At 32.6% G+C, this 56,306-nt stretch overlaps 4 protein-coding genes across 5 annotated transcripts in view; 1 reads left to right on the forward strand and 3 right to left on the reverse strand.

Annotated features, from left to right (window-relative positions):
* Positions 1-1,889, reverse strand: part of LOC132730315 (carbohydrate sulfotransferase 11-like) — a 4,705-nt gene extending 2,816 nt beyond the window's left edge. The window contains exon 1 of one of the 2 annotated variants that reach the window (XM_060716213.1): positions 1,760-1,889. In XM_060716213.1, the coding sequence (XP_060572196.1) occupies positions 1,760-1,775 (16 nt within the window). In that variant the 5' untranslated portion in view covers positions 1,776-1,889. Of the gene's footprint in view, positions 1-1,441; positions 1,633-1,759 lie in introns of those variants that run through there. The other variant, XM_060716205.1, reaches the window with a different exon arrangement.
* Positions 1,890-6,444: 4,555 nt separating this feature from the next.
* Positions 6,445-21,239, forward strand: LOC132730328 (DNA polymerase iota-like). The gene is made up of 9 exons (XM_060716224.1): positions 6,445-6,601; positions 7,587-7,685; positions 9,264-9,428; positions 11,017-11,175; positions 14,602-14,835; positions 15,213-15,391; positions 17,997-18,088; positions 18,663-18,796; positions 19,811-21,239. Exons 1-9 carry the CDS (start codon positions 6,493-6,495, stop codon positions 21,100-21,102), a joined length of 2,463 nt encoding a protein of 820 aa, XP_060572207.1. The 5' UTR covers positions 6,445-6,492; the 3' UTR covers positions 21,103-21,239.
* A 3,300-nt stretch (positions 21,240-24,539) lies between these two features.
* LOC132730336 (probable ribosome biogenesis protein RLP24) lies at positions 24,540-34,788 on the reverse strand. The gene is made up of 5 exons (XM_060716236.1): positions 34,631-34,788; positions 28,380-28,566; positions 26,902-26,965; positions 25,600-25,682; positions 24,540-25,101 (listed from the first exon to the last, which is right to left on the reverse strand). Exons 1-5 carry the CDS (start codon positions 34,709-34,711, stop codon positions 25,025-25,027), a joined length of 492 nt encoding a protein of 163 aa, XP_060572219.1. The 5' UTR covers positions 34,712-34,788; the 3' UTR covers positions 24,540-25,024.
* Positions 34,789-42,853: 8,065 nt separating this feature from the next.
* LOC132730344 (uncharacterized) lies at positions 42,854-47,732 on the reverse strand. Its single transcript, XM_060716248.1, has one exon. It carries the CDS (start codon positions 47,247-47,249, stop codon positions 44,853-44,855), a length of 2,397 nt encoding a protein of 798 aa, XP_060572231.1. The 5' UTR covers positions 47,250-47,732; the 3' UTR covers positions 42,854-44,852.
* Between the last annotated feature and the right edge of the window lie 8,574 nt (positions 47,733-56,306).

The raw sequence follows: 56,306 nt of genomic DNA on the forward strand, positions 1-56,306 counted from the left end.
CATAAAGTCATCATAAGTTCATACATTTTAACACATTTTACTGTTTTCGGGAAAAAAAACATAAAATTACTATACATGGTCATCTACGATAGAATAAGGAGACAGTAAATTTTACTAGCAGTTTCTAATGTTTTTTATGCTAAACTATCAAGTATACACTACTTGGTTTAAACATAATTATCTATTTTAGCTAGATTGCGAAACAAGTTCTTGCAACTTATATTAATCACTATCGAGTCCGCCTCCTGGAACCAATGAGTACTGGTGTCATATGAAGAAACATGGTCGTGACCCGAGTAGGGCTCGAACAAATGATCTTTGTGTTGAGAGGCAGACATCTTAAGCACTAGGCCGCCGTTCACGGACACTACTCCTACATTATAGACACTACCTAGAAAAGAACAGGTGCTAGTACACATCTACAAGTTAACAGGTAAAAATAGCCATGCGTTATAGCAGCTTTAGATATTTACCGTCTTAAAATATTGTCCATATTTAAATGTTTTGTTTATCAATTGTTTTTCTCTGCTTAAAAATGTAATCATGTCAATCACTGATTATGTCTTTATTATAATTTTAACAAACTTTATCCAACCAAGTTCATATTTCCAAATTAATTAAATAATTTCACGCATCTTTCATGTATGCAATATTATGAATGGAAATGTATTTTTGTCTATTATAGTATCTTGTAAAAATATCTTGTAGTAATAAAAATAACATTGTAATATATCCATTTGGAAACATATTTATTTTTTATTTTCCCCCCGAAAGTGTGTACATAGAGGATCAGTTGCACCCGATTTTTGTACACTTAGTACTCCGACTTCTTATATTGTGTATATATTGAAGTAAAACTTACAATTGTATTGTGTGCACATGGTCAAATTACCATTTGTCTTTATATATGAACCGTGCTTACGTATAAAAACACCAATTATTCAATTCTTTAATCTTTTGCGCATTTCACTTGTTACAATTTTCATAGGAATTGTCAGTACAAATATGTGTTTTTATTATTATTTATTATTATTACTATAATTATCATCATCATCATCATTATTATTATTATTTATGTATTTATTTATGTATTTATTTATTTATCTATTTATTTCAAAATCTTAAAATACACTATTTTCTGTTTATTTAAAGTTACAAGATAACAATTAAATATTTGTAGGGGAAAATAATATAAACAATAGGAGTACTTAGCACTATTGTCAGCGTGTATGCCTGGGTTTATTTCTGAAATAAATCATTTTCAGATTTAATTCCTCATCCTATAGATTTTCCTATGCACATGTATAGTTAATCAATTATATTTAAAAAATGAGCATTATCTATGTCAATATTTTATTATAGTTCAAGAATATGTTCCAAACTCATTTATTCAAAATAGTCCAAATGATTTAAATTATAAGAAATACATGTATAATAATACCATTTAAAACTATGAAAGATGTCACTATAATTACAACACAGACAAAACTCTTTAAACTCTTTAAACGTGTGTCCATTGTGAATGGTTTAACTGCACATTGTTATTTACTATGCTTTATCTTGAACGAGTTAGATAAAGTATTCACTAATGCCAATAACTGTAGACATACAACATTTCTGAAAGCTTGTATCGGGTTTGTTTGTTTACATTGGATTTGTTTGCTTTATGGGAAATCACTTTATATTTGCTGAATAAAAGAATAAAACTTTATTAAAATCATTATTTCAAATACATGTAATTCCATTGCTGCAGATCTACCTTTATTGATTATCATTAAAAATCACATGTATCGCCTCATTATAGCCAATGCATGTTGCAGCTATTGTGTAGCAGGAGACACAAAAATATGAAGAAGGCAGTTCGCGATTTACGTCCAAGGGCCATAACTTAGCTAAAATCATTCTACTGGAAAACCAGTGTAACATGCGCGAGTACTTAAGCTACTGATCAATCCTATAAAGTTTCATTGATATTGTAAGAGGAGTATTTCGGAAAATATTCGGAAATAAAAATCATTAAAGGGCCTTAACTCTAACAAAAATCATTGAACCAAAAATGATGATGATATGCAGAACTAGAATTGGTATTGATCATTCCTGTAAATTTAGTTTTGATGAAATTTCTCCAGTAGTTTCTGGGGAGTAGTGCAGACAAGCTTCTGTGCAGCTGGCAACATAAAAAAAAACTTTTTTATTCAAGGGCCATAACTTGGCTCAAGATCATTCAAGCAGAAAACCTGTCTTGTGTCACTAGTACTTCAGCTACCAATCAATCCTTAAAGTTTCACTGAAATTGCATTAGTGGTATAAGTAATGCAGTCCGGACAAACTTATTAAAAACACCGTTTTTATTAAAGGGCCATAACTCGACCAAAAATATTCAATCGAAAAACACGTGTAACATGCGCAATTTTTGCAAGTACTTGAGCTACTGATCAACCCAGTAAAATTTAATTGAAAATTGCTTTAGTGATATAAGATGAGTAGTCCGGATAAATTTTAAAATTAAAATCATTAAAGGGCCATATCTGTGACAAAAATCGTTAAATCGATATGTGCCGACGATATGCACAACTGGACTTGATACTGATCATTCCTGTAAAGTTTGAGTGAAATTACACCAGTAGTTTCTGAGGAGTAGTCCGTACAAGTTGTGTGACGGACTGACGGACAGACAGACAGTGAGACGCACACGCACGCCGCACGCCCACCAACACACACACACACACACACACACAGAAAGACGACGGAGAAGTGATCACTATATGTCGCCACTACTCTGTAGAGGCGATACAAAAAATTACATCGATGAAATACGGAAAAAGAAGCTGGCTCTAGCTGTGCACTTGATAGAAAAAACTGATTTGCACTTCCTTGGTTTTCAGTCGCACAAACACTGTAAATGTCATATGACGACTTTCCAGCGTTGCTGGTGGAGGAAGGCCGCAGACTATGCATGAAAATGTATGTGTAGATGTAATGCTTTTCATATCACAAAAGGACAATGCTCACAATGGACAGCGTAAAAACTACATCTGAATAAAATTGCAAAATTATGTAAATATTTATATAATATGCGTTTATTATCGTTCACCGGTTACTTAAATATGTTAAAATAATATGCCGCCGTTATTCACTGAATCTTAATAAAATGGTGATTCCATTGTTTACCTTTGACAAATATAAAAACTAAATTAGCGGAACAGCACATATACAATTACATACAAATGTTTTCCTGTAAATCTTATACTGGTCTTGTCATTCTAAAATAGTTTTCCAACTAAATTTAATGTACAGTAAATACGTAACTGTAACAAATATATATTTTACAAGTATTTCACATGACGATAAATTGCCACGTATTTTGTATCAAGCACTATTTAAACTTAGGAAAAAAATGATAAAAAATGGAAGATATATTGACCTATTTTGTCAACATCTGGTGTCTATCAAGAGATCGTAAAACTAGAAAATATGATCATCATTGCGTGTGTGTTTAGAAACCGGAGAGTTTGCTTCGATTAGATTAGATTCAGAATAATTATAAAAAGAAAATTACTATATTAGTATAGCTAGATGAAATAAGTAATAATTCAAACTAGAATTACATGCCATAGACAGATGGTGTTACAACAAACGAGTAACAGATGATCTAGACATAATGTTTTTGTATTAACCGAATCGAACATACGATTCTAATATATAATTACTTCATACAATAAATGGAATCACATATTATAGTAAATTTATAATGGTATTATTTCCACGGATATATAACATTGTTTTATATTGAATGAAACATAATCTTATATATAGCTGCTTTATATTCTGTATAATTGATGATACTTCACAGAATGTTTTGTGAACAATACATGCGAGATTATTGCTTGTAATAGGCTAAATTCATGTCCATGTAGGTCATGTTGTAGTTCAAGTCGGAACATCGGTGAATATGGCGCGATGCTAAGCTGAGATTCTTTTGGTCGTTTTGAAAATTGTTTCCCCTTTTTTTGGTATTATTCGTCCACATTAATTCATGAAGGTTAATATTCTTTTGGGGATATCTGGATTTGCAGTGTTCATTGCTTTATTTACTCATGTTACAGGTTTACTGACATCATAATAGTTTATTTAACTAATTTATCACACACCCGTGTCGATTTTGCGACTCCGTAAATGGTATTGCACGGCCTTGCATATATTTTGACGTGACGTCATTAGCGTTATTCAAACATAGTGTAAAGACGTGCTAAATGTTAGCGTTATATACATGTACTATAGAAGCGTCAATGAAAAATGACTCTTATTTTACCTTAAACGGTCTTTATTTTGGGTATGTGATAAATAGAATATTAAATTCGTGTAACTTCATTACTGAATTTATTGCACTCGTTGAATAGGCCAGAGGCTCGCATAATATAATTTTATTCAACTCGTGCAATAAATTCAGTATTGAACTTACACTCATTCAATATCCTCTATATATACAATTGGAAAATATCTAACGTACTATGTTTAAAAAAACTAACGTCATGTCCATATGTTGATTTTCAAACTTAACTGGTTAACATCACTTAGCGTTAATTATTGATCCATTCATTTGATAAAAATTTAGAACGTTATGCTAATCACAGGCGGCCCACATATATATATGTATATAAATATAGTCTACATTTATATACATACTTAAATCTCATTTTAAGGTCACCATCAAGCAGTATATACCATCCAAACACCATGTGGGCCCCCTGTGTTTTTAACGAACGATAACACCAAACATACATTTCTGAAGTTTGGCGATATTTCATATACATGTACTTTTAAAAATTTGATTTTTCCGCTCTAAAACTTATGGCACAAAAATTGTCATAAGCTGTAACATATAGGTTTTGGGTATGCCTAAAATACGAAAGTGAGATTTTTGACGAAAGTGAGCGAAAGTGACTTTTAGAATTTGAATTGTACTGTTTTAATAGAATTTTACAATAAAATTGCTGTTTGTAGATGTATATTATTAGCAACTTATTATATATATTATAATAGATAACCATAGTCATGATTTAATCGCCATTTATTGGATTAATTTCTATATACAAGTTCAGCGATCTTCCTTTCTCTTGTATAGAAAAATACGAAAGTGACTTGTAAAGTATTAAATGTAGAGTTTAATTTGAAAATGTACTAAATTTGCAGTTCGTGTAAATATATAAGAAATTAATATTATTTATTTTCTTAATTAATCATTATGATGATTTATAGTTTTATACCCCTTTTTTTGCATAATTTCTATATACAATATCAGCGATCTTCCTTTCGCTTGTAAACATTGAAAAATACGAAAGTAACTTGTAAAATATCAAATATAGAGTTTGAATTGAAAATGTACTTAAATTGCAGAAAGTTTCAGAAATTAATAATTTGATATTTAACACTATATTTAAAAAAAAACTCTATATTTGATAATTTAGAGGTCACTTTCGTATTTTCTATGTGAGCGAAAGGAAGATTGCTGAACTTGTACATATTAAAATTATGTAGAAAAAATGGGGGTAAAAAGCATCATAATGATTATTTTTGACAATAAATAATATTAATTTTTGATATTATTCGCCTCAAAAATGCAATATATGTATTACTTTAAATTCAACGCTTTATTTTATATTTTACAAGTCACTTTCGTATTTTTCAAAGTGAGCGGAAGGAAGATCTCAGAACTTGTGTATAGAAATTGTGCAAATAAATGGCGATTAAATCAACATAGGGATTATTTTTGAAAAGAAATATTATATGTTGCTAGTAATATACGACTACAAACAGAAAATTCACCGTAAAATTCTATTAAAACGGTACAATTCAAATTTTAAAAGTCACTTTCGCTCACTTTCGTCAAAAATCTCACTTTCGTATTTTAGGCATACCGGTTTTTTGGCTACTTTTACCCAGGATGCATTTTAAATTTCGCAAAATCTCGCGACATATGATAACTTGCGGTAACACGTACAATTCCACCGATACTGAGTTTAACTGTGTGACGTCACAGTCTCTTCTCCATCTTATATTTAACTCCATGTTATTTTGCATAATTTTAAATATTAAAAGTATCTTTACATTGTAACTCAACATTTATTTTTAACAAACAGAACATTTTGAAAATGGTGATTGTTTCAGACGTATGTACAAATTTAACGGACTATTGTTGCTTTTTGCAGAAGTTTGTAAAATGTTGTTCTGTTTCATACTATAGGTACGTATAATATACGTACCTGGTTTTACGTGAGAATCTAGAGATTGAAAATATTTTGCACAAAAACTTTGTTGTTAAGGTGTTTGAATAAAATATGTCAATTCTGACCAATTTTAACACTGGTCACATAAAAATATGCCATTACCGTGAAATAAGAGATGACGCGGAATTATTGAGTACAATATCAGCGCTTGACAATTGAAAGTTACTTCCCTTTTCTATGCAACGCCATTTACAGACAAAAAATAATGGAGAGTGAGAACACGGATAGTGAAGATGACGGATGGAATAAACCTGTTGACGAAAGTGACAATCAAGTCAATATACCGTACAATAAGCAGAAATTAAATAAACCTGGTAGATTATTATTATGATTGTTATTATTAATTGTCAATTATTGCATAACAAACACGAAATTGGCCTACATCTGGGACAAGCTACAAGCTATATGTAGGTCTATTTCCATAAAATTTATTTATTTTCCTTGATATTTATAACTATAGCAAAACTATTGTCAAGCCTAAGAAGTCTGATTATACTTCTCAAATTATACTTCTCAAATGGTACCGTAAGTTGTATTGATGTCCATCCCATTGGATTTGTAATCCAGGGATAGCTTGTTTGATAATCAGACAAGGTGAATCTTCTCCTTAACAATTAATATGAGATATTAGGTCTATTGCTCAATTGTGGTTTACCACTGTTTCTGAAATCATGTAGCAGAGTAGTCACTAGTCAGTCATTTGTGTAGAATTTTGTAATTACTGGTAAGTTAACCAGGAAAATCAGTCTGCTGGATTTGTCTGCCCAGCTGATTAAACTACTAACAACTTTGTAATAATTATCACAGGAACCCGAAATTCTATCCAAAACATAAAAATAATGATTTCAAAAAAATCCCATATATATATATACTTTAAAAAAAAACACAAGGAAGGCAACAACATTTCCCCACCCACCACTACATTTACAAGGATTGAAGGAATATTTGTAAATACGCCTGGAATTACTTCCGAGCACACTTAATCAATAAAGCACATTAAAATTTATCAGAAACAAGTGACTACATACTCTTATCAACTATCCAACTTTTATGCCAATTGAATGAGTTTATCACTGCTCTTCTCCCATCGTCAGTTCCATTGCCAGCCCTAGCAATAAACTCCATCATACTGTTATTGACCGCTCTTTGTAGATCTCGAAATTCTATCCAAAACAAAAAAGAACGATTTTAATAAAAATCCAATATATATAATAGTATATTATATAATATGGGATTTTTATTTAAATCGTTCTTTTTTCGGGTTCCTGTGTAATTAATTATATTGTTATTGTATTTCAGAACCAACTCATCCATGTGTAATACTTCATATAGATATTGATTGTTTTTATGCTCAAGTTGAAATGCTGAGGAAACCTGACTTAAAAAATAAACCTTTAGGTAAGTTGAACTTTTCATTTCTGTTTTACTGCATTTTTAGCTCACCTGAGCTAGCTCAGGGTGAGCTTTTAGGATCGTTGAATGTCCTCATCCGTCGTTCGTCCACACTTGTTCATTAACACTCTAGCGGTCACATTTTTGTCTCAATCACAATCAAACTTTGTCAGGATGCTTATCTAGGTAATAGCTCGGATAAGTTTGAACATGGTTCATCTCGGATGAAAAACTAGGTCACAGGAGCTAAAAATAGAAAAACCTTGTTAATACTCTAGTGGTCACATTTTTGACTCAATTATCATCAAACTTGGTCAGGATGCTTGTCTAGGTAATTGCTTGGATAAGTTTGAACATGGGTTATCTCGGATGAAAAACTAGGTCACAGGAGCTAAAAATAGAAAAATCTTGTTAACACTCTAGTGGTGTTGATCCAAATATCTTGGAAATTGGTCTGAAAGTTTGTTTTGATGATTTCTAGGTCAAGTTCGAATATGGGTCACCTGGGGTCAAAAACTAGGTCACACAGCCCAAATAATTATGGAAAAACCTTGTTAACACTCTAGTGGTCACATTTTTGACTCAGTCATCATCAAACTTGGTCAGGATGCTTGTCTAGGTAATTGCTCGGATGAATTGGAACATATGTCATCTCGGATGAAAAACTAGGTCACAGGAGCTAAAAATAGAAAAATCTTGTTAACACTCTAGTGGCCACTGTGTTGATCCAAAAATCCTGTAAATAAGTCTGAAAGTTTGTTTTGATGATTTCTAGGTCAAGTTTGAACATGGGTCATCTCAGATGAAAAACTAGGTCACACCGCCAAAATATGGAAAAACTTTGTAACTGTTAACCTCTAGTGGTCACATTTTTGACTCAGTTATCATCACACTTGGTCAAGATGCTTGTCTAGGTAATTGCTCGGATAAGTTCAAACATTGGTCATCTCGGATGAAAAACTAGGTCACAGGAGCTAAAAACAGAAAAATCTTGTTAACACTCTAGCGGTTACTGTTTTGATCCAAGTATCCTGGAAATTGGTCTGAAAGTTTGTTTTGATGATTTCTAGGTCAAGTTCGAGTATGGGTCACCTGGGGTCAAAAACTAGGTCACACTGCTCAAATATGGATAATCCTTGTTAACACTCTAGTGGTCACATTTTTGACTCACCTGTCATGAAACTTGGTCAGGATGCTTGTCTAGGTAATTGTTCAGATGAGTTTGATGGGTCAGGTGAGCGTTCTAGGGCCATCTTGGCCCTCTTGTATCTACATTTGTTTAATTTCACTTTCTTGCCATCCATCAATGAATTTTCTGTATATTACTCTTAGCCTTCTGGCTGCAACTGATCGATCCATGTAACCAATGCAGACCAAGATCAGTTGATACTGTCCTTTTGAAAAAGACATAAAGAAACTGCAGTTCTGTAGTGTTTGATTATGCATGTTTAATGAAAAAAGGTATTTTTCAATTTGAAAAAATGTTTCTTCAGTTTAAAGTATTTTTCAAACATTGGTATTATCAGTTTTAGGGTCTCTTATAGTTTAAAACATTCAAGATGTATATTTTTATCACTCTTGTAGGGATTCAACAGAAATATATCATTGTAACATGTAACTATGTGGCCAGAGAGCAAGGACTAACCAAGCTGATGACAGTTAAAGATGCTCTAGAGAAATGCCCTGATCTTGTTCTTGTTAGTGGAGAGGACTTAACAAACTACAGACATATGTCCTACAAAATATCCAGTATGTATATCAATGTTTGGTTAAAGATACATTATTTCATGACCATGAAGAGAGCTTGAAGCTTTTTTGTAATTAACATTTTATTTCCCATATTGTACAAACCTGTAACAAGTATTTTTTTGTTCAGCATAATGTGCTAGCAATCAGCATAAACAGTAAAAACCGTGCCAAAGACCACCCCAACTAAAGACCACTCTTCATAACAAATGCCACCCTTAGACGACACTGCAATGATTAAACAGAATAGAGAATCCTCTTGATAAGGAACACTTGACTTTACAGGACAGGTTATGTTTCTCCTTTGTCCCGCCTTGATCACCGGTATGACTGTAATTATGTAACAAAGTATATTATAGTCAGTTTCATTTTTCAATTGAACCTATATTGATTATGAGAGCTTGAAGCTAATTTTAGCCTCTTTAAAGTGTGCATTCTTGGAACTAATGAGTTATGGTATCATAGCGAAACATTGTTTCTTTGAAGGCCTCAGACTTACAATTCTTAGGTTGAGAAGCAGACATCTTAATCACTAGATCAGATCACCAGATAGAAAAATTCTTTTATTGCTGGTGATATTGAATTCTTGTGTCCCCTGCTACAGAGAAGTGGTGACATATAGGGATTACTTTTTTGGCATCTCGTCTGTCCATTCTTCCGTCACAAAACTTGTCTGGACTACTCCTCAGGAACTACTGTTGCAATTTCATCTTAACCTTACAGGAATGTACAAGACTACATGTGCATTTTTGGTTCAATAATTTTTGAGTTATGGCTCTTTAATGATTTTTATTTCTTAAAGTTTTGTCCAGACTTCTTCTCTTATACTGAATGAAACACTGGATTGATCAATTCCTCAGGCTCAAGTATTTGCGAATATTTAATGGGGTTTCGGGTTGAATTATGTATTTGCTGAATTATGGCCCTTGAATAAAAAAACTATTTTGCCCTGTTACTGATTTTTGTGTATCCTGCTTCACAGTAGCTGCAACATGCAGTTGGCTATCATCAAGGGACACATGTGATCACTGATCACTCTTGTTAATTTTGACAGGCCTATAAAAATCAATTTATAAAATACACTGCTTTGGAAGTTTCTTTTTTCTCAGTCATGCATACCTACTCAGTTAAATGTTATGTGTGAAAACAATTTAAACATGATACATGTAAGTGTCAATGTATGGGTCATATTATTTGTCAATAGTTAGGGTCAAATGTGAGGTCAAACACATTTGTCAAGAGTTAAGGACTTATGTGAGGTCAAACACAATTTCAAAGGTTAAGGTCAAACACATGTTATAAAGGTAAAAGTCTCATGTGAGGTCAAACACATTTGTTGAAGGTTTTGTAACCTTTACTAATAGTTCTGACTTCTGACTTTATCATTAAATATATATTTGTTTTTTCAATTAATCAAGTAAAAAGGCAGGGTAGCGTCTGAATTTATTATTAGAAAATGCCAAAACTTATTGACTGTGGTAAAACCTGTTTCCAGTATTATGTTTTTGTTATCGCATGCTAAGGGTCAGTTGCAAAGCATTGATATCCTGATTTTTATGCACATCTAATTCTATTGTTTCCTCTGTTACAGATTATCTACAGAAATATTGTCCTCTTGTGGAAAGATTGGGTTTTGATGAGAATTTTCTAGATATAACAGAGCTTGTGAATGATAGAATACACAAACAAAGTGTTGCCATGACAACAGAGGTGAAAGGTCATATATACCTGCCAGAGGGAGATACAGATGGTATGTTTATATTTACTCCATTTTATGAATAGCTCTAATTGTCACTAATAATGATGATTTTACAATTTTGAGTTTGTTATATATCAGTCATAATTAAATTTAAAGAAAGCAGTTAGGTGGCTTTTTGCTATATTATTCATCATATTTTAGGGAAAATTTCACGATATGTACTGACTGAGAGCAAACAATACAGACTAAAATCTTTGTCTGCACTTGTCACATAGATACATGTACATTCAGTTGGGCCTAAAATAAAATTTAATTTGTTTCCCCTTCCCTACCTACCCAACAAATTTGCCCCTACCCAAAAGAATTTTTCAGGTTCTTAGGGGATGAAAGTATTTTTTTTCTTTCAGAGTACAATAAGTTTAATCTAATCTGATATTTTAGACAGCTAGCATAGTTAGTAAATTGTTACATATGTCAGATGTGAATATGGTAATGCATGTACATATACTATTGCACTTGATTAGTTAATTTTAATAGTTCATTATACATATATGCAGATTATTTATTATAATATGCACATATAAAACAAATATATTTTTATTTTAATGGGTTGGGAAGAGGAAACAAACATATTTTTATTTTCGGCCTTGTCACTAGCAGGCTACAGTAAAGTTAAAAAGGATGGTAATTTTATCACTATCTCACAACAGATTAAAGCTCAATGTAGAGCTTAAATTGAATAGAACAATTTTCTCATTTTAAAATATGTCTTTTATATATATCAAAGATAAATCCTTATGATGATTGTCAGCTGTAAGTTATATTTAAGTAAATTGCACACAGAATAATATAGTAAATTATGGTTCATAAACATATTTGTTTTGTAACTGCAATAACTAATTAATGTACTAAATTGAAATCCTCCAACTTGGTATTGTGGTAATTTTTACATTGTGTTTATTCTCTGCAATATGGTGGTTTTATTTTTGGCACAAAAAGCTTGTGATATTCTTAATTCACTATAAAGGGGCATGTAGCATGGATGTTACAATTTGACAGTCACTGAAAGGGAGTGGTATTTTCTTGTATAGGGAATGGGTTACAGCAGACTGGTACCATACAGTATATAGTTGACTTAAAAACCCTTGCTCTATTTGTGTTATAAACTCATCCTGCTATGAACTTGCAATATAACAGCATGATATAAAATTGATTTCATTAAAAAAAACCCTGTTATTAACCATCCAACTGCATAAGATATAGGAAAACTTCACAGATATAATATAGAGAATAGCATGCAAGTGACTCGGCAAAGCCTTATCCTTCTTTTTTTCTTAGCCTTGCCTGATAAATTTTGTAATATCAGACACTTGTTATGTATTCTATTTATCATGTTTTTCAATTTTAATAGTCATGTTTATTTTTTTATCCCCCGCCGAAAAATTTCGGCGGAGGATATAGAAATAGTCTCCGACCTTCCGTCCGACATTTTTGTCCGGAGCATATCTCTAAAAGTATTTGAGTTATCAACTTGAAACTTCATAGGTGGATAGACCTCATTGAGGAGGAGTGCAGTGCACAAGAATGATAACTCTACCTTGCATGATTTTTGAGTAATTGCCCTTTGTTATTTTTCAAAATTGATTTTTGTCCAAAGCATAACTCCAAAAGCCTATGAGATATTAACATGAAACTTCATAGGTGCATAGATCTCACTCAGGAGGTGTGCAGTGCACAAGAATGATAACTCTACCTTTCATAATTTTTGAGTTATTGCCCTTTGTTATTTTTCATACCTATTTTTTCACCTGAGTGGAGCATAACTCAAAAAGTGTTTGAGATATCAACATGAAATGTCATAGGTGGATAGATCTTATTGAGGAGAAATGTTGTGCGCAAGAATGATAACTCTTCCCTATACAATTTTTGAGTTATTGCCCTTTGTTTTTTTCATGCTATTTTGTCCAGAGCTTATCTGAAAAAGTATTTGAGGTATCAACTTGAAACTTCATAGGTGGATGGATCTCATTGGGGAGGAGTGCAGTGCACAAGAATGATAACTCTACCCTGCATAATTTTTGAGTTATTGCCCTTTGTTATTTTTCATTCTATTTTGTCCAGACTTTATCTCAAAAAGTATTTGAGGTATCAACTTGAAACTTCATAGGTGGATGGATCTCATTGAGGAGGAGTGCAGTGCACAAGAATGATAACTATACCTTTCATAATTTTTGAGTTATTACCCTTTGTTATTTTTCATACCTAATTTTTCACCTGAGTTGAGCATAACTCAAAAAGTGTTTGAGATATCAACATGAAATGTCATAGGTGGATAGATCTTATTGAGGAGGAATGTTGTGCACAAGAATGATAACTCTTCCCTATACAATTTTTGAGTTATTGCCCTTTGTTTTTTTTCATGCTATTTTGTCCAGAGCTTATCTGAAAAAGTATTTGAGGTATCAACTTGAAACTTCAAAGAGGGATGGATCTCATTGAGGAGGAGTGCAGTGCTTAAGAATGATAACTCTACCCTGCATTATTTTTGAGTTATTGCCCTTTGTTATTTTTCAAAATTAATTTTTGTCCAGAGCATAACTCAAAAAGCCTTTGAGATATCAAAATGAAACTTCATAGGTGCATAGATCTCACTCAGGAGGTGTGCACTGCACAAGAATGATACCCCTACCTTTTATTATTGTTGTGTTATTGCCCTTTGTTCTTTTTCATACTTAATTTTTCAATTCATTTTTTTTTTCAAAAAGTATTTGAGGTATCAACTTGAAACTTCATAGGTGGATAGATTTTACTGAGGAGGGATGCAGCACACAAGAATGATAACCTACCCTGCATTATTTTTCAGTAATTGCCCTTTGTTATTTTCAGCCATCAGTGTTCACATAGGTTTCAAATCTGTAATCACTATAGCCATCAGTTTTCATTACCAAAAAGACCTCTTAAAATGGAATTATTCTGCTCTACTACATATACATTCTTCCAATGAGCAATCACATTCGGCGGGGGATGGCCATGTTGACATGGTTCTTGTTAAAATTTAAAATAAAAAAAAAACAACTGTGAAGAACCTCTTGAGTTCATGCTGCACGCAGTTATATACCAAGGATCATGTCTTTAAGAGAGTCCCAAATGTTTTAGGCAAAAGTAAGAGAGATTTTAATATTAAAAAAAATCTATTTGATTTAATGTTTTCGAACTAGTAAGAGGTAAAATATTCCATTCTCTTCATTTTATTTAAATATGTATTGATGAGGTGTCTAACAAAGCTGAGAGGACTGATAAAGCTAGATTTATCATCAACAGAAATCATAGTAATGACATGACTCACACACTTATGTGGTTGTATTCTGATAACAAAGGTATGACATTATTTCCAGTCAGAGAATGATGTTGTCACTTATCTTCTGACATTTTAAGAGAAAGTTCTGTAGGTGTTTAATCTTGATGGTATATTTACAGTATCATGCTGTTGTGGATGTAAGGAACGCCTCACTATAGGCTCACATATTGCACAGGAAATTCGTGCTGGACTTTTCAAGGAACTAGGTATCACCTGCTGTGCAGGGATAGCCCATAACAAGCTCTTGTCAAAACTAGTGGCAAGTACACACAAACCCAACCAGCAGACAACCCTGTACCCTCACACTGTGAATCTGCTGATGTCAAGTCTAAAAAGTGTCAGAAATATTCAAGGTGAATAGCTTAAATACTGCTTTATTAATACTTAATTACGATGTTTTACTTGTGTACATTTTATCACATTAATTATTTTAGTTAGTTAAGTGTTTCATTGCACATAAATAAGGAAAATTATCAAATGATTGAATTACATGTAATAGAAGTAGATTGATGATCCAGTGGTTAAAGTGCTGCCTCTCAATCATGTCATAGTATGTGTGAGTCCTGTCCATGCTGGGGTCATACCAATGTTATCTTTATATAACACAAGTATTGGCAGTGTTAGAAACTGTACTTGACAATGTTTAAATGGTTTTATATCATGCTAAAATAAATATATCTATACTAAATTAGAAATGAAATCAATCATTATTATTCTATCCTGATATCAGGAATTGGTCACACAACTGCACGACGATTGAAGGAAGTAGGGGTGGTCAGTGTAGCAGACCTACAGAACGTTGACCAATCAGTACTCGAGGAGGAGTTTGGACATGCTTCAGTGGAAACTATGAAGAAATTGTGTTTAGGCATTGATGATAGTCCAGTTATAGCATTTGGTCTACCTCAGGTAAATCATGAACATTTGAGCTGTGTCACGACAAAACCAACATAGTGCGTTTGCGACCAGCATGGATCCAGACCAGCCTGCGTATCCGCGCAGTCTGATCAGGATCCATGCTGTTCGCTAACCAACCCTATTACAAGTAGAGAAACTGATAGCGAACAGCATGAATCCTGATCAGACTGCGCGGATGAGCAGGCTGTTCTGGATCCATGCTGGTCGCAAACGCACTATGTTGGTTTTGTCATGACACAGCTCATTTCTATTGTGTTGTATACAGGTAGGGATATCAATTGGACTGGTGATTGCCAGCCCTTTTCTTTTAATGCCTGTCTGATTACCTGTTGAAATGCTTTGACGATAGGTTCAAACTTTGCAGCATTTCATTTGCATGTCTAAGGTTTGAGAAAGAAACAGGAAAGATGATTTTGGCTAACATAGAGTGTTACAAACTAAGCTACACCAGGGGTCAAAACCATCTCACCTGCTGGAGTTGCATAGACTGCAATAATTCAAACTCATTTAGTCGCCTCTTACGATCATGCAGGGTTATAAGGTGACTGCAATTCTGCTGCTTTAGCCCATAAAATAAACCCCTCGACCACAAGGGAATTGCAGCGGTTCAGATCATGTTTGTTTATACTAGTTATATTGAGAACCAAGGTAGCACAAATTACCTTTCTTGTTTGGAAAGGCTACAGAGGAAATTATTTTGCTAAGGCTAAAGTAAGTCCTTCTAGGATTTATTAGTTTCCTTATAGAATCATAACTTGTTAGTTGTGTTAGTGGATGTGAGGAGTGAATGGGGGAAAGAGATGAAATATTTCATTGGATATTGATTAGAATAAATATTTCTTTGCAAGAAAATTTGAATTGTTTTTTGCAGATTTAAATATTCAAATAACACTGTAAAATTAAAGTAATGGTTATCAAATTTTTCAGCTGTTAAAATATATTAATTATGGAACTGTCATTGATTCAGTGCAAAGCATATCATTCTAACACTATCGGATTTTTTTCTATATAAACAAAGAAGGCCCGAAGCGTGCATTATTCTACAGCAATGCACTCGCCGTTCTTATTATCTCCCTGTGTATTTTCACATTGAGGGCGCCATTTTGTTTGAAAAATCTGATAAATAAAAACAATATTTTGTCGAATTTTGTTGTGAAAACTATCTAGAATGAAAGAAAATGGTCTAACTAAGAAAATAAATCCGAACACCAATATCTTTAGTTCAGTCGTTAACACTGTACAGACATTTAAAGTGTTGTTTACGTGACGTCACAATGTAGCGCCAAACAGCACGTGTTAAACAATCAAAATCAAGTACGCTATTTTAACGTCGCAGACGAGTTAAGTTTTACATTTATTTCACTTTTAATAATTTGTATTTCGCTTGGAAAATTATAGACTGAAATAAAATAAACAAACAAAGTTTTATCAACGTTTTCAAAATTCGTTATTCTCAAAATGTTTCTACACACGGTAGATTTAACGACATTTTTTCAACCCACTGGAACGGCCTTTAAAGAACGTTTCTGGCGAAAGAAATTTAACCGCCAAACATAAAGTCCAACTTTATAATAATAATTATATTTATTCTTGACGTGTTAGAATGGAAATAGATATTAATTCTTCGTGCATTATTGTATAATAATGCACGTTTTTCGTTCAAATGCTTTGTAATTAATCACTCAGGCCTATCGGCCTTCGTGATTATATTACTACGCATTTGAACTCAAGCCGTGCATTATTCTACAACAATGCACTCAGAATTGATATCTATTTCCTAAACAATATATCAATATTGGATGAAAAATATCAACAATACTGTTGAATACACCTATAATTACCATAATTACTTGTCTGTCATTCAATTTTGATTTCAGTTAAAAACATGTTCTGTTCAGTGTCTTGTTTATAAAAGCCCATTGCATGATTTTTTTCCAGCCATATTTTTTGTCATCATTGCTTTGAAATGTTTCCACTATTATATATAACAACAGCATGATGTTAAACAGCTTCTGTACATGTATATGTTTTGGGTGAATTTTCATAATTCCTTGACATTTAATTTGATTTAATTTCTGTGACATTATGCCAATGAGATAAATTAATTAAATATTTCAAAAGATTGACTGTTATAATATTGATTAATTAACAGCTGATATTAGAAAATGTTAAAGATAAACTATAAATCTGCCTATAATATAAAAAGACAGCCCCACTCTTTAAATATAAATTAAAAGATACAAGTAAATTCTGATTGATATTTATAGAAATTACCTTGGGCCACATGAGTTATTTATCATTCATGTGAAGTAAGATAGAGGATATGAAGGAATTATGGCAATGTAACTTTATTTGGAATTTCACCTGTTCACTAAATATATACTCTTGGATGGGCATTATTTCACTTTTATTAGTCAAAATGTATTGATTATTGATCAACAGAAAAATATCAACAATATATCAATATTGTCTCTATCAATGAGAGCTCTAATTAATTATTCTTATGATAGTTGAGAGCTTATTATAGACAGGTATGTATTGATATTACAGTTTTATTGAGAAAATGTGTGTGCATTTTATTTTTGCATGTTATCAGACATTAAGTGATGAGGATTCCTTCAAGAAGTGCAGTAATGTTGAAGATGTGAAGTCAAAAATCAAACAATTAATCAACAGTTTGTTACACAGGTAATTTTTTCATTGTGTTCAGGATTATTTTTCCTCAAGTAAATTTTTTAAAGTGTAAACAAAATGTTATCCAGGTAAATAGTTAGTAGTGACAAAATTATTATACATGTAAAATCTTCATATCAAAAAGAAACATTAAATTGGTAAATTTTCAAGTAAAAAGCATAATGTTTCTTCTTGAAGGTTCTAAATATTTTTACTTGCACTAGATAGAGATTTTGAATTTATTGCATAAAGGTATTTATTTAAATGTTTTGTAAATATCTTAATTTATGGGATTGGTCGCGTTGAGCAAAAGTCGCTTAATACATTAAAATATAGAGAGAAAATGATCGGGGGAATTTAAAGTGGTCGTTTAAGACAAAAGTCGCTTAAGACACGTGGTCGCATGGGCAAGTTAGACTGTACTTGTATTGCTTAGTATCTGTAAGTTTGTTTCATGTTTTTTATGAAAACTAAAATCTTGTAAAAGCATTTTTAACCACCAATAAGTTTATGATTGTAAAATTGATGATTTATGAAAGTTGTTAGAGTAATCTGTAAAGACTGCTCCTGACATTATTTTCTGTTGCAGACTTTTAGAAGATGGGAGGAGACCACAAACGCTGAGATTAAGTGTACGTAGAATGCTGAAGACAAACAGATACAATAATCGTGAGAGCCGACAATGTAGTATACCATCCTCGGTTTTCAACAAGTTCTCGTCTGGTAATAATACATGTATATAATATTTGTACATTTAGTGAAGATCTATGCCATATTGAATGAAATCCTATCTAAGGGAGAGGAACTATATAAGTTTTCTTTCTAACCCTTTCAATTTATGTAACAATTATACACATATATTATACCTCATTTGCATATGCTCTTCTATATTTAATATGACGTCATCGGGTCCATAAACCGCATACAGACCGGGGGCAGTCCATAATTCTTGTGAAGACCGTTTAAACGTAACTATCACGACATGCGAATTTCATGACATAACTGTCAAAATGGCCAGTCGATTCGCCTTTTTATCAGGGACATAAATTTATTAAATGTTGATCAAAATTCATGATTTGTCTTAAATTTATTTATAGATTTTATTTATACAGTTTGTGAAATTCTTAAAGTCCTGGTTTTTTTGCCTAGTACAATGTAACATTAAATATTTAATTTGATTAGCAAAAATGGAATATTAAAAGAAGAACATGATTTTTTGTTGCATCGCTTGAAAATAATAAAACAAAATCCGACTAGGGTTTGAGATATTTCACACACTGAACAAGTAAAATTATTATTTGAAAGCAAATAATAGTAAAATGACAGCACAAAACAAATGGATGAAAGGATTTAGATTCGGTATAATATAACAAATAAAACATGGGCTTGAGGGCAAAATGCAAGTTTACGGACTGGTTGGTCAGACCTCGGAAGGAATATGGCCCTCAGCTGCGCTTCGGGCCATATACCTTCCGAGGTCTGACCAACCAGTTCGTAAACTTGCATATTGCCCTCAAGCCCATGTTTTTTTTGTTAAATAAAATGTAATATATGTAAAATATTAAACTAAGTCCTATCTAGAACAAAAGAATCATGTCAAACAAGTATATTTTACATTCAGATTCAAGTAATATCCAGTCAGCCTCTGTTAACATTAGTTGCATAAAATTCTTCATCTTTTTAGTCATGTTAACTTAAAAAATCTTTACAATTATTTTCATTCTTTTTTTCTTTTAGATAATCTTACCCATTCAAGCAGTCAACTGGAGACTTTAGCGTATGGCTTATTTACAAAGATGGTGGCTGTTAAATCACCTTTCCATCTTACGCTTATCAATGTTGCTTTTACAAAACTGGAACAAAAATCATCCAATGATATTTCAAGCTTTTTTTCTCCAAAAAAACAATCCAGTCAAAGTGCTCCAACACAGCCAGGTGACCGTGGGAGTGCTGACACAGGGAGAACAACTGAAGCAGTACCATTTGAATGTACAGCAAGTTCAAAGCAAAAAGGATTAGGTTTAAATGACAAGGAATATTCTCCTGGATTAACCACAAAGAAAGGTGTATCAGGTATTCAAAAATGGGTTATAAAACAACCTACAAATAGTGAACAATCTTGTACAGGTAATTCAAGTAAGGGTAATTTAAGTTCCCAAGTTTCAACCAGTGCTTATTCAAACACAGAATCTTTTGAATCAAGAATGTCTTTGAAAAGACTTGCTAGTGACAATAATAATAGAACTTGTAATGAAAAAGATGAAAATGTCGCCAAAAGAAAATGTAACAGTACGGGTAGTTTTAAACTTCCGTCAAACATTGCAGAGATTCTGCCCCAGGATTTAGACCTAGATGTTTTCTTAGAGCTACCACCTGATATTCAGAAAGATATACTTGACAATACACCAGTGCATCACAGTTCTAGAAATAAGAAACACACTGATCATGGTCAAGATACATATACTCAAAAAAGTAGTTTGAAATCAAATTTAGGTATGCCAAGTACATCATTGCCAACTAGTGAAAATAATAGTTTGAATAATGAAAACAAAACAAAGAAGAATATTCACACCGCTAACAGACATTCAGGCACTGCTAGTGATGCTATTGTTCAGACAGGCAGTACTGTCTTGTTAAAAGATGCTCAAATTGAAACATGCTTTAAAAATTCTTACACATCTAACAAGGATGGAAACTGTACAGTAGGTAAAAACAGTGCAGAAAGTTTTCATTGTTCCAGTAAAACTAATGTTAATCTAAATATGCCAGCCTCTAACAAACTAAGTAATTGTGATAAAAATTCAAAGGAAACTACCTCAGAGGCTGTTGCTGTACCAAATAATGTTGACCCAGCAGTTTTTGAGAGCTTGCCTCCAGATATAAGGGAAGAATTAACACAACAATGGAAAAAAGAGAAAGCCAGCAATGCAACAAATTCTGTGAAACCAGCAGGCCAGAAGAAACTGTTCTTTAAATCCCCAAAACCATCTACCTCAAATAACATTACAGATTATTTTAGCAAGAAATGATAATTATATACCAGTAGTGCTATACTAAAGGTGTTTTCTTGAAAAGTTTTTAACCCAACAAAATAATGTTTCCTAATTTCTAACATATTTTGTTTGAATAAGTCAAGGAAATAGATATCAATTTTGCGTTGTTGTTGTTGAAAAATCCACGGTTCAAGTTCAAAAAGAAAAATCAATATATATTTCACTTCTTCATGTAACATTAATAAAAATATGTTGAACTACACTGAGCATAGAAGTAATTTTCCTGAGATAATTTGGTTTATTGATGTCATATCTGATGTCATATGATATATTCTTGTATTTATGTTGTGTATATATATCGTTATAATGCACTTACATGTTACTTACATCATTAATTGGTTTTGCGGTAAATATGTAAATCCAAAGACAAGAAATATATTAACAATTTTTTAAAAAAAAATTGGACAGTTTAAAATTTCAACATCATGTTATGGTATGCTAGAATTTTACAATAAAACCAATTCTAAAAGCAAGATAATGAATTATAATCAGAATGATAAAGATTTCACTAGTTTTACAATTTTCATACTGTTTTGAAAGCTGATTTATGCCAACTTTCATGAATATTATAAAAATGTATTTAAAAATAAAAAATATTGTGAAGTGAAGAAAGAAAGTAATTAAAATACACATTGCTATTTTTTAATCTTTGATTTATCTGGAACACATGTTTCTACAACAAATCCACAGTTATTAGGTTGAGAAGTAACAAATGTTACAATTAAGAGCATTATTTGTACTATTTAAAGAAAGATACAAGGTGAATATGAAAAACAGAAAACTGTGTTCCTATTGGATAGAGTGGCTGCCATTATTTTGACCTCAAGAAACATCTTTGTACAAGGTCTATTTGGAGACTTGTCTGAGCTTTAAGAGTATAGATTTATGTTTCATTTATTTTCTTACTTATTTTAGGAGTAAAAATCTTGTGGTTTTGACTTGTTTTAACAGCGTTTGTGTATTTCAACAATTTACATTAGTACATGTAATTACTCTCGAGGGATCTCCAGATTTTAAACAGCAGGTGTCTAGAGTTCTGTAAGAAATGCCTCTTACTTCATCAGTGTTGTCATTTATTTCTGGTACAAATATACTTTAGTTTTGTTTGGTTTTATGGCACATCAACACAATTGAGGTCATATGTCGCCAAAACAGGCAAACAGGAAGGATGATTTTGGTTAGCCTCAGGTGTTACTAACTAAAAGCAACACCAGGGGTTAAAACCATTTCACTTGCTGGATAGACTCCTACAATTCAAACCCATTTCGTTGCCTCTTATATGATCATGCAGGGATAAATGATAGCTGCAGTTCTGATGCCTCAACCTTTAGAGGCAACCCCTCAGCCACAAGGAGTATTTCTTATAATTAGGAATCACTGATTTAAATACTTTAGTGATGAGGTTTGTATTCAGCTTTAAGACAGTGCAAAATAATATGGCAAATGTCGGAAATCTCTGTTTTTCAGCATATACCAACAGTACATATATTATTCATTCCAGTTTCCAAAGTTATTTTAAGAGTATAGAGTTCATTTAATCTATGTTATTGATTTTTTAGGAACAAGAATGTTTCATCTGTTAATTTTACAATGCTTATAAAAACCAAATCAGTGTATGCGTGTTCCTCTATGTTTAATACATTCCCTGATCCTGTGCATTCTGGATCACAGACCCCCAATATTGTCCTGTTCTGTCACAATAGAAACAAGCAAATTCGTTGAATTTATATCCCCCGCCAAGTACTGGCTATTACTAACACAACAACTGGACATAAGGCTTTATTTATATATATATCATGGCATAAACAGTAAAATTCTTTGAACTTGATAAATATTCAGGGCAATAACAGAGCCATAACTGTGTGTTAAATAGTAATATCTGGAAATGCCAATGAGATGTATGCATACTGCATAACTAATCAAGGGCCATAAATCTGAGTTATAAGTGTCTGACCGAACAAGGCGACTATATGCACATCTCCTCTTCGTATCCCATAAAGTTTCATTGAATTCCAGCCAGTAGTTACAGAGAAGTAGCACTGAAACTATTATTGCTCTGGTTGTATACTGCATAAGTTATCAAGGGCCATAACTCTAAGTTAAAATGTCTAACCCGAACAAGGCAATGATATGTGCATCTTCTCTTGGTATTGAAGGTTCCAATAAAGTTTTGTTGAATTCCAGCCAGTAGTTGCAGAGAAGTACCGCGGAAACGATTTTTGCTCTATATGCATTCTGCATAACTAATCAAGAGCCATAACTCTGAGTTAAAGTGTCTGACCCAAACAATGTGATGTTATGCGCATCTCCTCTTGGTATTGAAGGTTCCAATAAAGTTTTGTTGAATTCCAGCCAGTAGTTGCAGAGAAGTAGCGCAGATATGATTTTTGCTCTATATGCATACTGCATAACTAATCAAGGGCCATAACTCTGAGTTAAAGGGTCTGACCAGAACAAGCCCACAAAACAACGCCAAAACTATATCCCCCTCCTGATTCCATCAGCGGGGGATAATTACCTGCCCGGATGAATGAAATCCATAGTTAAATTTTGAAGTTTAAATTAAAGCTTTTATTCACTTAATGTTTTTGAAGAGTAAATTTCACAGTTATTTCATAAGTATAGATCTTTAACAACATTATACCCAAATTTGAGTAAAAAGTTCATTCTAGTTTCATGATCTAGTTACTTCAAAGTTTTCATAACAATACTTGTCCAATAGAATTCAGTATTGTATTCAACAAAATACAGTGTATTCATAATAATTACCGTAATACACAAGGTACTTAAAACCATGCAGTTCTGATATGTTCTATTACAGTACCATATTTTGATAAATGCTGTATCAATTGCAAGAATGAATCAAGTCTATATACATGTATAAACTTCTCACTGTTTTATCCTTTACACCTGGAATTTTCTATGTTTCAAAAGTGGAACAGTTAAGAAACATTCCATGCACGAGATCTCATGTGGTCATATGACCAAACAGGCAGGAATTTTTTAAACAGATGTGGAAAAGCATGCTCTCTCAACCTTAAACAGGCTAGCTTTTTAGAGAAGTACACCTAAATTTAACCCCATACCCAGGTGCTTGGACTGAACAAGATATTATCAGACTGTACAATGTTGGAGGCTCAAATTTTGTATTAAGATATGGAAATCTCTTAAACTTTAAATCAAAACGTGGCAAATCCATCAATAATGCTCTAAGATTATCTAAACTACTTGAAAATTGTTAACATAAAATGCTTGTTCTCTAAGGCACAAGAAGATTTAGAGTTGTGCAGACTCAAAAGAGTATCAGACATTGGTATATGTAAAATCCAGAAAAACTTCACAATAATTCATCTTGAGACCTTTGTATATCCATAAAATTGATCTATATTTAGCACAGATAAAAACAACAAAAATTGAAATGGTTTATTTATTGCATTCCTCATATATTATAGAGCTTACCATAAACTCTCTCAGCAACACAATAAAATAATAGTATGTCATCTAACAAACAATGAGAAAGTCTATATTCTGTATTAAAACATTGTAGTCTTGTAGGATATTTTTGTTAAGTCTTTCCATTACAACAACTTTCCTTTTTCTTCTCAAAAATAACAGCAGAACATGAATGTTGTAACAGACTGCTCAATTACTTCTCATTTATAAATACTTATAGTTCTATTCTGTAAAAGAACTTTTACTAAAAATATTTCAAAAGAGCACAATAGTTCATTAAAAGGAACAATATGACAGTTTATTACTCACAATATTTAATTAATTGTAGTTTAATCTTTAAAATTCTTATTTAATTTTGTTGTGTTAAAGTTATTTCAATACCCAAATAAATAATCAATGTAGTTTAATGAGTAAGTTTATCAAAGACTTGTATGTTAGTTTATTATCACACTTCTTCCATCTTCTCGGCATCATCTTCCTCGATAACTTGTACCAACTTCTTCTCCATCTTTACTGACCGTGCTGTAACAAAAATAAATATGATAAAACTTTAGATGGTCTTAATGCCCTCATGAGTCTGTTTAAAATTATCAATCACAAACATATAAGTTCTACCAAAATGTTTTCTCGATCAGTATCACTATCCTATCCTATCCAAGAAATGGCTATGCATTTATGATTTAAAACAAGAGCCGGTGAACCGGGTGATGCTCAACAAATAGGTCTTGGACACAGGAAGGTATACCTCTTGTAGTGTCAGAGTTATGTCACAGACAAAGTTCAAAGTGTAAAAATAACCCAAATGTTGTGCATGACACGTTGTCTCAATATGGTGATCATTTCTGTGAAATAGTTTTAAAATCCGACTTCAAATAACAAGTTATGGGCTGGACACAAAGTCGGGACGTACGTACATACGTACGTAGGTACAGACGGACAACCTGACGACTATATGCTCCCCCAAAATTATTCGGGGAGCATGAAAAGTAACACACATAATTTTAAAAAGATATAACTGACCTGCAGGTGATTTGATAAGATGTATGTTTTTCTCAACTTCCTTTAAGTCTGCCTCTTTACGTAATTCTTTGCCTTTCTTTAATCTGTAAATAATGAATAATATTTGTCATGTGTTGCAATTTAGATAAGAATATCAATCCCAAGGGTATCTGCCCAATGTGTGGTAAAAAGGCTTATCCAATGCAGCACTACATTATGATTTGTAACTACACTGAATATATATAGTTATTTTTTTTGAAGATGCACCAAGACAGTAAAGGTCAGATGGGGATTTTCCAGCTTTACTGGTGGAGAAAGACCTTGGGTGTCCGTCTATGCATTATTCAAACACAAACAGGCACCTGAGTAGAACAACTGATGTTCCGCAAGCTAGCTGGACAGCTTTATTACATGAAAGAACCCAAGATCCCTCACAGGATTCAAACCCAAAGAGGTGGGAAGAAGTTGTTTGAAGTCAACAACCTACAAATACACAGAGTAATCACCATACAAGATGATCATGATAGTCCTAGATATCTCGTGTGAGATACATTGAAAGAAAAGGTCATAATTTTTAAAAGCAAATGTAAGTCATTGGGATAGTAGGGCCATTTTGTCAAGAAGACCATGGTTCATTTAGCAGAGGTCCACTAGGCATAACAATATGCCAAAACTTAAGCTTGAAATATTTTACCACATGAAGATTAAAATATGTTAAGCTATGGAAGTCTATGTAAACTTAACAGTTTCCAGGATGGGCCTAATTTCACCTCTCGGAGGTAAATTTTAATTTTTTGTAGACGGTGGCAGGGTAATGTTACATACCAAGTTATTTAACCCTAGGCAATTAAGTTTCTGAGATTATTGAAGTTTCTTTCCTACACAATTCAAATTTCAGGTTAACACCCCCCCCCCTCCCCCACACACACACACATGGAAGAAGTTACACAAAGCGTATACTGTTTTACATTTTACTTGGTAAAAGAAACCTTTAAATAGCTACATTTTGTATATCTAATAAAATTTATTCACATTTAAATTATATTGTTTCCATAATCTGATGGACCATTCTTGAAAAAGTTGTAACATAGAATTTCTCTCTTATTTTACACACATGAATATTGTAGGAAATCAGAATAAGATGTTCTGGAACACAATATGCGTTTTTACTGTTATTTATAAAACTTTTTTAAAGGTCAACTGAGTAATTTTTCTAGACTTTACAACTTTTCCTTTAGAGAAGATTTAAATTATTTTTCTTATATTAGCCTATGTTGACAAATTGAACACATTTTAACTAAAAATGTAAATAAAATAATTTACCTGTTTAGGATAAATTGGTTCTGTCTTCTGGTTTTAATTTCTGTTATTCTTTGCATGGCTTTCACTGTAATATATAAATAGTGAAAATATTAAAAAATACTTATCATACCACCAACCAAAAACAAATTTGGCACCATTCTACAAAAGTATATGTATTTCCCCTATCTTTTTTTGAAAAAAAATACATGTAACAAACATCATGAGTATAATACTGTATTGTTACTTTTGCATGTATATGCAGCAAAAAATGCCTGAAGTTATCACAAGGGAAAACAACATGAAAATCCCCCCACCCATATCCCCTTTCAGGTAATGTTCAGCTCTGGTAACAGATACTGCTAAGCAGCTTGTCCTTAAAATCCTTTAGGAGATCAGCAATCATTTTGTTAATTCCATCGTCGGATACCCACGATTGATAAACATGTCACACAACATGCAATCATTGATAAATGTTAATGGTTCGGCCGTGGATATCCGACGATGGTTAATTCATGCTAGTGTGTAAGCACTGATCTGACATTGACATTCCGAAAAATGTATTCAATACATTTTTTATTTTGGAAAATTTGCTGGTAAAAGTAAGATTTCTTTTCAAAGTAAGAAACAACTTATTAATATATATTATAAAGCCATATGAGCCCCGTCATGACAAAACAAACATAATGTGTTTGCGACCAGCACGGATCCAGACCAGCCTGCGCAGTCTGATCAGGATCCATGCTGTTCGCTTACAGATCTTATAACAAGTAAAGAAACTGATAGCAAACAGCATGGATCCTGATCAGACTGCACGGATACGCAGACTGGTCTGGATCCATGCTGGTTGCAAACCCATTATGTTGACGCGGCTCAATTATAACTTTTGAAAAGATTTGACTAGTATGAATATCATGGTATTAACTAATACACACTACAAGTTTAAATTGTGGTATTGGTTATAATTGTTGCACAAACAATGAAATGGTCATATGGTGACATTATAGTTTTTCTGGAGGAAGACCTCTGGCGCCCCTCTATTATTTCAGGCACAGACAGGCCCCTATGTAGTACCACTGATGTTCCGTAAGCTGGCTGGATAGCTTCCTTATATGACGGAACAGGCAAGACTCAAACCCACAGTGGCAAGGGGCAAGTGCTTTAAGTTAAAGATATTAACCACTCGGCCACAGATGATCCCACAAAATTTAGGTATTACTTCAATACTTAAATACTTGCAGAGTGGTTAACGCTTCGAACAAGTAATGTAATGATACTAACCGCATGGGTTCAAACCCCGTCAGGGGCAAATCGTTGTTTCTTTGAGCAAGAAAGTTTGCACTCATTGCTCTGCAGAATTGGATTCGAAAGTGTGTCTATAAGCTTAATGAAGCTTCCTACATAATTGAACTAAAATAAATTATGTAAAACCCAATACTTTAAATAGTGCTCTCATCCATATATTTGTTGTATCAATGTTTAGTATAGACTTTAACACTTACCTGTATTTGTCCAAAGTTCTCTGTTATATTTTACAGGAACATTCCTTCTCTTTTCAAATTCAAATGATGGATCGACTGCCAAATCTTTTCCTGCAGCTTTTCTGAAAGCCTTTGTCCACCTTGATTTTCTTGGGTTACGCTTCTTTTTAAAAGCTTTGTGACATTTTGAACGACAAAATTTGAAAATCTGAAAAGTTATAAAATATTACTGCAATAAAGTGTTTTCAAACAACACCTATGACGTACAGATTGTAGGTATTGGTTACAATCTGTTTCATCACGCACGAAAAATTAAAAGTTGCATTTGATCATTTCTAAAATACAAAATTATTGCATACAATGATACAGAATAACATTCAAGTTTAAACAACTTTCCACCCAGAGATAAAGTTTGGTCAAAATCAGAGATTGTCTTTAAAGTTGAGGCTAACTTCATATAATTTAAGTGGAAATCTGGGTAAATTCAGCCCAAAAACTAACTCCCCCCCCTGAGTCATTTTGGCCCTATACCAACACAGCATAGGTTAACTTCGCCCATAATTATATATAATTATTACTAGTTATGATATATATCATGTTTAAACAGCATTGGTGGTTATAAAGAACAACTTGTAAAAAAAGTTGTTTAATATAATTACATTTCTTGTCATAAATTCATTTATAATTACATTTCTTGTCATAAAATTAAATCTAAAAGCGTTATGGATATGGATCAATTATAAAACATCTTGTCTTGGTATCTCTTTTTAACAACAATCAGGCCTCAATCAATTTTGTATATGTATTTTGTTCTTCTATTCTAAAATTGCTTAATAATACATATTCTTTGAATTTAAAATACAAGAACAGCATTTGTAAATGTATTTGTTAGGGGTGTCACACATAGACAAAATGCTAACTGTTTAAACGGTGATGTACTATAACCGTGTTGAAAGCTTAAACGACCATACTAATAAAATCCTTAGATTAAAACAGGATTTTTTTCCAGGATTTTGGGAACATGACCCAAACCCATGGAATTGGGAATTCCAGAGATGTTTTATTAAAAAATGGGAAAATATTCATGACTTAAATTTTGCAGTGATTGAATGAATGCAAAGAATTACTGTCTAGGATGGCATCTTCAAACATTTAAGTACCATAAGAGTGAAGAAGACCTTATTTTCAAAGTGTTAAGAATATGTTATTCAATATTTTTATTTTGTATTTTTCAACTGGGAATTTTTTCCAGTGGATTGGGAAAATAATATACTATTTTCAATTGGGAATATGACCGAATTTCGACTATAAAGTAAGCCAAAAAGAAATCCCTGTAAAATCATTTCAAAATTAACTTTGTTTCTTCATGGCAAGATTTGACATTTTGTTTGTATTTTGTTGTACTCAAAAATGATCACAATAATTGAATTCATATCCAAATATGGAGTAACTATTTTCTGCTATGGTCTTACCATATTTGATCAGATCAGAAAAAAAACATTATTGAGTACAACTAAAATACTAAAAGCCGATGTACTCTGATTGAAAACGGAAGCGTAGACTGGTGTCCTGCGCACTTATATAGGAACCATAATAGAAAGAGGGAACCTAAATAAACGGAAGCAGTGTATAAAATACCAAATGACAATTTTAAAACGGAAAATGTAAAATAAAAATGAACGATTATTTTAAACTATTTTACGGTAAAAGAAAATCGAGCTCGCTTTGAGGCTTTGCCTTTTTCTGTTTTTCATATTATTAACATAGAATAAAATTGTAATAAAAAAACTGAGGTAATATTTAGAATAAATTACAACTTTTTTTGCCAGCCCCTTTGTATAATACTAACCTCGGTTACCCGTTATTGAATTTTCTAACCAGTTTTTAACTAAGAACCAAGCATACCAGTTTAAATGGATAAATTGACACCCTTAGGACCATAAATGTAGAAGAGATTTTGAAACTTGTTTCAGTGAAATAAAAAACTTTTTTCACATCTTACTATTTGGACTTATTTCATTTTGTTGTTAAACAGTATCCCCGTCTGCCACTTTCTGATCAGCTTACAGATTTTTCAACCAAACTGACAGTGAAATTATTAAAATTATTTTTTTCTCACCATTGATAAAGATTTGTAATTGTACTTTGAAACGAAACGTATCCTACCGTGACCCAAATTCGGCGTTCTCCTAAATTCGGCGATGTTTTGTTTTTCGTCATTTACGCGAGATTTCAGAGGTGAAGGTCAATCATGTTTATGTCCGACGGTTTATTTTTACAACACGAGTGATTTTCTGCGCTAAAGATTGAGATAAGGCTGGTAAACATTAAAATTGTATATGACATGGAGAAAATTGTGTGTTTTACCTGATGCAAATTTATGTTTATCGATACTTTCCTCTATTTGACACAGGCGCTAGTCACATAATCAAATATTTTACATAATCAGTCTATATATGTATATAAAGATATAAGGCCCCCAACGAAACAAAAACATCATGCGGAACAAACAAGAACAATGCTGAAAGAAACAACCAGATCACGGTTATCTCTTTCTGGTCGCCATCTGAAAGGATCAATCCAAGCGTTAAAGCTTTTTATTTCATTAAAATTCTTCAAATAGCAAAGAAATTAGTAAAAGTTTCAGAAAATGCCAATATATTCAATCCATGTCGTTTTCGACGTCCAACTTATTCATGTATACAAACACGATTTCTGGTCGATTTCTACGAAATAAATAGAAAACATCTAAAATTTCCTCATAAAATTCATAAACAAACTCTTTTTCTATCAATCTGCGAAGTCTAAATTGAACTAGAGCCCTCTTTGTACTCAAATATTTAAAAAATATTGGTTGTAGAAGCGGAGGTCAAGTAAAGTGCGCCATTTGTAATTTGAAGTGACAGATAAATGAAGCAAAGAAATAGTATTATACGATTGGTCAATAGTATTCCGGTAATTATCTTAACCAATCAAATCCTTATATAATATTCAGAGCGGAACAGTATATACATGCGCTATACATGGCGATAAAATACTGTCACAAGTGAGATCCTTGTGTATTTTTTAATGAAATACGTACAAAGAGGGCATTTGATCAGTGAAGACTTCGCAGATCGATAGGAAAAGAGTTTATTTATGGAACGTACGTGGAAATTCTAGCCGTTTTTTTTTTTTCCCGTAAAAATCGATCAGAAATCGTGTTTGTATACATGAATGGACTGGACGTCGAAAACGACATGAATTGAAAATAATGGCATTTTGCGAAACTTTTCACAATTTCTTTGCTATTTGAGGGATTTTAATGAAATAAAAAGCGTTGGCACTTGGATTGATCCTTTCAGATGGCGATCAGAAAGAGATAACCGTGATCTGGTTGTTTCTTTCAGCATTGTTCTTGTTTGTTCCGCATGATGTTTTTGTTTCGTTGGGGGCCTTATATCTTTATATACATATATAGACCGATTATGTAAAATATTTGATTATGTGACTAGCGCCTGTGTCTATTTGATTGTTATTGTTGCATAAAATAATTTGACAGTCGCCGTCTGTTATCTTACTATTTTTACTGCCGATCTAGGCCAACGTACTTCCTCACAATCCCGCCAAAATTAAAAATTTACTGTAACCAATCAGAATCGCCGAATTTAGGTGACGTTTTCAGATAGTAGTAAGATTTTACATCAGCCACATTTGTTTATATTTGGTAGCCACTGAACGATTACAATGTTAGAAATTAATTTTAAGTAAGTTAAAAATAGTTGCAGTAAAATTATATCAAGTAGAATTATAGATTACTGTAGTTAATTGAAAATGCCATTGACATTTGTTCTTATATTGGATTTCCTTCAAGGACGAACTAAACCACCTTTGTTCTATTCACATACCAACTAAAGTCACAAAAACACGTCGAGATCTACCATGGTTAAACAAGTCCATTATTCGAAAAATTAGGAAACGTGATAGAACTTATTCAAACATTAAAAGGTCAAAGTCCCCATCAAATGATTTGGTCAAAAAGCTCAAAGTACTTAAAAGTGAAATCCAAAGAGAAACTAGGAAAGCATACTGGCAATACCTAGACTCTGTCATTTTTAGCCAAGACTCCCAAAATGTGAAAAATAAAAAATTCTACCAATATGTTAAAAGTAACAATACTGAAAGTTGTGGTGTGGCACCCCTCAAATCAGAAGGTCAAACATTTACTGATCCAGTTGCAAAAGCAAATATCCTTAACTCCCAGTTTGAGTCTGTCATCTATCGGCCTCAGCCCCTCAGCTTATCCCAGGCCTGCAAACAGAAGCTTATTCCAAAACACCACCCATCTATGCCAAAAGTATCTATATTGGAAGATGGTGTGAAGGAACTTTTTAAAGGCCTAAACCCAAATAAAGCTTCTGGTCCTGACCAAATATCCCCTAGGTTACTAAAAGAGCTCCATCAAGAGGTTACTCCCATACTGACACACATCTTCCAGATCTCACTTAAAACAGGTATTGTCCCAGAAGACTGGAAGCATTCAATAATTGTCCCAGTTTACAAAAAGGTCCAAAATGCAAACCCAGCAATTATAGACCAATCTCCCTCACATGTATAGCGTCCAAATTGATGGCGCACATCTTAGTGTCCAATACTATGTCCTTTTATGATAACACAACATCCTTAGCCCCTATCAACATGGCTTCAGGTCAAAACGGAGTTGTGAGTCCCAGCTAGTAAGCTTCTCCCAGGAAATTCATGACAATCTTGAAAGTGGCCAACAAACTGATGTCATAGTCATGGATTTCAGTAAGGCATTTGATAAGGTGGACCATCACAAACTTGTGAGTAAACTAGAAAGATTGGGTATAAGTTATGAGGTTACAAATTGGGTCCATTCCTTCCTTAAGTCACGCTCCCAGCAAGTTGTAGTTGAAGGTCAAAAATCAGGAATTCTACCAGTTTCTCTCAGGTGTCCCCCAAGGCTCGGTATTAGGTCCCTGTCTTTTCCTTTCTTACATAGATGACCTCCCAGATAGTGTCAAAGGTAAGGTTAGACTCTTTGCAGATGATACTGTTGTCTACCTAACCATCAGATCCAAACAAGATGCCCAAACCCTCCAAGATGACCTTCATGCTTTAGAAAAATGGGAAAAAGACTGGTCCATGGAATTCAACCCTGACAAATGTGAAGTTCTCAGGATAACAAGAAAAAGAAACCCTGTAATATTTCCTTATACCCTCCATAACATCCAACTAAACTCAACTCAAGAAGCGAAATACCTAGGAGTCTCTATTAGTCAAGACCTTTCATGGACCAAACATATAAACAACATCACATCTAAAGCTAATAACTCCCTCAGATTCATTAGAAGAAATGTTAAAACTCCAAATAAAAAGATAAAAGAAACTGCATATAAGACCTATGTTAGACCTCAGGTTGAATATTGCTCCATAGTTTGGCATCCTTGGCAGAAATACTTAATTTATAAGATAGAGCAAGTACAAAGATCAGCTGCTAGATACATTTTTAATGATTATGACTATACAAGTAGTGTCTCAAAAATGATAAATGATCTTAATTGGCAAACCCTTGAACAGCGTCGAAACATCAGTGCTGTAACCTACTTGTATAAAATCCAAAACAACATTGTTTTTGTAGACCACCAACACCTTACTCAAACAAGAAATCTGAACTACCTGATACCCTACTCGAGGACACAATATCATCAAAATTCTTTCTTTCCTAGGAGCATACGTCTTTGGAATAGCCTTCCCCTAACAGTTCAGTCTAGCCCCAGTTTAAACATCTTTACTGAGAGGCTTGACCCATTCTATAAATTCTAAACTGCACACTATGTTTTTAAATTAATAGTCTTGTAGAACTTTTATTCTTTTAACTTTTTAATTTGCACATAAATAAATTCTTTTATTAACAGTTCCCTGACAACGCGCCTGCTAGTCATAATCATAATTGATTGTTAAGCAGTATGATGTAGATGTAGATATCGCCGAATTTAGGTTACACCGGGATACTTTGTGTAATCATTCATTTAAAACTTAATTCTTCTAATTCGAACAGAGAATCGTTTTACTGATAATCTTATACGTAACGTCAATTTGAAGTATTAATACATTCACAATAGGCACCCTGGCGTTGTGTTTATATATGTATGTATAGTGAACATTCTTCGGATAATGTGTTTGTCCGAAAAAAAACCACATTAAATTTTGATTATGTAAATCAAATACTGAATCAATTTGTTGAGACATTACATTAAATATTAACGTACCTTACAGTCATTTCTTACGAATTGTATACCATGACCAGGGTATACTGTAGAGGAACAGAAATAACACTTTTCTAAACGCATGTTTTCTGTGTTGATTGCAATAAAACCATTTCCGGAAAGGGAGATAATAGCGGTAGAGCTGCTTTCGGCCGTTTTCCGTTTTTGTTCCGGAAAGGAGCACAAAGCCGTTTTATTCAGTTGGTCATAAATTTAATCAAATAATTTCTTCTGTTGCATTTGACCAATAACATTAGTTATAGATTCCTGTCCATGTATAATCAAACATTAATTTTTCTGTTTAGCATTCACATTTTTTCCTGGCGGTGTAGGTATTTTAGTATCACATCACTTATTTAAAATTGAGCTATATAACATTTAGTAATTTTAAGTAACGGAAACTTGAAAAAATTGAGTGTTTTACAACACCATTTATCGCGATTTAAATGATACTGTATGGCATTATAATAAACTGTTTTCAAAATGGCCAAACTATGACCAGTAAATTTTATTGAATAAGTTGTTATTAGAAGAAAATACCTTAATGTTACAGATTATGGCTTTTTTGTACAGTAATTACATATTAAGTTCATTACTTGTTTTTTCTCCCTTCTTGTTTTAAAGCGTTAAGTACCGTGAACTAAGAGGAGTGCAGTATAATAGTTATTTGCGCTCACGCTAGCCTGGTCGACGTTCTGTTGTTGTTGTTAATAAACGAGTTTTATTTTATACTTATACTTTTATTTTATACTTATAAACCATTTACTGTTTAGTATTTATCGCAAAGAATTTAGAAATTTGCACCCAGTTACATTCAATAATAAGTTCCATTCTTATTGAGACTATAATCCTCTCTCATCGTCTTTCTTCTCTTTCCCACTATTTTGTTTTCTTCTTTTATATATATTCTTACATTTTAGACATCTATACTTGTAGTTAATCTATTCTATATAAGTTTATATATAAATATATATTTATATGTGTGTATAATTAATACTTATTCCCTTGTATAGTATATACTAACTTTAAACTTATTTAAGACAAACCATATAGTTCGCCAAAGGAGAAGAATTCTATAAGACTTGTCTTTCATTCTCATCCTTTTCCATTGTGTAAAAATATTTTGTTTGTTATATATTTGTATGTACATTATATATACTTTCGGGAATAAATATAATTAAACCAACAAGTCAAATAACTATTCTGGTTTACGAAGCGGAAATTACGCCATATATTTATACTAACTCAAACATAAATAAATACATAAATGTTTAAACTCGTCGCACCCATAAGTCAAAGTATGATGTATGACATAATGATAATTTTTATTGAAAAATACATCAATGATGGGTGACTAAATATCACAAGCTCTTTATCTTTTCTCTCATAAAATTCACACATTTTGGCATTTGACAGAATAACGTCAGAATGAATACAACCTGTCATTTTGTCACGTAAATAACGCGAAAATTCTCCTTCCAGTAGTAAAGATTGAACATTTTTATCGTCATGTGGTGGAATAAATGAAGGGATGTTGACCTAGTTATCCTAGAATTCGGATACATCAGCGCGACAATGCTACATATATTGTATTACTTTAAACATCACTTACACACTCATAAATTTTATTTTTAAAAACTTAAAATTTTATTACAAATACATATTTAAAAACATGGTATTAAACTTGATATTATTCTGCTGTTATACGTTTTAAGATGCGTTTTATTACATAATTCCTGGTGCAATTTTTTGTATTACTTTGTGCATCACGTACTTTACACGTTGTTTGATAAGCTCTCTCAATATATAGTCCTTGGGGGTTTCTTCCTTCGGAAATTACAGTTAGGGCGTGTAACATTCAAAATTGAAAAGTACGGACTCAGATTAAAGTGACAGTATGCTCATCCACAGGTAAAATTGTCGGTGAACAGGTAAAAATCAAAATAACTTGACATTTTGTCTTAATTGGTTCAATTTTACATTTCAATAAGAAAAAATCAATAATCCACATTACCAACGGAAAGTCTATAAATATCCTTTACAATGTATTGTAAATGTGCAATTCTAAATAAGAGTGGGGCAGTCTTTTTATGATTTACATCGTTTATATATTGTATCATAAACATTTTTCTTTATCAATTGTTGGTCAATCATCCTTTTAAAAGTCAATCTTTTGAAATATATTAATTATTCAACTCAACTTGACTGTGAAAAAATGAGCACAATGGCTATTAAATTTTAGTCTGAAACAATAAGAAATGAACGTTGTCTAAAAATCACAGAACCAGAGCTATATAAAGACCCGGCCATACCGCAAGAACCTTGCTGGAGCGTTCCTTGAACTGTAGGGAGAGGGGACCGAATGTCGACAACGCTCGTCACCGCTGAAGCCGGTGTTGCAATAGCGTTGGCTTATCGGTAGCTGGCGGAAGCGAGCGTTGGTTTAGCGGTTATGCGATCGTTGATAGAGCGGCGTCCTGCGCACGCGTGCGTTGGCTCGGCGGGGGTTTCAAGTTGGTTTAGCGGCATAACGCTTTTAACTACGGAGCTGAACTGATCGCTTTCATCATTCCTCAGCTCCGCCATCAGCTTGTCATACAGTCCATGTTCAGGCCTTCTCAGTATCCACTGTCTGACCCACACAACTCTGTTTCTCCGTCTTCTCTCTCAACAGCTTGTTGCAATCTGAGGTGGTTCTGATTCTGCTGCTGGACTAGTGCACCAATCATAGCAAGTCTATCAGCATCCATGGTAGTACAGTTGTACTGTAACTTTGAGCAAATTCAATGTAAATGAGGTCTGCAATCAACGGCAGCCCGATTCCAAATGATCTCCTGTTCCATTTCTCTCCGTAAGTATAGCCAAATTCTGGTCCCGCTCCAACACCTCCATACCAACGAAAAACCAAAGTTCATCACCGCAATGGATCGCTGCTTCAACGCCCAGCACCGTTCCAGCAATCACGGGTCCGCTCGTAAAACTCCTAAAACCGTTCCACCAAAGTTTGTGCAACGTTTAATCACCGCCCGGGCAAAGCTAGCAAAGCAGCGGTGGTCCAGCGTTCAAGATTTCTGCGTTAGCCTAGCGGACGTAAGCGTCCACGAACTTGCATCTAGCGGTACCAAAATTTGACTGGGCGTTGTAGGAGCGGTTGGGGACTTTGCCGGAGCGGAAAATTTCCCGCTCCTCACGGCTCGCAAAATTAATTTCGTGCAGCTCAAAACTTTCGGGGCGATAGGAGGGACCATAAGTGGTGACCGAGCGTATACGGCATTGCCTTAACGGGGACCAACTTCTGGTGAACGGTAACGAGTGGTGATTAATTATTTTCACCGCTCCAGGAACGCTTAAGCAAAGTTCTTGCGGTGTGACCGAGCCTTAAAAGTCTGTGCTAAAATATATCGGGACTATAGAATGTCAGAGCTACATGAGCATGTTAACTGGAAATATATTTCTTAGCATTATTACCGAAAGATTGAGCACGCATATAGTGCCGCTGTTATTTACCAAGGTATTTTTTATTGACCATCAACCTCATTGTACACCTCTTATTCTTCACATACCATCAAAATAGTCATCGTCGATAAGCCTTTATTTCTTCTTCTATAATATCAAAGAAGATGTCCAACACCCCATATATACATGTATTTATTCAACGAAATGTGCCGATACGACTCTTTAGTTTTGTTGGTGGTTTTCACTCATGATCACGACAGTAAGCCACATTGAATTTACCAGAGCACAGTTCAGCTACATCATCGTTTCTTGGCAGGCTGTTAATTAAGCAGTAAACCAGAACTAATTGTCTCCACTTTTGTAAGGAACTGAAATTTCTGCACATGCCAGAGCAGAGGAAAAGATTTCATGATCAATCACAACGAAAGCGACCTGCACCGTCCGGGAATTGAACCCGGATCGCCCGATTCACAGACCAACGCTCTACTTATTGAGCTAACCGGCCGCGGATGGCCTTTTACGAGTCTTTTCATCTTCAGAACCGTGTTATGCTTCTCTAACAGAAATGAAAATGTGTGTTCATTTGCCATTATGTCAAAGGCTGTTTTTATTTTACACACAATGAACAAAGGCGTAGCGGGCCTACACACATGTAATGTTGTTGTTCTTTTGTTCGTAAAATACATTCATGGTGTTTCTGTTTGATCTAATCATTTACAATAGGGAAAGAGAAATATTTCTTTTGAACTTTCGAAATGTTCGTTTTAAGAGTGATTATAAAATGTTGATGAATACATTACATAATCGCATTAAATCAAAGACAAGAATGTATAACAAGACAAGTTACCATATCTTTCTAACGTAAAACAAGCTCATTATACGTGCTTATAATGAAACATTTGAATACTAATTCAATTAAATAATTCATTAGCTACCGTACATAAATATCACACAAACATGTGAAGTATATATATCATCTCAGTTACTATACTCATATGAGTGGTTTAGCATAATAATACTTGTCCTGGGAATAACCCTTTAGCTCGGAGACTTTGTTTAATTGATTTTCTCAGTTTTGAGTTTTGAATAGACCGGATTTTACTGTCAATATACAAAAATATATCTACCAACATTATAGAACCTTTTCCGACTGCACATAATGCATATATGCTTCCTTGGCTATATACTGCGAATTCACTTAAATTCGTGGGCATGAAATTTACAGTACTGATGACACTTGGCTGGGCTAATTAATTTCGGTTCCAGCAGGAGGGGTAGGTTAAAGGGACAAGAGGCATGTGCAATATCTATGCTTTGGGAAAAAATTATTGACATTCTCACGGGTATATAATCAAAGTTCAGAAGGAGCTGAATTTGTTTGTGTCTCAGAATGTCAGAAAGGTGAAGGTTGTGAGATTATAAAACAATTTGTTTTTGTATGGTGCCACCAATGCTTTCCAGCGTTTTAATTGTAGTAGATTGGCTATAAGACTAAATGCAACACTGATATTCAATCCAATGTTTATTTGACTTAAACAATTTGAAAAAAAATGAGTTGCCTTAACTGGGATTTGAACTCCAGACCTTTTGTTCCTAAGCGAACGCACAAACCCCTCGGCCACGGTGAATTTATATGTAAACGGCCTAAAGAAAACCATATTATTCTAAATTAGGGTTTGTAACGACGCTAACTGTTGTTTAACACATAGTCATGGCGCTTACTATAAGCATGTACATCTATAAAGAATAAAACAATATTAGAAATCTTCGACCATTCGGGAATAATTTTGCTTGAAAATGAATGCGCCTGTCATGTGACCATATTTACGCAGTGATCTTCCCTGAATTTTTTCGGCCTTTGTGTTACATATAAAGGGAAATAACCGCTTCAAAAAAGCGGACTACTTTTGGCAATTGCAATTAACAGCATTAGAGTCTGAAATTTCGCTACCATTATTTGTTTGGTCTGACGACCCAAACAAATAAAAACTGATGTTAAACAGGAAATGCAGAAGAAACCTGCATATAAATGTTCACTATTATTTACAGAAGGACCAATACATTGGATATTTTGATATACAATTTAATTTCGCTGATATGTATTCATGCTATGATCTTGTTTTAAGTCTTTATTGCGCGCCAATAATATAAAAGATACTTGCTTTGTATGGAATCATAACGGCGAATAATATGGACATAATTACTGCGTTGAAAATCTCCTTTACGACTTTTTTAACTTATGTTATTGTGTCCCAGTCTGTTATCCTCAAATCGTATGGAATTTAACGGAAGTCATTTCATGATAATCGCTTGTACATGTGCAATAGACGCGTTTAAATTTGAGTTGTTGAATAAAAAGCGTTGTATGCTTGCTGAAATAATTGCTTTATATTAATTGGTTTCTCAGAATGAGCAGCATGCCAATTGAAATGATGGCATAAAGTCTTGCTGTAGTAGGTTTAGTGTGTAACTTCAAGATGCTAATACTTTGAGCTGTCCATTATGTAGTGAAAATACAATACACAAATGATTATTAACATATTTATCCTTTACCTACAATGTGTGATTACCGATATGTATGTAAAATGCAATAATGATTCACGCCAATATAATCATTACATTAATAAGTGTAGATAAATAACATTATTAGATATCTATATATCAAAAATCACATTAAGTATAAGGTTTATTAGAAAGGCGGAGGGGAAGAAAAAGTAGATATACGTTAACACCTTTCATAACTGTTGTATGACTAGACGAAATAAGTGTAATAGATGAAAATAGTTTATATTATACCAACGTTCATTTACATTCTGATTTAATATATTCATACCAAAATTATCCAAAATAGGATTTCTTGCAAAGGCGAAACACACCAGATATTTCAAATTTCAGACAATTAAAAGTAAATGTGTTTTATATACATTTAACAAATTTAACATTGAATATTTGATCGAAGACTTAGTGCAATTTTTTATTTCTTTTTTTTTTCGCTGCGCTCACCAACAATCTGACAATTTATATGCGTTTGTTTTAAGTCACACCGTCACATGTGGTAACACTTTACAACATCCTGTGTTGGTGGTTTTCCGCCACCATGTATTTTTTCAGGTGTAAGTGGGGTAACAGAACCACAGTCCGTCTGTAAGCTAGGTCGATGGTTTCTTCGTTTTATTTCATGAACAGTACGGTATAAATAAGAAAAAAATATCATATGCATAATTTGTCATGACAGGAGGCACGATCCGACAAAATATTACTTTTGAAGATTCGTGAGTTCACTTGTCAACAAAACCTGAATTTAACCTACTGTTAAACCATGTACAATAGTATATATCTAATATTATCTCTGTCAAGCATTGTTTGTTAAATTTCCTATCTACATCTTATATTAAATCATTTCTTCATAAGGATGGAAATCAAAACCACGTGAAATGTTTCCGAATTGTGCAGATTATCATATCAGAAAGCAAATCATGTGATTTATGTTTTAGACTGATGACAAATTTACGAAGCTTATTGAAATTTCCTGTACATACACGTTTTTGCCTAGATTTCATAACTATGTGTGACATACATGTATTTTACCGCAAAAAGACGAAAATGGAAGTGCTCACAAATTTGATAACTGTATGTAAAAAAAAATCGAGAGAGAGAGAGAAAAAAAAAGATCAATTTATATTGTGAAATTAGAATGGTAATGGGAAAATCAGCGTAATTGCAGGTCCACGTTCAAAGATTTTTAAGAAGGAGAAGAAAGATAAAAGAAGCTTAAAATATTTTATTCTTTTATGAAGCATACTGGTAGGCATGCAGCACTTTTAATAAATTTCCTGACTTAACGATAAGATTTATTCACAACGAGCGATATCGATTTATAATGTCGATGAGGAATATTTGTTCGTAAATGTATTAGAACATATCTATTCACTTGAACAGTAATAATTTTTTCCTTCTTTTTACAGTTTTAGCAGTGTGATGCGTAAAATAAAGACGAATAACACGCATCTGAAATTCACTATTTTCTTTTCAGTCTACAGTTTTTATATACGGAACTTGATGATTAAAACGGCAAATTTTTCTTTCAAACCATACACCCAAGAACATCCATTTACATATATATTTATTACTATAATTAACATGAACAGTCTCTTATATTTGAATGGCAGTATATATACATTGTTTTTACTGTCGTTTTATCTTTGGTATACCGGGGTTATATGTATATGTATCAATGAAACAAAAAACAATGTATATTATTTACTATTCCACAAACATGCACGACTTTAAATGCGTTTTAATTTCTAAATTTCTGACTTCTTGCTACCCTCGACATTATAAGTTGATTGTTCGCGATTTCTCTATTTTAATATCCAGACGAAAATAAATAACAACTCAAACAATTGTTTCAATAACTTTAAATGAAATTTTCTTTTACACAACAATACAGAAATAACCTTCGTGAAAGACTTTAACAGATTATAATCTTTTTTTATATTTGTAAACCTTTCATGTTCTAAAAACAACTGTTTTTCAATCCGATATTTGTTTAATGATTGTCGTAAAATATATAATTTTGTGTCCCGCTAATTCATTAATGTTTTTTCGCCTTTGACATTGACATCCTAACATCAAAGAACATACAAAACCATTGATGAAATTCCTAAATATCATTTCAGTAAAACATTGCTTATATTCGTATGGAGTTGAAAAAGTTAACTGCATTTGAAAGCGTTAAATCTCCTACTTCAAAGAATATTCTTTTCTTACAGTATTTGGTTTCACAACTGACTTATTATTTATAAATTTATAAATATATCTACGTTAGTGGCTTTAACACCTTGTTGTATCAGCCTGTGCATCCGGAGAGTTTTTTTTTATATTAATAAACTAAGTGGCAAAAATAAGAAATAATCTGAACAAAACAATCATAATTATCATGTTTCGATATTGCATAATTTAGTAAACAAAATCAACATTTATATACAATAACCAAATAATCTAAACTAATGATGAAATATCATTCACACACAAAATACATGCGTACATTTTCATGATAATTATAACATATTGATGATTTATTAAGTAAATTAGTCAATATGACTTATAAAACCGCATACATAATATAGCTTTCAAACATATACAAATGTAATTACAAAGTATAAAAAAACTACTTTCTATCTACTTTATCAAGAAAAAGAACACATTGTTTTAAGCGGGAAGCGTTTGGTTGACGAAATAAATTTCAAAAATACTTCAGCATTGTTAAAGTTAATATTATAGATGTAGAATTACCTCTGAATGCTAAATTTAGTAGATTTTTGTGTCAGTTGCAACGCCGATGAGCTTCGCGTAAACTTGAAATTTGTTTAACTATTTTTGTTTTCTAGTTTAAAAATTTATATTTTTTCTTTTGTAGTAGCAGCATTGTGTTTGTGTTTATGAAATTATTAAATCATTGTGGAATTTTTATGACATTCCTCTTTGATAATAACGAATGACTTTGACATTATGATGTTTTATAATGTAAACTACTATAACTTTGCAAGGGCAAAAACAATTTTGCCATCGGTCATAGTATACAAAGTTTCTGAAGTTATAAACTGAAAGAACAGACAATATAAAGAATGAATAATACAGCGTTTTAATAATTTAACAGCATTAAAATTTGCATGAAAACATTAAACACAGTCAACTACAAACTTTAAATATCTTTTAAAGTAAGAAAAATAGGTTAAATATCGTTTCCTTTAAGATAATTTAAGATTGCACATTTATATACTTTAAATTAAGATAAAAAATAAATCTGTACGTAAAATGGTTAAATAGGAGAGAAAAAAGTTCACGTAGGCGGAAGACGTATGCACGTCACTTTTCAAAGTTAGGTACGTAAAAATGAAACGTTCAGTAATTAACTTCTTCTTAACATGCCCGCATCCGAAGTCGTTATTGTTTCATAATTTATCAAAGGCAGGAATAAGCTAGAAAGTGTCCATTAATATGTCGGGATATGATTTATGATCTCAAATCCTGTTATACTCCGTCCTTTTTGTCAATTAATGTCACCCCTTACCGCAATAAACGCGTAAGTTTCTGTTAAAGAAAGTACTATTTTATTATCCTCTTGGTTCATATGACTGTCCAACCTCAGCCCCTGAACTGTGTCTGTATTTTTATCACAATATGACTCTTATAAGTTAGAATATATTTCGATAAATTTAGCTCCATCTTTATAGAGTATATTCATTACATTCCAAATATATTATTTTTCATTCTTTTAGACGTGGAACGTACTGCATAGCGTTCTTGTCAAACATTTTGAAAAAGTATTATATTTAATATTTTAATTTATGATTTTTATTTCATACAGCATTCTTGTCATATCCATATAACACAACTGCGCATGCCTGAAGGACTGAAATATTTTGTTTCAGTTTAGTAAATACACACATGGAGGATTGAAATATTCTGCTGTAGTTAAATAAATAGACCAGTAATTATTATTCCTTGTTGTATAGAAACCTTGATCGGTAGAATATCATCAGTATTGTTGACCTCGAATGTTTACGTGAATCGCAGGCAAAGTTGTTAGTACGATGTCGACAAGAAACTTTGACATCAGGCAGTTCAGATCCAGTGGCCATCTCATTGAATCGTCACATTTTGTGAAATTTTGTGTCTTTCTTCTTATATAATATCACTCTAGACCATAATATATCACGAAATTGTATGGATTTTGATATCAATATTTTTGCCGTGTTTACTTTTTTTATCTATGAGGGCCCAACATTTGACGTATGAAACTATTCCAAGCTAGTTGTTGCGCCACTGTTGGATGAAGTACGTTTCTATTTCTATTATAAATACTACGACTTGGAGTCGGTATATCATTCAAAGTCCTTTCTCGAACAGGCAAAGAAGATATGTCTCTATTTAAATCGTTATTCAAATTGTTTGATACTGGGTTTGGTAAACGCCTTGACATACGTTCTCTTGTTTGTTGCTGCCGGATCACATCCTGTGTCTGAATACGGTTTTGGCGGGGTAAAGAATTGCCTGAGCTGTGAGGACGAGGTGTTGTGTCAACGAAGCCAGGTCTTCGGTTAGAGCCTCCGCGACTGAAACGCGGACCGTTTGTAAGTTGTCCGAATCTAGATCTCATATCAGTATACCATTGATGGCGCGGCGATTCAGTGAATCTGTTTATATTTCTTCTTGGTGTTGGTACAGGAGCCGCGGTGACTTCAGCAAATCTTGATTTAGTAGTCACCTGTATGTCGGGTACAATATTCCTTGTGTTAAATCGTTCACGTTGTCTATTTCGCGAAACTCTCTGTCGGTCAGGGCGCCGATCTTGTCTTCTGTCTTGTCTGCGATTCTGTTGATTTATGAATGATTGTCCAATAAGTGGCCACACTTTAACGGTTTCTTGGTGAATTTTTGGTTTCCAATTGCGTCTACTGTTTGCAGGGCGGGCGGCCTCTTGCGCGGCTTCTACAGAAATTGATGACGGTTTCCATAAAATTCTTGGCTTATTGCCGTTTTCGTTTTGTTTGCGTAGAGAATCTTGACGTTGTTTTTCAACTATTTCTTGCTGTCTTTGTTGCTCTAAAAGTTGCTGATGGCGTTGTTGAATTTGACGTTGCTCAATAATTTTTTTCTGCCGATTTTGCTCTTCGATGAGTTGTCTACGCCTCATGAGTTCTTCGTGCTGATCAAGCCGATCTTGCTGAGATATTCTTGGAATTATTGGAGGAGGCACTTCAGGAAGACGCGTGCGCATATCAGGTCGCCTAGTGCGCATGCGTACGATTGAATCGCGAGACGGGACCTTTTTGTATATTGACTGTCTTTGTTGCCATCTGTTACTGTTTTGCTGAGGTGGTTGGCGTTTATTGTCGGAAAGGTCTAAAGTAAATAAATTGTTCCTCTGATGCGTTGGAATCAATCTCGAAGATTCGTTGTTATGAATACTTGGTGTAAAAAGTCTCGTTTTTGTTAATGTGTGTTTTATAGCAGGTTGTGGTGCAGGGGTATAATTTGTTACTCCTGGATTATTTGTCCATGATATAAAAGATCTCGGTGGTGGGGGAGGTAGATTCGTCTTTACCAGTCTTGGACCTGTCTGAAACGTCTTTTCGCTCCCATCACAAGCCCATGGAGCAAATGAATGTAGATCCTGCAAAGGGGTTGGTCGCTTTAACCATTCAAGCATTCTGTTTGCACTAATTATATATACATCATTCAATGAAACAAGCTTTTTAATAAATCTGTCCATTGCTTTTAGTCGGTCTGGATAGAAGAACCATGACGGGTGCATATTTATTCCAAACGGCATTCTTGTCGTAGTGTAATAATTATGGAAATTCTTCCATAAAAACTGGTAAGCAGTATCCTCGTCGGGTGGAGCATTCATGCATCCGTCAACATAAACACAGTCGTATGCTTGTTTATAATCTAATAATGATACAACAGGCACTTCCCAAAAACCCGGATGTTTATGTTTCGGACACGGTTTGACCTGACATTCGTAAGGATAGCCGAAATCTAAAGTAAACGGACCTGGAGGTTTCTCTTGAAAGCTTCTTTTGCTGAATGTTAGAGTCGCATCATACGTATACCCAAGCTTCTTCAGGGAATCAGGTTGGAGATCGCCAGTTGGTTTGAGAAATGGACTTCGCCAGCCTGTTATTTCTTTAACAGGAACATTTGCTAGCTTAGCTAAATTTTCTTTTTGAGTTTTAGCCTCTTGAAAAAAGTTTGTCCCATTCATTGTGCTGTGTGTGACACTGTGAGACGCTATCTCCATCCCTTTCCTGTAGAATTCCGAAACAAGTCTGTATTTGGTATTATCATGCGAAATAAATAGTGTCATTGAAACAGGACATCCATTTGGATTTTTCCGGCTTTCGTGAAATAATTGATGATAGAATCCAGAGACTTGTTCTGTTACAGCATCATCGAAAGTAAAAAATACAATCTGAGGTATTTGAGACAGTGATACATTCGTCAAATTAAGCTCGTCCCGACAGCAGAAGCAATCGGGAGGGTTGCATTCCGAGCTCTGTAAGCATTGCTGGCACACAGACGGACTTACAGCTACCGCTTGTTGCACATGTGTCAAACATACCACTGCACTAAAAATAATCCAAAATATAGTTCTCATATTTCCTTTTCTTAAGTCTTACGTAATGACGAAAAGTGAAGTCGCATGAAATTTTTAACTCAATAATGTAAACGAAAGTAAATAAAAAATATTATCACTAGTACTTCATAAGTACAATATATTCGTTTAGTAACTGCGTGTTTTATTATTTCAACTTTATTTATTTATGTAAATCACTATTTAGCTGCCAGAACACGCATTTGTCATTAATAAATCCACCCGTGCTCTACTGTTCCAAACAGTTCACAAGAAACATGACAATTTTTGGGAATGTCTGCGAAGGTACGACTTCACCACTTTCTCCAAATTTGTCGTCTGGTAACGCGCGCGCGTGGTAACTAACTTCATCAATTGTCACACACCACCAAAAACGTTTTACTGCCTGTCAGTGAAAGTTTTATAATACGACCGGTGAAATAATAACAACACCTCATTCTTTTGCCTGAAGGCACACCGCAAAGGATCTGAAGATACACGTTTACATATATATATAGTTCTATATATTAAAACATGAAGACCTTTGTTTATTTATAAACCTAACATGCCTGATGTAATTGTTAAAACACGAGAAAACAAAATGCTATTAGTGGTTAATTTGTTAGTGAAAACTTTATATAGATGTCAGATGTGAGATGTGGGTAAAACATCTGTCATTGAGGTTTTATTTTTTTGAATTTGATGTAATTAATTTTCTAATCATAAGAAAATATTTTTGAACATCTTGTGTGGCGATGGGAGACAGTCGACGAGTGTTTATTACAAAGAAGAATACATGTGTATATCTAATAAATTTATTTATTTGTACGAAAATGCTGAACTAAGCGGGAAAAATAGCATTTAACATGTCAAATCTCAAACACACTTTTGACAGAAAACATAACTTATTTTATTACAAATTTTATTTTAATTATCAAAATGAGCACAAATGTATTGCATTCATGTATGAAATGTATTCATTGGTTAACCCCGGACATGAAATATATGATGATATTTACTCATTAATGTTCCGTCGAGAAAATGCCTGTACAACTTGATTAGAGGAAATACAACTGAAATATAGCTGACATTCATATAATATTTGCTTTTTCCTTCAAATATATTAAAATATTTGTCTCATGACGTTTATAGTGGCATTAAAATCTAGCAACTTTTGTTGTGTTGGCGTGCGCCATGACAAATATATATGCTTTTTTAAGAACTTACAAATAAAAAAAATGTAAACAGCTGAAAAAAAACACACACAACAAAATTCCTACCAAACATCTTTTGATTTTTCTTATACACATACATTTAGGCGCTTACGTTAAGAATATTATTATACAAATAACATGTATATAGAGTAAAAACATTATCCCGAGAAAAAAAACTGTTACGCGAGATGATACTTTTACTGTTACTTACCAACCTATTATTACCCCGACCAAATGCTTCAATGGGACACAATTTCTATAATTGTTTTATTTTTTATAACTTTACTGTGAAAAAAGTGCTGTTACCTATATAACAGTACAAAAATTTAAGTCACATGGTAGACTTGAATAAACAGTAAGAATAACTTCCATTGGCCAATGGGAAAATAGTGAGGGGTAATAAAATCCCTTAAACACGCTTCACTCCATTTCCTTATTTAACAAATTAAATAAACTGAGAACATTATATTACACGATAACGGCTGTAAGCACGTAAGAATGAAAAAAAAGAAACAAAAAAAAAAGAGAAAAAAAACATATTTTAATTTTTCTCTTGAACAATTATACATATACATGGTTTATACTCTAATTAATAACAACCGGCCTTCGTGATTTTACTCCCCATATGTCAATGAAATTTTACCATATCGGTCATGTAATTGCGTGCTTTGATTGTTTATGTATATTAAATCATTTTCTATTGGAGGCTGGTTTACAAAAACATGTAGGCTACATTACAAATCGATTTATGGAAACCAAATACTGTAGATCTAATATCATTCAAACCTATATGCATGACTTATGAATGACTGGGGTGTGAGGGATGTTGTATTTTTTCCACCATTCCTCCTGAACATACTCAAACCGAGTCTGCAATTTTTATGAAATATTGTTATGGCAATGCTTCCGACGGAATACCCTTTTACCAGATTTTTTATGGAAGGCACTTATGTCCTTAACATTTTCTTTTATGACTATGTAAATAATAGACACAAATGTTATATACGGACATGTATGTAAGCGTTTAATTTACATTTCTTTTTGTGTTTGTTTGACAAGTTTTAAATCTCTCTACATAGATAACGCGACAACTTATATTGTCTGTACGGTAAAACGTGAATATGATGTAATCTATACATTTAATTATATAAAACTTTACAAAGTTATGTAAAAAGGAAAAAAACATCGGAAATGTCTTTCTCTATGGCTTTTATTTTTCTTTTTTTTCTTATTTTGCTATTGTCGTATACGTTTTTGCAAACAAAAATCTATAATAAAAGTGTTTAAATAAGTTATAAAGATGTACAATTTCTTGAGCGTTATAAGAAAAACAACAATCACAAAGCGTGTTTTCATCAATAATATATTTAAGTCATACTTAAAAAGTAATATTTGAGTCATTTTTCCGTGATCTAGTGAATATGCTTGGCGTCTATTTCGTACTTAAAGGAACTCCACTGAGGTTCAAAAGCCTAAAATCATAAAATTTATATTTTTACATAGATCAGCTGGGGCACGTAAAACAGGAAGACATGAAAAAAATTAAGAAATAATAATATAATAATTAAGAAATTTACTCAGAAATGAAATGAAAAGCGTATTTTTGTGACATTTTTGATATGATTTGAGTTAAAAGCGTTTAAACGCTTTTCAATTTTGGGTCATTTTTCACTACTTGAATAATTATACTGGATAAACCGAGAGAGCTAATGATCTAAAATTTTGCACACAAGTTACTGATCTAGACCTACATCAAACTGAGCATTAATCTCGAAAAAATATTTCCAGTCTCGTCATGTCAAAAAACCGCAGTGGAGTCCCTTTAAATCATGTTATGTTGTTTTATTTCAAAACCAAATATGTGTTTCAGTAAAAAGAAAAACAACACACAACAGGTTTTTTATATACATTGTATCATGACAGTAAGTTTTTTTTTACAATGATGAATTTGAAAATAAAGTCATTAAACAGGTGTTTTTACAATACTACAATTTTAATTTCATGTACATAAAATAACATTTTCAAAATAAGGTCCATCGTTATTCGTAATTTTGCAAATGTTCTTATTTTAGTTCAACAAAATTAAAGCATAAATTCAACGTTATGAAACAGCTATAAAACTGTTATTAAAGGTCCCTAACATCGGCAAGTATGTCTACCATAATGCACACGTTTTCAGCATCATTTGTTGCAGTTGCATACAATTTTTTTTAAGTTGTATACAATTTTTTTTTAATTTTTATTCTTTAAAATATTCCGTGAATATGCAAAAAGTCAATTTTCCGTAAAAGTATCATAGTAACATGAATATCTTAAAATATGTTTAAAGTTTAGAATGTTTTAACAACAAAAGCAGCCACCAGTCAAGAATACTAAGTACATCTAGAAGTTTTGTTCATGATTGATCATTGGAATTAAAACATGTGTTTAGTATTTACGTCCCCTAACACCGGCCCTAGCTGTTTGTCATCTTAAAAATATCATTACAAAAATATCTCATGTTATTTTAATAAAGAAAAATTATACAGATAAATCAAATAAATTAATTATCTGTGCAGTTATGTTTCAAAGGAGGTGGATTTTACATAATATGATCAATCTTTTTTTTATCCTTCAGTTAAATGATTTATTTAATTATTAATTATTCAAAATTTTCTTTGTTGTTTTCTTTCACAAACCTTCACTTTGTATGTCAATTTATTTGTTCTTTCGCAACAGAATTTATGACATATCTAAGTTTTCCATCAATAATGTTGAACATGTCCCCATAGGTCTATTGCTAGCTGTACACTTATTAATTACCGATATGATTTTAATTCTAATAACTACGGGACAAACATAATTATGTGACTCGAAAAGGTAAATTAGGTGAACTTAAAATACTATTCATTTGTCTGGATAATCTACATCTATAGGTATGCAAGTGCAAATGATACCAGGAAACGTATTAGTTCAAAGAACTTAAAGAAATATGATATCATGCATATTTTCCGGTAAGGATGAGTGTCATGAATGTTTGTGTTTTTAGATGATTATATCATGCGGAAGGATGAATATAAAGGCATTGTGGTATTGGTCACAACTTTAGCCTGTTGGCATGTGACAAATGGTTGTTACGTGGTATAGTGTAACATTGAATTAATTTGACACAATCATTTATATAGCTCACTACATCTCACTCTTATGCATTTGTAGTCTACGTTGTTTAATAAAATGTCAAATAACAGCCTTCTCATTTGTATTGTCGAAAGCGATTATGTCAGAAATGTGGTTAAAGAGGCGTGAATTAAAAGAAACTTATTAATCAACGTGCATATGTTTTGCTGAATTCAATATAATGGCAAATTCTATATCTGAAACTTCACGGTACGGCTGTGATCTATATTTTCATATATTATTGTAAATCCAAAGAAAAAAGTAAGAAACGCACTGTCAGGGGCAGGTAAAAATGGGATTGTAACACCCATTTAATTTCATATATGATATTTTTTTAATTATGCAAAGTTTAAGAAAACCCGCTGCCCAGTTCATTTTTCCCTACTTTATTTATGTTATATGTTAACTTTTGATAAAAGTTGTTAATATCTACTTGTACTAACGCTTTGGACTAAGAAAATTAAGAAAATTAAACATGAAATCCATTAATAATTTGCAAAATTATAAGAAACTCTCTACGACATAAATGAACCATATTTACTACATTTTCTGGATCTTTAATTAATTAAATACGCCATTTAAAATCGAATGATCTGATTTAATTATTTAATTAATATATTGTCATATTTGTTGTAATTAAACACTGATCAATAAACATATGCAATACAAGTTTCAAGTTTCAAGTTTATTTCAAAGTACATTTGGACAATATGTCCATGCATACACAGTACATATAACAAACATACAATACAATCAAATGGTCAATGTCACACTTTATAAAAACATATATCATTAAGTTACACAGTATTTTTAGCAATCAGAAAACGTAAACTACAGATAGAATATACTATCAACATGTCTCAATTCATATACTGGTAAATAAATACTAAGGAAAGATACCATCCTATTAATAAGGAAGTAAATCACAAAACAAAACGAAAATAAGTGTATGTAATTATACATGTACAATACACATAAATGTACTGAATCAATAACATACTTGAAATACAATGTTACAAACGTTGATATAAACAATATAGATATCTCAGTGTTGAGGATAAAATGTTTGTACGAAGTTTAACATGTACATATATTACAGATATATCGTCAGGAAAAAAATCTACATGAAGGAATGTATGTGTTCTTTTAAACAATCAGAAAACTGTTAATTTAATTCATAGAATAAAAGACACATTATCCCTAGGAATAAATGTTTCCTCGATAAGAAAAGGAAAACATAGTTTTACAACGTTTAAATAGTGGTTTATGAGAATGTTAGATGCTTATCGCATGGAGAAACTAGCGCTTAATTCATAAAAGTAGCAAAATGGAAACAAAGTAGCATTTTGACTTCCATACAAAATACTAAATCACTATGATTGAACTGATTACTGAAGCAAAAATTGACTCAGGCATTTAGCCAATGAATAACTCTTTGGAAACTAATACTGGACATTAGAAAAAGCTTTTGCGACATAAACAAAGATTTGACATACATGTACGTGTAAGTGACATAATTTGCCTTTAACATTTTTTATTTAATTATTTTGTTTATTTTGCCTAATTAAGTAGTATGATTGTTTAGGTGTTACATATCAATCATAGAAAGTCTTTTATAGTTCTTTCCTAATAAACATTTGTTTTACTTATTTCTTAACAACATGGACATATCGATATGAAATGGTACTCGTCCTTATATCAATGTTGTTACAGCAATGGCGGTATTTGTCATTGCGCGGCCACTGAGTTTTAGTTATTATTCTCATCTGTTTTCTGTTAAAAACACCGAAGGACATCAGCAGTGAGGACACAAATTTGTACTGCACAGACATCTGCATTAAAATTTCTGTTCTCTCTGTTCTATTATAGATTCACTAACATTAAAATAATTTGCACATTCATGTATATTGATTCATTACAAATAAAGTCGAGCACAACCTGGGCGGATGATTTACGTATTTGTTGTATGCACCTGCACACATTATTTATAAAAGACAAATTGCGCAAAGTTAGCAGAATAAAACGATATCTCTTTAGTTGAAAAAAAATAAGTTGCCTTTGGGCTATTGTCGTGTGAACGGGTCATCATTGTTACGGAACATTAATTAGATATTAATTAGAATAATTTATTGGGCAATCAGAGTTGTTGCCATCGAAAGGTGTTTAGCCTACAGTTATGTTGACAGTAATGTATCTTAAGGATGTCGCTAGCCTGCCTTTATGATCTTTTACGCTTCATATATAAAAGAAAATAGAAAAGTGTGCTTAACAACTATTCCGTGTGATATAATTACGCCCCTTCTGCATAAAAGAACCTATTTCGTAGCTTTTAGTTGTCAATGCAATGTTTCACACTGTTTAGATATAAGAAGACAAAATTGACTGAATCTCTCGTGAAGCTATAAAAGTTAATGTAAAACTGATATTTTGACGATTTTTACCATTACATTGTACTTTGAAGACTTTGAAAATATTAAGATTTTCTTTCAATATCATAAGAAAAAATTAAAACATTTAACTTGTATTATGGATGATGATGATAATAATGATGATCATCATCATTATCATCATCATCATCATCATCATCATCATCATTATTATTATTATTATTATTATTATTATTATTATTAATACATAAATCTCAGAAAAATATGTCCAATCCCTCATGTCAAAAAACTCCGTGAAGCCCCTTTAAAATATGGCGAAAATAGAAAAATAAATACTTCTTCATAATTTGTAATTTGTTACAGAGTTCTAAAATGTAACTATGGGGGTTGAAATTTCTTAATTTAAAATACGAAAAAGAAGCGCAACATATTCACCGGTAATAAGCTGTACAAGGATTATCATCTGCATAGAATTGTAGTTTCTGTAAATGTCAATCTGTTTAATTTACATGAACAATTTAAATATTTTTTTATTATTCATACAAGGAAATTCTAAATGACAAATTTCTTACAACGTCTTTTAAAATATGTGTATGTATAAAGTTAAATGATATTTTCACGCAATTAAAAAAAAACAACAAGATTTTCTGTTCACATTAAAATTTTGACACAAACATTTACATGCCACTAGGTACTTTAAAATGTTAAGAATTAAAGTAAGAATGTGAACATAAATAATGATATCATATACATACAACTTCCATAGAAAGCTGACGGATAAGTAGTGTAGTAAAATTTACCAAATCTAGCTTTAAACATTAAAGATTATCAGGTTTATTCGATTGCCATTTTTTTAGTTTATGAACAACCAGTACTAGGCTCCTGGGACCTTTGTTCGTCTACACTAGGGCAGAAAACAGTCACTCATAAGCTTTCATAGCTTTCTGTCCAATCCCAAAATGTATCGTGGAAATATTGTTCATTTTAATGTAAATATATCGAACAAAATATGTTTAAACAATTCCATACATCGATTTAAAAAGTGATGTCTCGCTTCGACAAATAAAACTTGGTAATAAACAAATAACGTCGTCACGATGAAAATGTTGGCTTGCATTCTTATCGTTGTAACTATCATCATTGTCACTATCAAACTCGTTGTAAATCATCAAAATCATCATCATAAGACTCATCATCTCGTCAATCAACATCATCATCATCAGAAGCATCAGCAGCAGCATCGTCATCAGCATCATCAACATCATCAAAATCATCACCATTAAACTGTCATCATCACGTTCATCATCATCATCATCTTCATCTTTATTTTCATCATAATCATCATCATCATCATCATCAAAATCTTCACCATTAAACTTTTATCATCACGTCCATCATCACCATCTCTTTTCTGGTGGTGTGATTTATGGTTTTACGATAATTTACATATTCTTTACATTCTATTGCAATGTGCAAAATTTAATATACCAACACACATATATATTTTAATTAATTATATATATATATTTATCAAGTATAATGTATTATTGTCGGTTATCATGGATTTACCTTATTTTAGAATGTTATATTACTCGTATATTCTTGTATTTAGTATCTGTGTCCTTTTCATTAGTTATCATTAATTCTAACACGACTCGCATTTTTCCCTATTGAACATAGAAGAACCGAAAGTGTGTGTTATTATGCTATAAATCACTGTTTGACGTTCTATATTTAGACATGTGACGTAATCATTATACACGTGACGTAACCACTAAAAATGTGACGCGCTGACAATAAGTACGGAAACAAATCAGACGCAATTTAGCTAATTATCATGTACGGCAGCATTTATTTGTTGATGTCGTGTTAGAATCGAAATAATATATCCAAATCGATGATTTTATTGCTTGATAACATCACTGTTTGTCGTTCGGATGCGCATCATTATATCACTCGGGCTACGCCCTCGTGATATAATTCCCCGCATCCGAACTCCAAACAGTGATGTTATTGAGCAATAAAATCACTGTTTGGGATATATTATTTCTTAAATAGAGAGTGTTAGCACTGTCACGTTGACTGTCTATTAGTGTTGATGGCTTAAATAAAAAAGAAGCTAATAAAATGAAATAAAAACAATAAAAACTGAACAGACCATAATAAGAGGGTGGCAACTCCGATTTTGTGATTGATCACTGTCATGCATAGACTTATTGACATACATATATACATGAAGGAAAGGTAGGAACTAATATATCCCATAGCGTGAGCTAACCGATTCGTGGCATCAATAAATACACTTAAATCATACTGAATACCAA

Source organism: Ruditapes philippinarum, unplaced genomic scaffold (assembly GCF_026571515.1).
Source record: "Ruditapes philippinarum isolate M1 unplaced genomic scaffold, ASM2657151v2 ctg1377_1_1_1_1, whole genome shotgun sequence".
Classification (NCBI taxonomy): domain Eukaryota; kingdom Metazoa; phylum Mollusca; class Bivalvia; order Venerida; family Veneridae; genus Ruditapes; species Ruditapes philippinarum.

Coding starts and splice junctions, on each gene's coding strand:
- LOC132730336 (XM_060716236.1), bottom strand. CDS start 34,711: ATGCGTTTAGAAAAGTGTTATTTCTGTTCCTCTACAGTATACCCTGGT. Junction 28,567..34,630: donor TCGTAAGAAATGACTGTAAG/GTACGTTAATAT, acceptor ATAACTTTTCAG/ATTTTCAAATTTTGTCGTTC. Junction 25,683..26,901: donor AACCAATTTATCCTAAACAG/GTAAATTATTTT, acceptor CATTATTTACAG/ATTAAAGAAAGGCAAAGAAT.
- LOC132730328 (XM_060716224.1), top strand. CDS start 6,493: ATGGAGAGTGAGAACACGGATAGTGAAGATGACGGATGGAATAAACCT. Junction 9,429..11,016: donor TATGTCCTACAAAATATCCA/GTATGTATATCA, acceptor CCTCTGTTACAG/ATTATCTACAGAAATATTGT. Junction 14,836..15,212: donor AAGTGTCAGAAATATTCAAG/GTGAATAGCTTA, acceptor TCCTGATATCAG/GAATTGGTCACACAACTGCA.
- LOC132730344 (XM_060716248.1), bottom strand. CDS start 47,249: ATGAGAACTATATTTTGGATTATTTTTAGTGCAGTGGTATGTTTGACA.